Source organism: Fringilla coelebs, assembly GCF_963513975.1.
Source record: "Fringilla coelebs genome assembly, chromosome: 3".
NCBI classification, from domain to species: domain Eukaryota; kingdom Metazoa; phylum Chordata; class Aves; order Passeriformes; family Fringillidae; genus Fringilla; species Fringilla coelebs.
In genome coordinates, this window is record NC_140030.1 from 31,503,936 (window position 1) to 31,576,024 (window position 72,089).

The window sequence follows — 72,089 nt, forward strand, 5'->3', positions numbered from 1 at the left end:
CATTCTGCTTCTTGCTTTTCTTATTTCCAGTAAAGTCTGTTTTGTTAACTCTTTCATTCCCCTGCCTTTCCAGTAGATCATGCAGTCTCATGACTCCACAATAGCCCTCTGCCCACCTTGTTGCTGTAGTCTATATTTTCATTTGTTGCAGCATTCTTGAAGGCACTAGATGTAAATTTTGCTGCTGCTGTTAACCTACTTCTCATACAAATGTGACTGTGGTATGTTTAGTTGTGGAGATTAAAAAATGTTAGGACATATAGCCTTGAAACTATGAGGCTTTTAAAATTAAAGCCATTTTGGGTTATATTCAAAAAAACAAAAAAGCTTTGGCTACTGAGCCTTTCAGACAGCACATGAACATAATTTTCAAGTGCTCTTTGAAATCATAGGCTTAGAAGAGCAATGACCTCACCATGACATAAAGACTCATTTGCAACTGCTGCACTCAAGAGTCTTTAGGGATCTTAAAGGCCATAAAAGTCAGGATTAAATTTCCAGTGCTTATGATGCTGTAGCTGCTAGTAATAAACAATATCTAAGCACAGTAATATACATTTTAGTGTACATAAAACTCTTGGCATTTTACATGATATGAGCAGTGAAAGAAGGATGGGCTTAAATTCAGCAGGCTCTCAGGGCTCCCAGAGCTTTTGGGAGCCATCCAAATGTGGGCAGTATGTGGAAAAATGACAAATTCAGGAGGAGGCATTGCAACATGCTGCTGTGTCTCACAGTCAGCAGGAATAAATGACTGTAGGAGAGGAGATATTGATGGAGCATCAGAGGGAGAGAGCAAGCAACTTCCTAAAGGTTATGTAATTGAGAAAATACTTGCATAATTTAACAACACAATTTTAGAACCTATTCAAACTAAATTATAGAGTGAAATTTTCTGTAGTCTGCCCATCACAAGCTCGATCCCCTTCCTATGCTATTATAGATGTCTCCATGTCATCAATTGATGGCTTCAGAGGGAAATAAACAGAGTTCATACTTTAGGTCAAAAATCTTTCATGATAACTGATGTTCCTAAACATAGATTTTGAAACACAGCCTCTCAAAGACTTTTTCCCAAAATTAATTTTTCAAATTTTTCAGGAAACATTTTTCAGTAGGTTAAATGGAACCTAGATTTTATGTACAAGGCTTTCTTGTTCTAAAAGGTGGTGACTAAAAATAGATCTCCTGTTGCCTACCTTTTCCTGAGTGCATAATAGACTTTTGTCTGAGTATTTTCCCCTGTACCTCATTCCATGCAAGAAATAGCTGAAACCCTAACACTCAAAACTTTTTTTGCATTCTTTATTATTGGACATTTCTTTTTGCTGTTGAGGACAGCTGGAATAATGCCTGAACCTCTATCCCTGTGGAAACCTGTTAGCTAATATTTTTGCTGACAAAAGTCTCTTTTCTTCCCCACAAATTATCATGGGATATTTTGTTTCATGCTGACTGCTCTCTGTTTCTTTACCCTCCTTCAGTTTCTTTCATGCTCCATTATTTTTTTGTGAGGGCAGAACTTTCTTCTGATGTTCTCTCTCATCACAAATATTCTGCCTTCCAGTGGTTTTCCTAGGCTTGATGGATGCAGCATTAAGACCGATGGATTTGGAAAATGTTGAAGGTCACTGAAGGGAGCTGAGTGCAGCTCTGGAGTGTTCCTTGTTTGGATGGGGGAGTGAGCACTTGGATGGTGAGCACTCCAGCTCCCACTGCACAGAGGTGCCTTCCTCGATGTCCTAAGGATGCCTGGCTCCTAGGATGAGCTGTATAAAGTGAGGGTGCCAACTCATGCCTGGGACAGTGAAGTGACATTTGGAATTACAGCCTCTGAGGAAAGAGCATGAAAGACCAGCCAGATGGTGGAAGCTCTGAAAGTGCAGCAATCTGAAAGATTCCTGCTCCTCTTGCTGTCCCACAAAGTCTCTCTATGATATTTTGAGCACACAACTAAAATGGCATATAGTCACATAATCCATTAAATGGCAGCCCAGTTTCTGCTACTTTACTCTTTCCTACCTTTTCTTTACCTTTTCAGCTGAACATCTCCTTCTACTGTTCTAAGCCACAACCCCATTTTTGGTTTTGGTGTCCCTGCAAACAAATCTATCAGACATGCATAATTTAGCGCTTGATTCCTGAATATAATCTTATATTTGAACCTTGTGTTTTGCATGAAAATGTGTCTGTGCTATGCAAGAATGATTTTTTGTGTATTGCACATTATGTATAGCAACAAGCATTGATATCAGTATGATTTCTTTCATTTTTAATTTTTTTTTCCTGCAAAAGCAGCAAAACATATGCTTTAGGAGAACAGTAAATCTCTCTGGCAGTCCTGAGCCCTGAATGTATTTATTTTCCCTACAGGGTACAGCAATAGCAACATCCAAGCCACTAGAAATTGGAGCTGAATATTAATGCATTAAATGGCCACGACACTTTCATAACGTAATTTAAACTCTCTGAGGAATGCAAATATGTCCTTTTTTTTTTTTTATTTGCAGATTAAAACAAAGGAAGGCTATGTATATGAGAGTTATTTTAATTTGAGGATAAAAGAAACTCTTTTCTGCATAAAAGGAAAGTAAAAGTTATGAGATAGAATAAAAGTAAGAATAAAAATATCATATTTAAATATGTCCCTTAGAATATATTACTTATTTCTCCAAAATATAACAACAATTTCTACAAAAAACCCCAACTATTCTACACTAAACTTCTCTTGAGGCTCAAGACTTCATTTTTGTATTATAGTATTCTACAATAAAAGCATGATTTTGGAGTTACTTGTTTCCACCCACCCCTTATGGGAGGGGCCTACCTGCCTTCTAACTTTGCAGCATATGCAGTTTTGGTGAAAGGGCTTTTGGTCCTGGTAGGAGTGAGTCAATTGACTAAAAAAGACAAACCCAAAGTTTTCCATTAAACATTTTCAAATACTGAAGCCACAAATTGATTCTTCTGTCAGAGATGATTATTGAGGAGTCAACACAAAAAAGGTATCAAAAAATGTAGGTAAGAGACACTCATACTCCTATCTTGAGGTTCTACTCTGTATTTAGCAGGCACTTCCCCTTTTTTTTAATAGGAGCCAGTGGAAATAGGTCATGGAAGTTCATTATAGTGCCACAAGAGTGGTTAGAACAAGTTTACAGGGTTGGGGTATTTCTACCTTCTCACAGTGATGCAAATAGAGAGGATCTCTGTGTAGATATATGATCTTGCTGTTTGCTTATCTGCTAAAAGAATTATTTCCCCCTATCTTCAAATCCAGGCAAGTTTTGTCTTTCTCAAACTGTTAACTACATAATTTACAGTGATACAGACATAGTTTGAAACAGTGAGTATTGCCCTGGAGCTTTCAATTTGTGGCTGATATTTGACCATCAAAGTATAGTTAGCACAGAGGGTGCAAAGATTAAGCCTCAGCTAATCAGGACAAATCACAAAGAAAGATGTTCTCATGAAGTTTCTAAAAACCAGGTTAATGAGGAGAAATGCTGAAACTGGTAAAAAAGTCAAATATTTCTTGAAACTGAAATTCAAGAAACATGGTAGAAATAATCTAGACTGCAATTTTGGAATATTTCACCTCATTTTTTAGTTTAATTTGTTTTATTTTCCCAGATTTTCATTTCCTATTGTTGTTTCTTGCTTTCCCTTCAATGTCAATTCTTTTTCTTCATCTATTTCAAAAGACATTTATTTTTGTTAATACAAATTTTCTTTTAGCAGAAACCATTTTCAGATTAATCTGTTACAGTGTCAAACCATAAATCACTGGATTTCTATCTATAGATTTAAAGATCTCCATGTGCTGTGTTTGGGAACTCATTTGGTTTTTATTTCACTATATGAGGTACTACAGAACAAATATCTGCAAATACAAGGTAGAAGAATAATAGAGGCAGAGGGCATAGAGTTTTTTCCCCTCCTGCATGGTCTGCGCTTTTGCAACTTAAAAATAATAAAAGTTGCCAAACAAATTTCTGAAAGGACAATCTAAAGGATGGGGTTTATGGACTGAGCCTGTAGCCACTGAACTTCCCCAATTATTTTGCCTCACAGGGAGAGAAGGTCTACAGATTGCCTACCCCAGACATGAAGAACTAATTCTGCAATCCATTGTATTCACTATCCTTGGGTCAGTGAACTCTTCTGTGTGACTTATAACAGTAATAGAATTTAGATCAGTTTTTCCTACTCCAACACTGGAGTGTTACAAAATGAGCATTAATTTTTTTGTGCTACGGCTCTGTACTAGACTGGTGATTCATGCTGAGCATCCACAACTCCTTCTGTACCTTTTTTATGGGTTTTATTAGTGCACCAATTAAAGTCTAGATTAATTGTAGCAACAGTAGTGGAGTTGCTAATATTGTATTGTGCAACCATGTGGGCTGGTGGGCTGAAGCTTGAGCAAAAGGGCTGTTGCTCCCCTGAGACCTGAAAATGACCTTCCCACAGATGCTGAAGGAAATGATGAAAAATAGAAAGTGCAGAAGGTGGCTAAAGTGGGGGAATACACAGGCAGAAAAAAGACCAAATTTCACACAGCTTGGCAAAGACATATGGCACCTCCTTCGAAAACACTTCTGTTTGAAGTTGAGGGAGTGATATGATGGCATTAATAATCAGGTTGTGAAAACATGGGCAAATTATTTGCAGAGAGCCTGGGGTGAGGGTTTGCAGTATGATATACAGCTTCAGCCTGGTCTGAAGGAAAACTTCACAAAGAATTCTGAAAATAATTTTTTTGAAAAAGGGGATAAAATACTCCATACTGAACATGTCAACAGCAGAATGGATGCTGAATGGATTGTGCCTATTCATGCCTGCTTTCTTGGGAGCTAAAACACTGCCAGAGGCTTCTGTGTAAGGAATGGCTCAGCATGCCAGGGTAGCAGCAGAGCAGGAGTCCAGCCAACAGAGTGAATGTTAAAGCACTGTGTTGAATCTGGCTAATTTAAATGACTGTAAAAGGCTACGGCCCAGTGAGGATGAGTAGAAGCAAAGATGATTTGCAGGAATACCAGAAAACTCAGGTAGAGATGACTGGTGGGATTAATGAAGGGGACCAACCACCTGCAGCAATTCTGAGCAGGAACAGAAAATAGTTTATCAACCATATAGTGAAGCTCTCCCTTCCTGACACCTTAAATGGGGCAGGCTGCTGATGTCCTCCAAAACTTGGCCTCTTCACTTCCTTGGGACAGCCAGTGAGTGATCGTGAAGGGGGAAAGAGGATCAAACAGCGGCTCGGTCATGGAGTTTTCAGCAAGAGACTTGCCTTTAAAGAACTACCAAATGTCTTTTCTGAGATTAGTGGTAATTTGCCACTTGTGTATTGTTACTTTACATTTTTCATTTCTTTTTCCCCTCTGAGGACCAAATGAAACCAAATGAACTCTTAAGTCCATCTGCTGAACTCCCTGCCTCACTCAGCATCTGGATGATTTAATTTCCTAGGTCTTTGAAAGCTCAAGCTGGTGACATTTTTAGCCAGGACTTCTTTAGATATGAAGACTATCAGACATGAGTTGGGAAAGACAAACAGCAGAGAAAGAGTGATTTTAGATGTGAGATGAAGGCAGCTTTGGAGGCTCTTGCTTGGATCATGGTGATCATGAATTTATAGGCGTGGATTTGGGTAGATATGTGCAGGATTAGGAGCTTTAGGAGGTGGACCAGATGTGACTTAATTTAATTTGCTTCCCAAATGAGCAATGTTTGGTTTCTGGTGACCGATGGCACTTTGTCTTGAATATCTCTGACTGTTCTTGTTGCATTTCAGACAGTAGGGACACTCATTCCCCCACAGGAGTGCAGGAACAACAAGCATGCAAACCAGTTGTATGACATACACTGCCATGAAATCCATGACAACTCAGTACATGTTGATGCTCTCACACATTTTTCTGCTTTATTCCAGAAAGATAGGTTTTCAGCTGAGAGGGTGTGGAAAACCGCGTGTATTGGGTCGCTGTGGTCCTATCTTGATCTAAATTCCAATACAGACTGGATTGGGTTTAAAGAAACCTTAGAGACCATTTAGTTCCAACACCCTGCCACGGGCAGGGACACCTTCCACTAGATGAAGTTGCTCCAAGCCCTGTCCAACCTGACCTTGAACACTTCCAGGAATAAGGCAGCCCAGCTTTTCTGGGCAATCTGTTTCAGTGCCAGACCACTCTTACAGGGAAGAATTTCTTCCTAATGTCCAATCTAACCCTTCCCTCTGTCAGTGTCATTCCCCCTTTTCTGTCACTCCAGGCACTGGAAAGGGCTCTATGGTCTCTATGGAGCCTCCTCTTTTCCAGTATGTACAACCCCAGCTCTCTCAGTCTCTCTCCACAGCAGAACTGCTCCAGCCCTTGGAGCATCTTCATGGCCCCCTCTGGGCTCACTCCATCATGAAAGTTCTTAAGTCATACTCTGGTTACCTCTCCATGTTCTCCAAGGCACGACAGACACCACATTCACTTGATGGATGCTTCCACATGGCACAGGGAGGACAGTGAGAGAAGCTTGTCCGTACCACACTGTATTCCAATCCCTGTTCTGATCATCTGCTGCCTTCTCACTGAGACCACATGAAAGTTGCTTATAGGAAGTGAAACTTCCAGTAATAAAAAATAGGAGGTTAATGTGTTTTTCTGCTTAGGTCACAAGCAGAAATTGACTCAATGATCTCATCACAGTCCCAAGTGGACATTTTTCTCCATTAGAAAGATTCTCAGTTTGACATGTTTTGAAAATATGTGAAGACCACAATTGAGGCTGGAGCAGGAGGTATTTAACAAGTCAGATGTTGTTCGGATTAAAATTTATGATGGAAGAATATTGTGTAAAATACAGATCTCCCAAAGAAAGCCAGAAAGAGCTTTTAAAATAGGTTAAACTCATTGCTTCTACTTGTCACATATAAATATGTTTAATTTAAATATAGGTGATTCATACCTCCTGCTGGATTAAATTAATGAAGAACTTTTGCTTTAGATCCATTTAGCTTCATAGACTTCAGTTAAGCTGGGCTAATAGTTCACTAGCTGGCTGAATGGGTATTTATATGAATGCCTCATTCAAAAATTAAAACCTTTGTAGTAAAATAGGCAAAATACATCAACTTTAGTACCATTCTTCACTAGAGACCCAGTCAATCTGAGTCTGTGGGACTGTAGCCAGCATTTCCAGTGGATTGAACACTCTCTTAAGTCCTCTGAGGGAAGTGGTCAGTCAATTCTCTGGCTGAAATCCCTGTGCAGGAAAGTGAGGTGTGAGATTGGGTGCTGCAGGGGAAAAAGCCTGCCTAGGACACGGCTCCACAGATCGAGCTTTTGCATCTACTCCTTCTCTACTGTCTCACAGAACACAGCAGAGATGCTGGCCCTGGAAGACAGTCCTGAGATTTTAGTTTTGAATGGTAAAGTAAAACCAAGACGGTTTAGGATGAAACTTTAGTCTTAGGTGTCCCTTCCATATTGTGTGTAAGCCAAATTCAAACCTTGACTGTAGGCACACAGTATTTAAAATGCCATAGAATTTGTGGAAACGTGTATATATACACACTCCCTTTCTTACTGTGGGCATAACTTAAACTTTTGCATGTATTTTCCTGTCCAGCCCAAGAGAGAAAGTCATGACAGGAATTAATTGGCTGTCAATGCACATGCTATTTTGAAACATCTGACTTATGAAGGAGCTATCAGCTGTAAGCGCTTCCACTGATCACATTAGAATCAGCAGTGCATTGGAAGAGGGGTTTCCAAATTATTAATGTTTGAGGTAAACCTTTTTCATGGAGCAGTTGCCTTCTTAACATACCATAACACCACCATACGAATATTCTAAACCAGGAAACCTTTTTACATTGCAGACTAAGGAAAGAGCAGGCTGATGACATAGTAGCACAGACATAAGAATTGAGAGTTTTTCTTTTTAATATTACCAAGTAATCTCAGTTTTTATTACCTGAGGGGAGGCAGGGAAATAGGGCTGGAGAGAGTTAGCTTTCACGTTTTGAATTAAAACTCTAGAAGCTAAGGTATACCATGAAAGACAACCTGGAGATAAATATTTCTGAGACTCTAATTAGAGAACAAATTGTTTTCAAAAGAAGACATCTCAAATATTTAGCATTCATCTTCACTAAACTATTGGGGTGATGATTATGCTAACAAATCATCAGTATTTATTTGCTAGAATATTTACACGGTATTTTTAAGAATATGAAGCTTATTTCTTCTTGGTTTTGAGGTTCAAGAATATGATATTTCATAAAGTAACATTTATCACACATGTATGACCATATAGAAGGATGATCCTAAGAGGTTCTTAACTGGTTATTTTTATCTTACCCACTGTAAGGAAACCTATATTAAATTGTTAATAACTGAGTCTTTATAACACATTATTTCCAATAACAAAATGTAATTTTTTTTAAAATTTAGATTCAATAAGCACTTTTTCTGCAGCTAAACCCTGAATTGTCATTATGTTTGCTGATACATTTGTTTGTACACAAGGATGCTTTTCTTATGGCTGCATAGGAAGTTCCTTTTCTGTTTCAATTAGCAAACTTGCTGCACTCTCTTTCATATGGAGCTGAATTCCAGAGCCAGTGAAATAATCAAAATTATTAATTATAATCAAACTATCTAGGTATTCAGCATGCACAACACCCCTTCTCTACCCTGATTAAGTCTATTTCCACAACATTCACTGCTTCAAAAGTGCTCTGGGGCCAGAGAAATAGCAACATGGGAGTATATGTCATCATCATCTTGAGGACATATTTCTAAACTAGTGTGAGAGAATATAGATTCAAATAACTTTTTTTTTTCATACTGAGTAGAGAAAGAATTTAAGCATGATTAAAAAAAGGCAGAGATTAATTTATGGTTTCAAAAATCAAAAGATCTGCTAGCTTAAATGACACAGTATGAAACCAATTATTAAAAATAGATGAATTGAGAAGGCTGATTGATCTTGTGTGCTTTTTGTAGCAGCTCACAGACACATGAAACATTTCTTTGCACTTATGTTACAAGCATACAATTTGGTAATCATTATACCCAAGCTTCGGGGGCTTATTATCACATTTCCGTAGAAGTTAATGTCTTCTGCAGAAGGCAAACTGTTAAAGTCAATTACTCAATGTCTTTAGAAACTGTATTTTCTTTTGAAGATTTTGGGGCAAAGTTTGGCACTCCTTACGACTAAACTAATCTGAGCTGCAAAGAAATCTTTCCCCTGCTGAGCAAATGATGACAGCATAGTGTTACTCTTTAGTCTATGCACTATAGTATTACCCTGTAGTCACAAGTCATACAGACAGACTTGAAAGAGCATTTTATGCCATTTCTGGAGCTGAACAGAAATTCTCAAATGAAACTTTACATCTCAGAAAACACAAATTAAGAGAAACCAGAACTTTTGCTATGCTGCATCTTTTTAGATGGCAAAACCAGCCGCAGCTGCAATACTTGCCTCCAGACAGAACAGCTGGTCAAAAGATCCATCCGAAAAAAGACACGGCATGGCAGAAGGAAGGGCTAGGTACAGGTTCTTTGGTCATTTAATACAGTAGAATTATATAATTGTGAAAAGAAGAACCCAAATAACCCCCTTGCCCCAAAGCAGACAAAGCAGACCCTTGTCTTGAGGTGTGTATAGCTTTAGGAAGGGCCCCACCCCTGGTGTAATCAGGTCATGAATGATGTGACTCCTTCTGTCTTGTAAACACAGTTTCCTTCAGACAGGAAAAGAAAAAAATAACAGACATGGATTTTTTTTTACCAAATGTAATTCTTATTTTCGGAATAATTCTGGTGCTTCAATGTATAATCTAATCACACATTGGGAGATCATGGAGATCAGAAAATCACATAACTGTTGGCTGGCAATTCACCTCATCTACTTACTGCCTCTGACAGAGTTAGTTTTGTCTTTGCTAGTCTTGTCAGGTTGGAAATGTTCCTAAACATTCCTGATGCTGAAGAGCCCACATCATGCCCAGGTTTTTCTACACTTTTACCTCTCTTTTTTTCTGCTTCTGCTGAAGACCATTACTTATACTGTAAGTAACCAACAAGCATGTTTAGAAAAATTAGATTTGTTTCACATTAGTACTTCTGACATAAAAAGGCAAACCATTCAACTTTCTATATCAATTAAATCCTTGTCTGGGTTATACATTAGGACTTTCTATTTCTGAAATTAAGCCTCTGCGTCTCTTGCATTGGAATAAAGGCATTTCTGATTTGCAGCTAATACACCATCAGCTTTTCTTTTGATCATTTTGTACAAAACTTTATCCCACTACCTTCTAAGCTTCCCTCCTGTTTTTCCTTACCTGGAGGAATTTTTTCCCTATCCCCATAATCCTAATTTAAAGCATTACTCATTGCATTCACAACTGTGCAACGATACTGTTGTCTTTTTTCCAGGGGAGCCCATCCTCCCTCAGTAGCTACAGAATACCATCATGTGATGAAGGAAAGGAAAAGCCTGCTGCTGACATTGCTGGCTTGGCCATATTTACCCTCAGGCTTTACTTGTCCCTGTGTGAACCCTGGTTTTTTCCCTGGGAGGGTTGATGAGAGCAGCCACTGCTGGAGCGCTGCAGTCACTTGTGGTCTGCTGAGGTTCAGTCTGGGCTGTGCTTTTATCTGTGCATGGAGTACCAGGAGCCCAGATGTATCCCCTCTGGCTGTCAATAACATTTTGGACAGCTCTTGTCAGGGCTGGGAGGCAGATGGGTCTCTCCACTGCCAGCAGGGGGAGGTCACCAACTACTTTTATGGTTTGGCATTCTGGAGAATGAGGGCAGCGAGTCTCACAGTAATCAAGGTTTCTGACTTTTCTTTCTCTGCCATTGGCATTCCAGCTTCCTGTGCTACCCTGGCTGCATATTTATTTCTGGAAGAATTAAAAAGGAATAGAAACCCTCCTCTGAAGAGAAAAATTAGTAATTTTCTAGGTGGTGTCACAGCAATTTTGCCAAAATTTTGCTTATGGAGCTGACTTTTTGGGCAGTGTTTTAGCTCAAAATGGAGCCAAAATGGAGACCTAAAAGGTCTGCAGTATCTCCTTGCAAGTAAGCCTGACTCCTGTTTTTGGTTTCTGCTTTGGGCAAAGCATGAATGAAGCACTTGGTTTTTACTCTGTATTCACAGACCATGTACTACTTGCATGTTACAGACTGCTCTGCTGGGAAAACACAAATACCCCTTGAAGATTATACATTATCTAAAATGCTATTAACTAAACATTGTCACTGCAAATTTAAGTGGCAGCAAAATAAAGAAGCATGAATGCTAGCTTGTGTAGATTTTAAATTTTTTTTTCTTATGGATTTTTTTCATGTTGAATATAACTTGATGGCATTTTTAGACATTCAAGAAATATTGATTTACTGCAATAGAGCTACCCAGGGGATCAAACTATTTAAATAGCACTGATGATGAAAGGGGGCTATTTATGTGACTATACATGAAAGTATTGCTTCATATTTGCAATAGTCCATAATTTGATAATGAGTGTTCACATAATTATGAATTATTCATAAGAATATGTTTTTCCACTCATAATTATAAGTTGCCTGATGCTTTTCCTCAGAAATAATTTTTACAATTTACTTTTTTTAAAGTATTCTTACCTATTATCTCAAAAAGCAGAAGTAGTATATGAATTAATTAGTCATATTTCACTAGGAATCAATCACATGCAACTGAATTAATTTTGAGTCAAGAAACCCAAAAGCTGAAATGAGCATACAACAAGCATTATTTTAAATTAAGCACTCAAAATATATGACATATGATCACCAGCAAGAAAGGATTTGCTGAAACAAAAAAACACACATGATTTTTTTTGCCTGATGTAGTCATAATTAATAATGTATTTTTTTCTCTTGCTATATTGCATTTTTGCTGCTCAGAGGGGATTTGAGATTAGTACTTCTACTCTCTTTACATTTTTCTTCTTAAAAATGTTTTTCAGCATTGATACAATGTTTGCAAGATAAACACACAGTAAAAAAATCCCCAAGCAATTTCGTGACTATATATTTCAAATCTTAAATGAGTAAAACCAGACTGTTGAAGGGAGAAATCAATATTTTCTTATGGTCCTGAGAATGCTACTTGAGAATACCTGACACTGGTAAATCTACTTAATTGCTGTGGCAGTATTTTCACACTGGAAGATTATAGTTTATTTATTGAAAGAATATACTTTTCAGAACAGTACAGAAAGGGTAAAAGGAAATGCAGAAAGCTTTTTTTTTTTCAATTTATTGAGAGTTCTCTGTTGTCTTGGAGATCCAGGCTCATACCAAAATTCATGCAAAATTAAGTGGGGGGTCATCCTTTTCAGCTGATTGCCTTGTGTGGAAAAAAAAGAGTTGCAATGCCATGCAGTAATGCCTCTGTGGGTCATTTATATAAACCATGTGCTGGGATTACTCAAACCTTAAAGGCTGGCACGCAAAATATTAAAGCTCTGGAGGCAATCAGATAGGATTCAGGGACTCTTGTTATTACAAAGCCTATACAGCTAATGTTTCTAAATCCATATCTTTGGAACAAGCTTTTAGGGGAATACTTAAATGCACCTACACAACTAAGTGAGTTCAAGGCTATGAGACCCATATGTTGTCAAATATAAATACTTTTTAAAACTGTTCTGCTGTTACTGAATATTGAGTTATTCAGTTCAAGAATTAAAACTCAGGGTGTTTGGACTGAGGGGCTCCCCATGTTAAGCCACATTCCTGAGACATGTTCCTGCCACCAGGCTCAACAGGGACAAAAGTCATGCCACAGCCTGGCAGCCCAGCCCTGCACAAAATAAAAAATAAAGGTGAGTCTTGTTCTCCCTGCACTAATCAGAAAGGTCTACTCAGAAAACAGTGACAAACACACATATATGGGGGCTGGCTTGGAACTTTCACTCACTTGGCATTATTATTTGGATTGTCTGGGAATGTTTTGCAATAAACCATAGATGTGAGTTCCTTCTCAATGTTAAAAATTGTCACAGTCCTTAACTACAATATTTTGTTTCAGACTTACTTCAGTTTCTTATTCAGAGGAAACAAAAAAAAAAAGAAAAAAAAAGAACAAGCAGTTATTTAATGTCCTGTATGACTGTGACATTCCAGGACAAATGGTGGTGTAAGGCAGAGTGATCAATATTTGTCTTCAATCAATTTCATTTCAGTTTCATCTCTTGTGGAGTACTGACAAAAAACCCCAGCCAGTACAGCCAATCTCAAATGTTAGTTTAAATGAGTCACTCATGTTGTTTGCATAGCAGGTCAGCTAATTGTTCAGTTTATCAGCATTCTATTTCTTTGAAGAAGCAATGAATATAAATAATTTTGAAGCAATGCAAGGGCATAGTCTCCAGTGTCAATGTCATGTGCTTCAAACAGTTTGCAGGGCTCTTGCTTTGCTTTCTGCCAGTGACTAATTCCATGTGTTTCAGATGGACTGCTATTTGTAATGATTTTGACAATTGGGAATAAATACCAGGAGCAAATATTTTTTTGGCAACATACAGTTGTGATTTAAGCAAAGATTGTCATGATTTTTTTTTTGCATTTTTGCGGTTTTCATCCTTTGAGATCAACATGATCTGAACTTCCCTGCCAAAAAAAACCAAAAAAAAACCAAAAAAAAAAAAAGGAAAAAGAGAGGATGAACGAAAAAACAAAACAGGTAGGGCAGGGAAGGGCAGGGAAGTGAGCTTAGTTTTGTAAGCATAAAATGTAGTAAGTAAATAAGCATATTTATCGTTCTTTAAAAAGGAGCTGCTGAAATCTGGAGGAGAGGTCACTATAACTCCTTGTGCTAGTGGGAGTGCAGGAATGATGCTGTGGCCAGCCCTGTGAGCAGAAATCTACTGATGTAGCTGCTGACTACCGGCCTCTGTCACACAAGACACAGCCTGTGTGGACATCTGAGCTCCTGCAGGTTCAGCATTTTGAGCTAAAGTGGCACCATGGGAGATCCTGGATCGACCACACTGGGACCCTGGTAGCCTGGGTACCAGTGAGGAAGATGGGGATGGAATGCTGGGTCTGCTGGAGACTTGCAGGAAGACTCAAGGCAATCCTCAGCTGAACAGAACACTTTGGGGCAGAAGACAGGAAACACCTGATGCGGTTCATGGGAAAACAAGGAGGAGCTGCGCTGTCACCTGGTGCAGCAGATGAACAGCAGTGCATTCCTAAGGCTGTCATCCCCCAAAAGAGCAGGTCAGGAAGTTTGGTGATCATAAGATTTATCTCCTCTGCTGTTCCTTCCCTAGCTTTTCTTAAAAGCCTTGTAAGAGTCATGCTTGAAATGTAATACTTCACCAACTCAGTCATTACTTGGCTGAGTGGCATCATAGAAAAGAAACAGCCCCTTTCCCATATTTGAAGCTCATGGCCTTAAAATTCTGCTTTATTATCTATGAGTTCAAAAAAACTTATTGTTCCATACTCCATTTTTTATTGTGTAGAAAGAGCTAGACCCCTTCTAAATTCTGGTTATTAAATCTGACAGTATTATTGCCCTCCAAAATATCCAGTGCATGACTTCTCCTGTAGAGCAAAAGGTTTGTGTATTTTTAAAGTACTGAATGAAAAACAGAGTGAAATTTGTGCTGTGCCCACAACATAGGCCCCATTGTCCTGGACCTGAAAGAAGAAAATAAGATGGAGGGATGTGGTTAATTTAGGTCACACATTTATTAACTGAACTTGGCTGGGAATTTACAGCAGTAACCTTCCCATTTGGGATCATATTTCTTTACAAAGCTGCTTCTGCTTGATGAATAGCTGCCTTTCCCACATTCCAACAGGGCCTCAAACATCTTTCCTCTCACAGGCACAATGGGACATCCTTGCTGATTCTAGGGATGTATCCCTCTTAATTTCCCTTCGTCGTAATTTGACAAGGAGGTTGAGCCCTTTCTGAAAGCTGGACGTGTATAATACCCCTGAAACCCACTGCATGTCAGCATCTGGACAGGTGCCTCTTTGTCTCTCCTGTTTTGTCCTTGCTGTTATGAGGAGCCAAAAAAACCCTCATAATGTAGAGTTATCTCAGTGGCACTGGAAAATAACATTTTCTGATTTCCCTAGAAAGATGGCTAAAGCAATCTCTGCCATAGGCCTCAAAATCATGTTTCCACATTAAACCAAGGGCTGAGTAGCAACCCAGGATTTCACAGAGTTTCAGGATGGTGAAACCCACTTCAAAATCTTCCCAAAATCCAGTAGAAACCATATAGGAGGAAATATAGGAGGAAAAAGGTGTCTCTGCAATCCCTGTAAAGCTGATCTTCCAAGATGCAATTAAAGCAATGACATTTACATTGGAAAGGGAATGCTCATCTTTTAAAATTCTGCACTGTAGTTTCCATAAGCTGGTCAGTGGTGAGGGCTCTCATCTGGAATGCTCATGGGGCCGACACTGTCAGATGTCTTTCCTAATAAGGTAAATCACACACTGCTTGGTCAATCAGCTAAACCCAGGGAATGAACTCCAGCTCAAGCTGCTTTGGCCAAAGGACACTAGCAACCACAGGTTAAAGTTCATGTCTGCCAATAACATGTTGCAAATCCAAGCAGAAATGCAATCAGGATGTATTTGTTACCTCTGACAAAAACTATATTATTATATTTAAATGATGGCTTTTCTTTAAAGCAGTCATTTTTCTGTCATCTGAGAAGGCTGATGTGGAACAGTTCAGAAAGTGAAAATAGACTCACTGTTCTTTTCAGAGCTTTTTTAAAAAAAATTATTTTATTTCTTAGGTGTAGGATTAAGTAGCCTTATTTTAGCTTGTTATAAACAAGAAGGAAATGGCATGACTTCTGCATGATGGTCTGTCCTTGTAAGTATGTCCCCTTGATTCTCTGGTATTTCTTGACATTAATACAAAGCACTGTGCCAAATAGTTTTATTGTATGAGCTTTTCAAAATTTTATTGGTAATTTATACTAAAGGAAGAATATGAGTGGGTGACAAATTTTATTCTTGATAAGAAAATACCCATATGCAAGGTGTGGCATTATGTAGAAATTAATATTCCAAACCTGGGTTGTGTATAGTATGTACATTGGTCAATAGAGATAGAGACATGATAGGAAATGGATATAGGGCTCCTGGACCAAAAGTATTCTGGATCCTTTAGAAAGGTGGCAGAGACACAAGACAGAGAATAGAGTGTGGCCTTAATGCACTCAGATATTGATACTTGAATTAAAACTCTTAAGACTAGTACTAATATGCTAGTAATTAACACCATACTTACATTATTGATATAAAATTAATGCAAGTACATTGATTTTCACACCAGAGTCACTAAGCTTATGATGAATAAACTAAAATAATTCCTTTGGATGCTAGATGGAAAATAAATCTTCTACTAATTAGTGCTACTTTTTGCTCAATCCTAATGAAAGGTGAAGTTGTACTTTGAGGCTCCAAATAATTTGATAAAAAGAAGCTTTAATGAAATCCTTGAAAGCTAAACCACATGAGAAATGGAGTATTCTGAAGAGACAGAAATTCAAAGGATGAATTCTGAAGCAGTACAAAGTAATACCTATACACATGCAGTGCTGACATTGGGGGTCCTTAATGTGTCATACTGTGGCTATCTTTGGAAGCCTCAAGAATTATGAGTGATTTTATTAATTTGAGCCAGAAATAGCTGCCTGAGTTCTCAACTGAATAAATCATACATGATAAAATTAAAAATATTTCTGGTGCTTCCATTACAATTTTCACTGTATAAGATACTGTCTTCTTGAAATTGGTGTATTCAACAAAAACTTTGTGCAGGGGTACGAAAACTTTACAAGAAGTCAGAAGACATGTGAGCATGGAAATGAAACATTTGCAGTTACTCTTTCTGGGACACACTAATAAGATGCCTATGGAATCTAAAACAGAACTAAGATCGAAATAAGTTGATCCTTTTGATCATCAGCCTGTAGGACCAATCCTCTAGTGCGGCTGCAGTTGAAAAGCTGTGCAGCAGCAGGGATGACACAGCGGGGAAAGGAGCCAACACTCAGTGCTTCATCAGCTGTCTGTCCAAAACACCATTTTCCTCTCTGCCTCTGTGGGATGCACCCCTGAGAAAGGCCCTGGTGAGTGGATCTGTGCATGTGGTTCATGTTGTGAACTTATGTCCAAGTAGTTAAACAGAAACAAATCTTCAACTTTCCTTTGAAACAGGATTTCAGTTTTATGTGTCATCTGCACTACTTGCTTTGCTTAACTGTGAAAAAAAGATCTTGCAGCTTCCTCTCCTAGAACAGATGTCAAGGGAGGATGACTTGGTCAAAGCTAAAGACATTCAGCTGCTTTTCCCACTGAGGCTGAAATGAAAGGGTGGATGCTGCTCCTTGGTAACAGGAATCTGAGCTTCAGGCCTTTTGAAATGCATATAAATGTCTCTCAGCTTTCTGAACTATGATCTACACAGAGAAATAAGGAAAACCATGATTAAGTAGCAGAAGAACTGATCATGCTATAACTTATGATTTCTTTTGAAATTGTGTGAGACATTTGCCAGCTATGTAAATACAGATTCAGTTCATATTGTTAATTTGTTAATCCTGCATCAAAGATCATGCCAAAACCGTAATAAATTTAACATTTGTAACAAAAGACTGTGATCTTACAGCTGTGCAGAGGCAAAATGTTCAATACAAGGACGAAGTAAGTGTGAATCTTTAAAAAAATCCATAGAAATTTGGCAAATATATGACAATATCTTTTGATTACTATCAGACACTCAAAATGTGTCTTTACCTGCTTTCCCATAAAGCCTTCTTCTGTATTACTTTTATCTATTATTGGCCTGAGTACATTTCTTGTTTTGATAATTTCTGAACGCAGAATTGGATATTTTCTTTACCACAATGCCCTTTGTCTACGTAGCTTGTGGTTGCCTATCACAGCTGGGAACTCAGTTCAGCCTGGGAGGAGCTTTCAAGTCCATAAAAATTGGGCTGCTGTTGGGCTCCACTAGCCACTGGTGATGGAGAACCAGGAAGACTTTTTCTAGTATAAAGTATTAATTAGCCATTCATGATGAAAATAGACAGTCATCTGCAGATCAGGGTTCAATTTGGGTTTGACTATGATTAGGTAATCACAAGAAAACGTGTTGTATCATTTTCATGCGGCCTTTTCACATTTAAATGGGGGGTCAAGTTCAAATTCAGTGTAGAATACTCAAAATTTTGTAAACTCAAGTCCTATGTGGCTCCTTTATCACAGGCCTGTTTAACAGTGATACACTTTGTTTTCTTCTTTTTGACAAAGAAGGCAGTTTAACTGAGTTGTACAGCATTTTGGGTTCTTTTGGGACTTCTACTGACACAACTGTACCTCCTGCTGAAGGCACCACCCACAACTACTGCTCAGCTTATGCAGCAGGGCTTAGGAAGATCATAACACCCACCCTGTTTGACATAAGGGAGCTAATTCTCTCTTTGCCAGGGTGGGGGACCAGAGGGGCTGCATATTGCACTCCTCAGGCACAGCTCCCGGTTGTAGGGGGAAAGTTGGGCAAGAAAAAAGGCTGTGGGAGGGCTGGATGGTGCCTGCCACTGCTGCTGACACTGCTGCATGAGGGCACCAGGGAGAAATTAGGGCCAAGCACAAAGGGGAAAACATTTCCAGGAAAATCCCAAGATTTCCTTCCCAGCCTCTAAGGAGCAATGAGCCCAAATCACCTTACTCCAGTCAGACAGTTTCTTTGCTTTATCCCATGTGATGAATATTTGCCCGACCATCTTGAACTGACAAAATTAGATTTTGTTTATGCTGTTAAGAAGGCTTTAATTGAATGTGAAAAGTCCAATTATTTTTTAACAACAATAGTACAGTGTAAATGAAGTGGAATTACCTGACTTTTCATCTAAAATTCCAGATCACATAATCACAGAATCAACTAGGTTGGAAAAGAACTTTGAGATCATCAAATCTGACCTATGACTGAACTACTAGACTGACTACTGCCAACTGGACCATGGCACTGAGTGCCACATCCTGTCTTTCCTTAAACCCTTCCAGGATGTTGCCTCCACCATCTCCCTGGGCAGCCCATTCCAAGGCCCAATCACCCTTTCTGTGAAGAATTTCTTCCTAATGTCCAACCTAAAAGTCCCCTGGCACAGTTTAAGACTGTATTCTGTTGTCCTGTCACTGGTGGCCTGGCAAGAGAGGCCGATCCCCACCTGGTTACAGCCTCTTTCAGGGAGTTTTAGAGAGGGATAAGGTTTCCCCTGAGCCTCCTTTTCTCCAGACTGAAGACCCTGATCTCCCTCAGCAGCTCCTCAAAGCATTTGTGCTCCAGACCCTTCCCCAGCTCTGTTACCCTCTGTCTCTGGACACATTCCAGCCTCTCAACATCCTTCCTAAATTGAGGGGCACAGAACTGGACACAGCAACCGATGCAGCCTCAGCAGTGCTGAGTACAGGGGGCAATCCCAGCCCTGATCCTGCTGGCCAGGATGCCATTGGCCTTCTTGGGCACCTGGGCTCACACTGCCTCATGTCCAGCTGTCTGTCAGTCCCACTCTCGTGTCCCTTCCTGCCTGGCTGCTTTCCAGCCAGCCTGTCCCCAACCTGTAGCGCTACATAGGGTTGTTGTGGCAAGATGTCATAAAATTTGAGTGTCTTTGGAAAAAATTTCCAAAACCCTTTTAAAAAAAATGCTTCACTTGTTATTATGCCTTTATTTTTTTCTTAAGAAAAGAAATAAGAACTCTTCTTTGGCATGCCTCAAACTGTTCAATCGTCTTTACAGACCAGAGTCCATCTGACTCTGTGTTACATAAGCTGCAGACCATGGAGGGAAGAGGCACAAAAAGGGTATAACTATTTCTCTGCAATATTTTTCAGTACTTGGCTGCAGTTGTCAGAGCTTTACCTTCTTTTTATTCTTGCTTCCCTGGAAAAACCCTTATAAGAGGTTAGGCATTTGTCAAAAAACAGGAAAGGCAATGTATTACCCAGACACCCAGTCAGTTCAGATTGTATGTAAATGAAGTAGTTGCAGAGTGAAGTAATAACCTTTTCAAATGACTGATCATAACATAAATTCTTGGAAAAATCCTGTTTTATGAAAAGAGGTAAATAAAACTGCAAAACAAGACAACAAGCATGACAAATTGTCCAATTGATCAGAGTTCTTTCCTCATAAAAATATTTCCATTAATACAAATGGAAGTATAATTTATTATTGAAAACTTCCAGAAGGGTAAAAAGTAAATATAGGACAAACTGTACCAGGAAAATATGACTGGCTGATTTGACAGCATTACAGAAATACTCAGTTTAAGAGAACATTCCATTCAAAGGACCATTACTAAGACGTGATCTGATTCATACTCTGTTTTTGTTTTGTTTTTGTTTCATAACAATTAGGTGAAAAGTGATCACTGGAAAATCCAGCTCATCCTCTTGTTTGCAAGGAGATTTTACATTTCACTCAAAAACCTACATGTAAAATCCTTTGCTTTTTCTTCTTTTTTTGTTGCTGCATGTCTTGTGTTTGACGGACGTGTATTCAGAATTACATTTAGTCTTGAGCTCAAGAACCCCAGGAGGGTTATTCCATGATCCCCCTTGAGAGTTCATCTCAGTGGTCTGTCATTTTCTCTCAAAAATATCTACATAAATTTTTTTACTTTGACTTTCACTGATATCATAATTAGATTTTTCTAAAGCATTTAATACTGGAATAATTTTTTAGAGAATCTGGATTAGAGCTCTTGATAAACTCTGATGTTTTGATATTTGTTAGGAATGACTTCTTTCTGCCTTCTGAGCAATTTTTTCTTTCCAAACAAATGGTCTCCAATCTTGAGCAACATCTCTTATTTTCACATGATGTTCTGAACCTTGAACTCAGATTATGTTTCATCGGGTCTCACAAGCCATTTGCAAATTGCAAGTTCATGGCAATACCTGTGCTCTGTGCTCTCATTTGCTAAGAATTTATGAAAAGAGTGAGATGCTGTATGCAAACTGGTAATCAGTCTCGTGGCATCTGAGAGATGAAATCCATGTTGTACTTCATTTCACTGAGAAAAGGAGAGTCAGACATCTTGCAGTTCAAACTTGCCTGCTCTAATGATTGGCTTTTTATAAACCAGCTGCCTTGTTTCTGTCTTTTGGAAAAGTTTCAGTTTTCCAAACATGATTTTAAGTAAGCCCTGATGTCAAGACTGGATCTTAGCTCTCCCACATGGCAGAGAAGTGCACCAGCTGAAGTGCACCGGCTGTCAGCACCTTGTTACTCCTTTTTTGTAGCAAAAAATAGTCTTGGAGTACAGATGTTTCATCACATGCAATTAAATTATTTCACCTTAGTGAGTTATCCTCTTGCCAGAATGCGATGTTGGAGTGTACCAGCTGCAAGTGAAAATGCAGTAGTTTAAATGACAGTGAAGATGAGATAGCCTCATAAATTTCACCTCACACCTGAGATATGCAATCAGGGCAATCCTGAAATGTCCTTGCAGTCAACTAGCACCAGGCAATCTCTCAAACCATTGTAACCGGAGCAGATCTGATCACATATCTATGGACCAGGTTTCAGTCCTACTAGAGAAAATAAAATTTTATGGAATTTGAAAGGATTTTAAGGACAGTGAATTTGCTTTCACATAGTCTTACCATATAATTTTTTCTCTACTAAATTACATTTTTCTCAAAGTTCTATTTATGCAAAATTACTAGCAAATATCAGATTTAAAACCAATTAAAAGCCTTGTTTTAAAACTTTTGTACTTGATTTCTTACTTTCTAATGAAGGCATAGGCTTGGAAATAGCTTGGCCCGTGTTGTGGAACTGTCAACTACAGGCACCTGGTTCAAATTTAGATTGAATAAGAGTTAATCAGTAATTGAATAATTCTTTGTAGCAGCAAATATTTTTTGTATTCATTACTTATTGACAGATCTGCCAGGTGCTATGGTGAACAAAGAGCGACTTGTTCTCTCTAACCATCCCACCCCCAGGTACAGTCTGAACCCAAATATTGGCTCCAGATACTGCTACACTTTTTCAGAAGGGGGGAAAAAAGTAGTTTTGGATTGAATCATTGTTGTCAAAGCCAATCCCATGAGCAGTCCAGCATCCTTAGTAAAAGAGATGCTCTAGCTCATGTCAGAGTTTCCATGTGCTCACACATTGTGACGGACAGTGTAAAGGTTTCACTGGTGCTCCGTGTGCTGCATGCACACCACATGTTCTGGTGTACTAAAGACATGTTGTTCAGCAGGGTAGAAGCTGGCCTTATCCCATCTGCCTTGTTCTGGGTCAGGTAGAAACGTGTACAGGAGGGGAGAAACATCTACACCTTGCTGGGGATCAGCCCAGCGTTTGCATGCAGGGAGTGGTGATGGGCTCAGCAGAGAGGGAGGTGGCAATGTGCATCAGGGCAGGATGCAGCCCAACAACAGGCTTTGGAGGTGCTTGGAAAAAATCACCCCGTGGCTCAGGAGAACATTGACATTCAACATGAATACTGACACTGCTCAGGAAGGTGCTGGAAGTCTGGGGTGAAGGGCTGGTCCTGAATGGTGGAGTACATCCCACAGAGGGGAGACTGGTTTTCTAACGTTATTGCTTGCCCAGAGGAGATGAGGTTTCTCTGTTTCGAATTGATTTGGAGGATTTGTTAGGCTTTAATGTCACCTGGTTGCCTTGGTCATTATGAAAATAAAAAGTTTGGAGGGTCTGCCTTAAAGCTCTGTCAGACATGCACATAGTCTGTACTTCATGTAGCCTACAGAGTGTTAAAATAATTTTTTAAAAATAATTTTTTCAGATAATCGTCACTGACTGTAGCCTTAAGTAGGAGGGCGCAGCATCAAATAAATCTCTGAGATTAAGAGATTAAGTTCCCATCATATTTCAACATGCCTAACTAGTTCAATTAAGTAATACTGCACCTTTTTTCTCCCCCTCCCACAGATGAGCACCAAGTAGTAGGTCTGAATAAATAAATCAGGAAATACCCACTGCTTGTGTTACTCATGTGGTCAGACTAAGTGAGGGCAATGGTCCTCTTCCAGCTACTGAGTCTGCTGTCAAGGAGTTTTGAAGTTATCCAAGGTGGGAACTTGTCTGAAATCTCCATTGAAAACAAGGAGAACATAAAAAAGGAAATGGCCTGGAGATATTTTGTTGTTCTTTGGTTTTTTTGTGTTATTCTGTGGCAAATATTATTTCCAGCATTTTTGAATTAAGATGCATAATATGTGTTGTAGCTCTTACATACCAAAGAAGTTTCTTCTGCTGATTCATTTTTGCTACATAGGTTGCCAAATCCCTTATTTGATTGACAAACCCCTAGATTTTAATATGTGCCAATATAAAATATTCTGTATACTGAAGATATATTCTGTGCCAATATAATATGTACCAGAATATACATAATATACATACAGAGTATAAAATATTCTGTATACTGAAGAGTGCTGGAGAGAAATCTTTTGTTTTCAGTAAGTTCTGGTTTTTCACTTTATGTCAAAAAATTATATTATAACTTGTGAAATATAATGATCCAATTAGTACTTGTAATTGCAGTATTTGCTTCACCTGTGACTCATGCCAGACTGTTTTTTCACTTCCTTTTATTGCATAAACTCCATTTTTGCCATTAAAAAAATTGTAAAAGTTCTTGTTGATTTCTTTAGGTTTTTTTTGTTTGTTTATTTTATTTTACCCCCTTTACCTAGGTTGTTACATATTTTTTTTCTGGAGGTTAAATGCTCTTTAAATATTTTCTCTGCATCTGTATTCATTCCCCTCATTTTGTAATATAGCAAAATGCGGACTGGAGTTACAATCAGCAGCAACAGTAGCACCATCCCTTTTGAGGATGATATCCCTAGGGTTTCCATTCCAAACTAGATTTTGGGCTTTCTCTACCATTTAGAAAAGGCTCTTTGGGCATGAAATACACCCTCCTGGAACATGACCAAGAGAAAACAGTCATTGTTTTCTTTGAAAAACAGATCCAAGTTACTTTTAAAATGCTGATTTTAAAAGGAAACATTACAGCTGCTCTGATCCATTTTTTTCCACATCCTACCTACAAAGCCATTTCCTAGCTGCACTTCAAATGAAGCCTGTCTGAAAGATTATGGCAAGGTAAAGTGTTTGAGATTAAATAGATAACATTTAAGTGAATGTTAAATACCAAGCTAGGAATGGTTGAAAGGTACCACTTTCATAAAGGTCGTGGTTCCAGTAATGAGATTTACAAAACTGCTGAGATTAATAAAATTTGCCAGACCTCCAGCTAGACTCCGGCTTTCCAAGCTACCTAAAAAACACCCACACTTTACTGGAGAGCAGCACCTTGGAATAATTCCACTTGTGTCTCTGGGTAGCAGCTTAGACTTCATAAATTGCCCTTGTTTCAGCTGTTTTAGTGCTCCTGCTGAAGACCTTAGCTGATCCAGAGGAACATGCGAATTTGCTAACCTAAACACATGACATAATAGCGCAGAAATGATCCCAAATTTGTCCTCGTTCAAGAAACTATCTCTTGAGTTCATGACAGGGCTGACTTGGACACCTGTTTTGGGGCCTTATATCTGAAAGAGTAGCAGAAGCAAAACAGGACTCTGGCTCCTTAAGTACTGCAGCCTACACTCTGCCCTGGCTCAGGATGCAGGGCTCCCCACCCCATCTGCTGGCCACACACTGTGGACTCCCATGTTGGTCCATCTCAGAGAATAATTTCTATTTTTAGTATATAAATAACCACAGAATCATAGAGAGGCCTGGTTTGGAAGGGACATTTAAAGGCCTTCTAGTCTAACCCCCCTGCAATGCGCAAGGAAATTTTCACCTAGATCACGATGCTCAGAGCCCTGTCTAAACTGGCCATGAATTTATCCAGGGATTGGATAGCCAGCACCTCTCTGGGCAACCTGTGGTGTGTTGTACTCTGCAGCTGAAACTGTAAATTTACCCTATCATGTGATAAGTACTTTGTCAGAATAATTTCTTTTGATATCCATTGTGAATTAACTTTTTTTTCATGAACTATGTGATGCTCCTCAAGCCATTTTATTAGTATGAAAGTTCTCTAGAAAATTTTAATTCTTCCATTTGCTTTTTGGCATTAGTAATATGTGAAACTGTAGCCTTATATGCCTTTTCTTCTTAATTTTGAGCACACGGCCAAGTAATAAATATTCCCATCCAAATATCTAGATGTAATTGCATGCATCGCTCCTTGTGCTGCTTTGATTAAACAACTGATCAGTGTGCTAACATTTGAAGAATTTGATTACAGTTTCTAGAAGTAAGTAAATTCAATGGAAACAACTAAAAATACCCCAAACCTCAGCCAAAGACAAAAATCAACATTAACTTCATTGCTTGAACATTTTATATGTCTGAATATATATATGTGTCTGAATAAATAGCAGTATTATTTTCATCATCATGGTGAAAATTCTCTTTTTGGGGGCAATTATTCAGGTAGATATAAACCCTACTGACTCATAAATGAACTTTGGAATTTAAATAATGAATCTAAGATTACAATAATAAAGAATATCCTGTACATTTTCATTCTGCCTTTTTTGACATAGAGGGCTCCTGTACCAATTAACATATAAGCCCATCTTGTAGTGACTTAAGGCAGAAAGAAGAGGCAGAGCAGAAAGATAACATTGATTTTGCTAAACATGAAAGACTCTGAAGGAATTATTTAAATGGTATGAGGAGTTTTTCTTGATTTCCAAATCTAAAAACGCAGTTGTAAATCATTAAAGGTTTTCCCTGATAAAAGTCAATTATTAAGTATGTTAGGTTAAGTAAAATACGTCATTTTTTATTCCTCAAGACAAATCATTCTGAAAAAAAAGGATTATCTCATTCTGCATGATATAAGTTAATTAATGTTAAGTAAGTAAAAAACCAACCAATTAAATGCAAGTTGTTTTAAATAAAAATGTTCCTTTAAAATCTCAATTTACTCAACATTTGCACAAATTAATATGTGTATGATAATGGGGTACAATGCTTTAGGAAAATCAGTGATAATGGATGCACGTAGAGAGGAAAAATCGGCAAATATATCCTAAATACCTCAACTAGCTACCTACATACACACACACATGGATAATTCATAACGTGCTCTGAATTTGATACTGCTATTCAGGAAAAATCTCACAGATTTGTAATTCATATTTCATGAATAATTCAGTAGCAGCCATGGAAACTTAGTAGTAGGAGTTAAAGGGGAAGGCAGAGAGTGAAAAAACAAATGGTTTACTGTGTGAACAATCCCAGAGTGCAGCCCCATCTTGACTGCAGAGTACTATTGTCTTCTTGTCTCAGCAATGGTAAAACAGAATTGAAAAGGATTCAGAGGAAGGATTCAAGGGTGACAAAGATCTGGAAAGCTGCCATGGAATGACTGATCAATAAACCTTATTGGTCACAAGGTCTCTTCAGCCATGAAAAGAAACAACAGTGGCAAGAATATGAGAAATCCTTCAACTCTCAGAAAGCGCAGAAAGCATGACCAGAAAACAGTTCGGTTTTTGTAATATGGGAACTAAAAGCCATCAAATCAGGTTATCATCTAAAAAAGGCGCAAAATGGTCAACAGCAAGTACCAAAATTATGGAATTTATTTCCTCAAAACAATTTGCATGTCAAAAAATTATATTGCTTCAAAAATGCAAATGTACTGATTAATACACAGTATAAACCTCTAAAAGGCAAGCTGGATGTCACCTAAACCCAAAAGGGGCAATTTAATTATTTAATCAGTTATTAATTCTAGATAGCCATAAATGGCTACAAGTTAATATATATTTGGTAAAATTATCTTCTACCCTTTGCTATGTATCTATTGCTGTTGTTGATGGTGTCAGTCATGATGGACAGCCATTCTTGGGGAAAGCATGGTTATGTGGCAGCAGATCTATTTGAACAGGAACTTGGAATGAATTGGACACTTACAGATTGATTGGACAGTATGCAGAGATGTATAAAGAAAATCCATTGAAATAATTATCTGATTGAATTATGAATGAACATTTTCAGAAATACTGAGGTAAATATTTTCGAGCAATGCTCACACTCCTCAACTCTATATTTTCTGAAAACTGTCTAAATTTTTATTCTCTTCAAATTTTAAAATTTAATGAAAAATAAATTTTCTACTGCTTCTGCTGGAACCAGGACTTAAAATGAACATTTTGTTAACAAATTGACTCATGTTCACCTAGTGGGAAACAGCACTTTGTACCCACTAGGTGAAACTTGAGAACTCAAACCAACATCTGAATCAAGAGTTGTCTGTTTAATCTACTGTCAAAACATCTCTCAATGATTTTAAGCAGTCTTGGGAATCTGGAGGAGTCCTAGCTGACTGAAAGCTTTCAAACATTGCACGAATTTCAAGGAGGGTAAGAAGGAGGAGACTAAAGGCCTGTCAGTCTTTAGTGCCCAGTAAAGTTATAGAGAAGCTTATTCTGGGAGATATTGAAAAACACCTGAAAGACAACGCAGTCACTGGTGACAGGGAGCATGGCTTTATGAAAGTCCTGCTTCTCAAAACTGATTTATGACAAGATAACCCACCTAGCTGATCGAGGGAAGCCAGTTGATGTAATTTATTAGATTTCAGTAAAGATTTCAACTGTGTCTCACAGGATTCTTCTGGACAATATGTTCAGCGCACAGCTGGATAAACACATTATGTGATGGGTAATCAACTAGCTCACAGGTCACAGGGTTACAGTGAATGTGGTGACATCAGACCAGTGACCTGTCACTAGTAGGGTCATTCCACAGGGCTCCTCAGCCTTGTGCTCTTCAACATCTTCATAAATGACTTGGGGGCAGGACTGGAAGCCCCTGCAGAGAGACCTCAACAAATGAGAGGGCTGGGCAAGTACCCTCTAATGAAGTTCAACAATGCAGGTGCCCTGGATGTACAGACAGACTGAGAAATGAGATGCTGGAAAGCAGTGCCATGGAAATGGACCTGGTCAATGGCAAATTGAACATGAGCCAGCAGTGCCCTGGCAGCCAGGAGAGCCAACCCTGTCCTGGGGGCATCAGGCACAGCATCACCAGCTGGGAAGGGAGGGGATTGTCCTGCTCTGCTCTGCTCTGCTCTGGGGCAGCCTCACCTCGAGTGCTGGGGGCAGCTCTGGGCACACAATGTAAGAAAGACATTAAACTATTAGAGAGTGTCCAAGGAGGGCAGCAAAGATGGTGAGGGGCCTTGAGGGGAAGCGTGTGAGGAGCGGCTGAGGGCACTGGGTCTGTTCAGCCTGGAGGAGACTGAGGGGAGACCTCACTGCAGCTACAGCTTCCTTGAGAGGGGACAAGAAAGGGCAGGCACTGATCTCTTCTCTCTGGTGACAGTGACAGGACCCAGGGGAATGGCCTGAAGCTGTGTCAGGGGAGGTTTAGGTTGGATATTAGAAAAACATTCTTCTCCCAGAGGGTGGTTAGCACTGGAACAGGCTCCATGGGGAAGTGGTCACAGCACCAGCCTGACAGAGTTCAAGAAGCATTTGGGCAATGCTCTCAGCATGTGGTGTGACTCTTGGGGATGGGTCTGTGCAGGGCCAGGAGATGGACTGGATGGATGCTCCTTGTGGGTCCCTTCCAACTCAGGATATTCTGTGCTTCTATGGCTCTGTGAAGTATTTCACATGACAATAGAAGATGAAATACTCCTGCGTGGGAATTAAATTTCCAAAGGTATGTAGGTGGATCAGTTGATCAATCTGAATGGTATAGACTGTGAGGAATCAAAAAATCCCTAAATCTATATTAAAAAGCTGTAGCATTGTAGGTCAGTAAATATTGGTTGCCATTGCTTGCAACATGGCACAGAATTTTGTAAATCTCTTAATGACATGGGTATATATTATTCTAATTTAATATTCAGCTACACAGAAACTAATTTTAAGCACATTTTTCATTAGTCATGGTCAGACTGTGTCTATTTTTCCTATCCTGTCGAAGATGCCCCACCATTTGCAAATAGATAATATTGCAACAAAATAGCCGACCAAATTACTTTAGGTACTCATATTTTCAATCTTTCTTATTTCTATTATGTTTACCATCATCTATAATCACCTCTTCTTTACAAAGGTCTTGAAATAGGAAGTAACTTTTGGCACTTTGACAGATTTTGTAGAAGAAAGTCAGCGTTGTCATCCTTTTTCAAACATATGTACATATGTTAGGTAGAGTAAAAATGATCCATTTTGTATTGTTTGTTTCATTTACTTCTTGTTATTATTAAGAGAGTAAAATTTGGCAGCAGAATGAGGAGCTCTTGCTTCTTTTTGCATGGTGTAATGAGAGAAATAAAACCCTGGTGAAAGGGTAAGATGTTTTAATATTTTGAAACTAAGAACCCTGCACTCATGCCAACATTTCCTGAGCCCAGAAGATGCATACAAGTTTGGATAATGAAACCACTACAAAATAGCTCAAAATGGATTGAATCAGTCTCAAACTCAGCCAAAACAAACTGCCTGGGATTAATGATTTTTACCAAATAATGGTCAAAAGTATTCTTGGGAGACTCCTTCAGACAGAGAGGACAAGTGTTAGCATTAGTGTCCCATGTTAGCTTAAAAAAACCTTCCTATGCCATATGTCTGTGTGTGTGGAAGAAGGGGCTACAATGGGGGGAATCTCTTTGTTTTTCCACTTAAGTAGAACACTTTCTCAGAACTGCAAATTTGGAGAGCAGCAATACAACTTGGCTTGGAAACTTCACGCTTGCTTGAATTTCTCTGGAAACACTTATGCTATGCTTCTGAAAGAAAACCACGTACTTGGCCTACTGATTGACTTGGGCCAAGACTGGAAGCACCAGTGAGGTTGATTTTTGGGCTGCACAGTGGAGCCACTGCTCTCTCTTGCATTTCCTTGTGATGTTCTAATAAATCAAACTCTCCCAATATCTGATGCTGCTTAGAAGCCACAGAATGATGGTTTTATGGAAGGTGCTCTAGTATGCTCAATTTTTTAAAACATTTTCACTATTTAGGACATTAAAAGAAATTGAGAGCTCTTCAGAGACATTCCCTATCTCCTGAAGAATTATTTTGGGGGAAAAAAATCCCAAAAACATCAGTCTCTTTCCTACCAATTGACACTAAATATCAAGTTATTAAGACATACAGGAGTAATATCAATCTGTAGAATCAATGTTAGAAGCTAAAAAATTATTTTATTCTTTTTGTAAATTGTGTATTAGAATTCTGAAAGGGTCCCGCATGAATCTGCCACCTAGTTTAGTTTAAGGAACAATATTTCACACTTGCTTTTTATTCTGGCAGTTCTAAGGTATTTCAGAGCATGATTGAATATTTCCGTCACAGTAGCCAGAACGTCTGATTCACAAGATTAAACTGTTAGTTGGTTATCTCAGAAGATTATGATGATACTTATAAAAATGATCTCACACAGAATGATTAGTGTGGCTGTCCATTATGTGCCACTTGTTCCATTAGAGTGGCCTTAAAAATGTGTTTTAAAGTTTCTTCATAGGATAATGTTGCCATTTTAGAGAAATTTTTTATGTTGCTTAAGTTTCAGTCTTCATTAGTTGTACCAATTTTAGGAAAAAAAGATTATGAGGATGTATTATAAGATTAAATAATGACTCAAATTCAAATGCTCCGAAGAAAAATGTTGACTAGAGGGAATGTCAACTAGAGGAAAGCAATGTAATTGAAATATGTATCTAACTATTAGTCCTCATTCTAGCAGGTCTTACTTTTACATGAATCACAAATGGCAATATGACTCAAAGATACTTCTCAGAAAGAAAAGTGACAAAGGAAAAGAAGGAAAAAAGTAAATGTCACTAATGGACTATAACTGCTGGACACAGAATGCTTGCACTTCCTGAAAGAACCAGACACACACTGTCTCACGTGTTGCTTTTATAGAAAGATGAGACTGCCTTCCATTTCCACAACAAAATTTTTTTGAAGCTTTGCCTATGCTTTATATTAGTTATGGAATGCTGTTACTGATAGCGGTATTGTCTATTCAGAATTAAGAGGACAATATCTGGATGAGTGTGTCAAATGTCATTAACTCTAAAGGCACACTCTTTATATAGGAGTTTATTTTTATCTCATAAAATTTCTAGCTACATTGAACTTTCAGCAATGAAAGCTGCACACATCTGCTAGGCAAGAGAAAAGAGATAATTCTCTAGTATAAAATGACATTTTAGAGCCCCATTTAAATAAAGCTACATATGTTGCATACTTACACCAGTAGCATTAAGGGGAAAATTTTCAAAGTTTGTTACATGAACTGTAAGCAAATAACTCTTAAGGAGAAGTGATGCATACATGCACTTAGTCCAACAGAAATTAAACACTGCAGTTACTTAACTTTCCCAGGAGTAATCTGTATGGTAATTTGCCTGACTGTACGTCAGAATTTATAACTGTATTGCAGGTGACTGACCATGCCACACAGAACAATCCAATGGAACTATGCAAGCAGTTTGCCATGTGTATAATATGTGTAATAGTATAAGGATTTTGTCATTAAACATTCTGCATCATTTAGAAACCATACAGGAATGGTTACTTACAAAACAAATGGAAAGAGAAGAAAAACCTACATTTTTGCTGTGTTGTGTTCGGTAAAAAGGACAAAGCACTTCTCTTCTATAGAGAGATAATAAAAGGCAGACTTTTAGAAAATGAAAATAAAAATCTGTGCAATGATGGAAACAATGTTATGCATAAGCTGTAAACTATTTCTTCAATGGATAGAACTTCCAAATAACAATTGGCCAGCTGCTTTTTTTCTACCCATGCACTGATGTCCATCTGTGTACATTGGTTACCTATTTGTGCACTAAGAACAGCTCACTTGTACCAACAACCTTTCAAGCAATGCATTTGAAGAGGCATATAACCCCCCCCAGGTTAACATCAAATGCTATGTCTCATGCTTAGAACAAATACTTGTTTTCAAACAAACTTACTACCTCTGTTACTACCAGAGGCATGGCTAGAAATCCCACCTCCATACATTCACAGGATGTGAATTCACATACTTTTTTCTGCTGCTGGAAAATACTAACATAGATTCAAGTGTAGTCAGAATAGAGGATTTTCTCTAGGTTCACTGCCAGTTTAAGTAGATTTTTATTTTAAGCTAACAAAACAATATGAATCTTTTTAGATTTAGAGCCCTCAAGACTTGCAACCCGTTATTTAGCCTCCATGGCATGTCTACTTTGATAAATGTGGACTTAACAGCTCCAGACAATGACATCAGCACTGTGCCTACCTCTGTTATTCCTGGCTGGGCTTCAGTGGGAAGAACAGTAGTAAGCTTTTATTCTATACACAACTTAGTGAAGATCACTGAACTTTTAGGCTGTCCAGCCAAAGCAAAGACCTTTGCTCTGGCCAGTAACACAAATTTAGTCCAGATTTAGCTACTTAGAAAAAAACCACAGCTATTTGAAGCACTATATTTGCATAATAATAAAAAAAACTTAGCTTTGGGAAAATTCAGTTGCAGCCTGATGTGCTACTCAGTAGAGACTCTACACTGAGGACTAGGCACCCATTAAAATATTTTTCTCATCACCCAACCACTGGATTTGCACTTTCTTTATTTATAAGTGTTTGAAAACAATTGTCAACAGCTTCAGAAGTCCCTTCGTGATTCTAATGGAATTAACTTGTTTTATTTTCTCCAGGCCAAATGCATGCTGGCTGAACACAGTCTCATATAATCTTTCAGTATTATTCTGAGTTGCCAGCTGCCTTCTTTTGCCTCCTGTATCCAATTCACCCGGGCTGAGGAATAGCGATTTTTGATCTGGATATTGGATTTGATCATTCTGATGCCATCCCAGTGAGACTGAAAAAACTTCCACAGCTTTCAACACCCAAGTTAGACTTAATGTATGCTTCAATGAGTAATTTTAGAGTAATTGAGTGTGAGTTTATATTTTACAAACAGAGTCCTCTGGAAAGGCCCCACTTCTCTCTAGCTTAGTCTACCCTAATGACGTTCCCTCCTATTGTCTCCTCTTAGTCACTCTCAGGAAGGAAAAGGGTCTTTTCTGTGTAAGTTTACAAGGAAGCCTATCACCCGACATGGCAGCTTCAGAAACTGCATAACTCAAGCTCTGATACCTCCCAAGGCTACTGAAGGATGGTGAAAATATCCAATACCCACAGACTCTCCACAAACATATTCATGAATCAGAAATATATCCATGAAATCATGAAACTAAAACCTACCTGCCTCCTGACCCCAGTTATTTTACCTTTCCAGCTGCTTTCAGGGACATTGTGGCTCCCTATCTCCTAGTACTTTTAACATTCTGGAAAAACAACTAGACTAAGGCTGTGGGAGCCCCTTGAAGGCTGAAAATACCATCTTACAAAACAGTTAGGAGGGAGCAAGAACACAGGAAGTTAAGACCACAGCCTGGCTTGCACATTCATGTTACAAAAAGAAGAGCACTAATGGAAAGGGATGAATTCATCAAAGTTGCTGCAGTGCCTTTGCAAGATGATAGATCAAATCCACTTAGATTTGTGAAAGTTTGGTGCTCATAGCAGGCCCTCCAAGCTGTGTGAATAACGAGATCTTCAGAGGCAACAGAGGTTCTCACCCTGAGATACAATGCAAAGCCCAGAGCTCACACTCATATCACTCAAATACTGCTGTTTTAGTTATTTTCAACCTCAAAAAGGCAAATCTTCTGCCAAAAGTGATGGCAAGAACAAAAAGTACTGTTATTATAAGCATTCATGAAAGGGCACAGCGTGTGGTTGCCCACAACATCCCTTGCAGATCTCTGTTTGGACCAATGCTTTGAAAAGCAGAACTTTTCCATAGTCTGAAGTAAAACTGTTCACTTCAGCTTATGGAATAGTAGGGGAGGGCAGACTTTTGCAGCCAGCGTTGTAAATAGGCCATAACAAACATTAGTTAAACTCTGCCTTCAGTTCATGTGGCATATTATTTTATTCACCACCAATTCTTGTGGACTGAATTGGGGGTCTGAAATAGAAAAGGGAGACAGTGTGGGAAATGCTCCTTTAATTCTTAAAAAAAAACAAACATAGATGAGCTAGTATTTCAGTATACTGTTTGTCCTCAGCAATCAATGCCTAGAATTTTTTAGAAGTCATCAGGGCAAGGACATACAGGCCAAATCCTGATCTCAGCTGCATGAAAAAATAACTATAGAGGCATCTGCCCGATATGACTGATATATGACTGATATTTTGCTACCAAATAGCTAGCTGCTGAAAACATTAAAGATTGCTGTTTTACTGTTAAATGAACAGAATTCACATTTGCAGGATATTTCTTCATGGTAATGATGAAATCTGCTGTCTATTTCCTTACTGTGATTCATCTCCATAATATCTGTATGTTGTAACAACAGAGAACTGGGGTTTGCAGCATCTTGATAATGTTGTCCTTTATTTGAGGAATAAGGAGGGAAATAAACTGAATAACATGAAATTTGTATCAGAAGGTGCCTGTGACAGAATTGGGAAATGTGTTTACTGTATACCAATCCACTGCATTAATGAAGAAAACTACCCCTTTTACTCAAAATGTAGTCTAGTGCACAGGCCAATTAATGATACACAGAAGCTAAAGGAACTTGTTAGCAGATCAGCTGAATGGCACAGCAATCAGTGTGCTTTGGTAGGGACTAAGCTCCAATATCTCTCTCTTTTAGGATTCAGAGATGATTGTTTACAGCCCTTGTTTTTTAATTCAATTTTTCCATTTAAGTTCAGTTTCTTCGCAGGGCCTGAGCCAGTCCCTGCCCAACAAAACTTGGTGGTTTTGCTGACCACCACTTTCTGCTGGCTGCAGGGAGCAGCCAGTGAGAGCCAGGAACTAAAGATGTACACCCAATCCTAAGATTTGGGGAAAGCCCCATCAGCACCATGATGAATGAGAACAACTGAACCTCTCCTGGAGTGTCCAGGATTCAGAAAACCATTACGTTACCTCAGGGCTGGAGGGCAATAGGGAGGAACATTTCATGTTGAATTTTCTGGTTTAGATTATTTAGGCATGGAAAGCACACATAATCTTCTTGATCCGCACATTCCTAAATAATTCACACATTTCTGAATGTACACTATCAGAAGAATGCAGAGATGTTTGCCTCTTCAGAACTGATTTGGAAATCCTATAGAAAAGGACATTTAGTTAAGCATAAATCAAATCTCAGGCTGGCTTAGAGGAAAGTGTCCTAAAATGTACTAGTATGTGTTTTTATTAGGAATGAAGGAACATTCTATTACTATGCATATACAGGCAATTCAAAACATATGCTCTGTACACAGTGTTTTGGGACAAAGTTTCATCAGTAAAGAAAACTTATTCAACACTTAGTGACTTACTAAGGTGACTGACAAAAGGAAACCCATATAGTTTTTGTGTAGTGTATAAGAAATAACTGAATATGGAAATCTTTTTTTTTGCTGGCAAATATGAATCATTGGTTGGTAAAGTTACAGGATTAAGTTGCTTATGTAAAAATTTTCACCCGTGGATAAAACAAGATTTAGAAGCATTCAGTTATTCTCTGAACATCCATGGATCCACTGAGGAATGTAAGATGGAAGGGACCGTGCTTCATAATACAATTGCTCATTCATATGATATAAACCCAAAATATTTCTGTCCACAGAAATCAACCTAGAATATCAGACCTACTTTGGTTTCGAATAAGCACATACCTGAATAGGTCACCTGAGAAATACAGATTTTGAGAACTCTCACTAGAAAATGAGACTCATTTTTAAGCTGCAGTCTAGTTAATTTACTTGCAATACAGAACAAAGGAAAGAAAAATGCTCTTTCTAAGTAAGTGGGGATTGTTAAAAAGTACTTAAAAGTTCTTTTAAATGTTTTTTAAATGCTTAAAGCAAATTTTATAGAACCATTTATAGCTTAAACCAATTTGTATTTGTGACAACTTGGCAAAGCAGAGAAGTCAAAATGTCTGTTAGTCACAGTTAAATTTTTAATAACTGGGCATAGTGTACAAGTGAGTGACATCCTGGAGACACAACTTAATAATTCAGTTCTTTAGCTTCAGTGGAGGCTGTATTAGTCCAAACTGCTTGAGTTAAGAGAAATGAGAGATTTGTATGGCATTAATATTGTAACCATTTCCATTGCAATCATGGGGTGAGAAGTCTGGGTGAAGACTCTGATTGCTAGGTCTGTGTCTGTCTGAAAGTTTCATGTAGGAATTTGGGTTTGCTTCTTTACTCTGTTGCTATTTGTCTTAGTCCAGAAGGGATGTTAAGGTAAAAAGGCCAAGATACGTGCCTGACCTTATTTCAGACTGAGAGTATAAACCAAAATGATGCTACTTTTCACCTAGCTATCAGTTATGAACAACTCTGTTAAGAATTACTACTGTGACTCAATCATTATCTCATTCACCTTCACAGTAAATAAAGACCTTGAGTAAAACCCTTTCCTTTCCACTGCCTTCAGTTAAGCAATGTTTTAAACCATTTTCTCATCTTCTGAAGCAAGTAAGAGGTGTGGTTCTGACGTCAGTCTGACATGAGGGCCAAATCACACCTGAATGTTTTACAGTAGAAAGTTAGACACAATATTGGTAAACATTAATAAGCCTGAAGCAGCAGCAGTACCTGAGATTGCCAGCTTGGAAACAACAGCAGAGAGCTGATATGTGTGAGAAGAATCTTTGCTATGTTCAGCTACTTCCTGCAAAGAAGAATCTCCTAGAAGGTATTGTCCCTGATGCTTAATTATGTTATCATATTGTACGAGTCTAGTTTTATTTGTGTGCCTGTTTTTGCTGAGCTTTTCACTGATAAGGTCTGCCTTCAGACCTTACAAGTTCCTGAGCCTAACAGCAGAGCTTGTGGGAGTGAAGCATTACTCACAGCAGAGAAAATCAAGTCTTAGAATGGTAAGCTTACTGTAATAACAGAAGCACATGCGACAAGATGCATCCAGTGGTGCTAAGGAAGCAGGACCAGGAAATAGACTGGATTCTATGGCAATACTGAATTGTACTCTAAGATTAATGCGATGTGAAACAGGCTCTTACCACTTACATTGGAAGAATGTAAAATAGATTAGGTTTAGAATGTCTGTTTAAGGTCTGGGGAACATCTAAGCTGGTTTTGTTTCTCTATAGTGAAAAGGAACTCAACTTCCCTGTTTGGTGCCTTGACTCACAGGTCAAGAAAGCTAGAAATTACTTTGGCCATGTTTTTTAAGAATGACCTCCTTTGATTTAGATACTTTACCTCAGGAGAGAACGCTGGGCTCTGTCTCAAGTGAATTACATGAGATCATGAGTAACCAAGTAAGACTCAAAGGAGGAGAGGCTTCAAATATAAAAACATAATTAACTTTTCCAAACGTCTGACTCTGGACGTCTCCTCAATGAACATATGAGAAAACAGAATTGCCCAGTGACATTTTCTAATCCAACCTTCTGTTTTAGAATTTAGATCCTTCTCCATGGGTTGTTGCAATATGATGTTGATGACCATGCATTGCAGGTGGTCAGTGCAGAAGATCTGGCAGTCCTTCAACAATTCATAGTACATGATCTATGTTTTATATCCCATTACAAGCTTTTTCTCTCTGCGAGCTATCCATAAATCAATCAAGATGCTTATTAATTTTCTTGCTATGCGTGACTGCTCAAGAGATTGTATTCATAACCATTCTTTGGACTTCAGGGGTTTGGCAGCTACTACTTTAGGAACTCCTTTGATTATCATCTGTAAGGATTTGATTGGTAGAACGATTGCTTAAATCTCAAAGAGAAGCTTTTATTGCAACTGAATGAGAGAAATGGTTTATTGCTTTTCTTGAATGAAAGATTGATAGGTATTCCTCACTTGGAGAGAAGGGTGGGCCTGGAATATGCAGGCCAAGGATTTTGGGGATCAATCACAATAAATTATCCCAAATAGTTGACTACATTTACAGCTGTTCTTAATCAAAAAACAGAAAAAAGCTAAGTCTATTACTCCAATATCCAGTGTTGTTGCCAGCATATCTGTTTATGTAGAGGCTGGTATACATATAAGTTTGAGCAGATGGATGTAATTCCCTTTGAAATGTATCTACTGAGGGTGGAATCATCTGTCTTAGCTTAGACATATGAATTTCCCTTTATGGACAGTGGAGAAAAATAGGCAGCTCTGTAAAGTGACACTAAGAGATACTTCTTCCTAAGAGGAACTTCTTAAAACAGGTCATATAACTATGTTCTTGTATCTTCATTTTATCTTAGGTGGCTTAAAGGGTTAGATGGTGCTAATGCTTCCTCATGCAAGCACACAATGGCAAATCAAACAATTGAACATATTAAGTGACCACCTTTCCAACACACTACAAATTCATACTTCTCCATTCAAGCTGAACATTCCAATCTGTCTCTTGGCATTTCACAGATCAAGAGAGGAGGAAATTTAGTCCAGGGAGCAGGGGTAGCCAGGAAATGTGGCAATTTCTGATATGTTATGAGGTCATGGGATCCATGCCAGAACCCCAAGTGTACCTCAAGTATTTGTTACAGTGAGGCAAAAAGATATTTCTATAGCATGCTTTCTACAAAGACATGAGATATGCAAGTATTTGGGGCCTGGCTTAAGACAAGGATTGTAGATGCATCAGAAGGACATTGAAGTAAGCTCCTGCAGTAGTACAAACCAAAGCAGTAACAGAGGGAGATAAGCAAATATTTCAGATGACCTTTCCAGCACTGTTTTTCTCAGTCTTAGCCTGCAAAACTTACCCTGTAAGACCACGCTTTCATGGCTCTAAATGTAAATAATATAAAAAAGGACCACCTTGTAAAAACTTCCTTGAAAGGATGCATTTCAGCGCTAATCTTTTACTTGATCAGCTAACAATGACAAGATACTGTCTGCAGGTGTGAAATAGAAACAGGAGCCTTAGCAACCAAATAGAACTGAAAGCAATACTAATTTGTTGTTTATCAGGTTATGTCTGTAAGAAAACATTACTAAAACCTTTCCAATAAAAGAGATGTATGTGGAGGGGCGGAGAAGAGAGATATGTTTTTTTCTGGGGAGAAGAAAATTCATCTTGTTTGCAACTTACAGAACACAGGTGGATCAAAGTTTTTGCATTTCACAACGCAGTAGCTTTGAGGACTTTTTTCCCCCACATTTTATTCCCACACATTTGTGTGCTCAGAACCCAAAATGATCACCATATCCATGGATACATACAATGCAGTGTGGCCAGCAGGTCAAGGGAGGTATTTTGCCTCTCTTGCTCTGATCGAGTAGGACACCACTGGGGGTGCTGCACCCAGCTGTGATACCTCCAAGACAAAAAGCACATGAACCTGCTGGAGCAGGTCCACAGGAGGGTCATAAAGATGACCTGAGTGATGGAGTACCATTCCTGTGAAGACCAGCGGGACAATTGGGACTGTTCAGCCTGGAGAAGAGAAGGCTCTAGGAATATTTTATTGTGGCATTTCATTACTTCAAGGGGGCTTAAAAGAAAGATGGAGACTGACATTTTAATAGGACCTATAGCAACAGGACAAAGGGCATGGTTTTAAACCTAAAAGAGGGCAAATTTAGACTAGACAGAAGGAAGAAATTTTTAATTATTATGATATTGAAACACTGGAACAGTGTGCCTAGGGAGTTGGTAGATGCCCCATCCCTAGAAACATTCAAGGCAAGGTTGGACATGAATTTGGGCAACCTGATATCGTTGGTGTTGGCCCTGGTTATCACAGGAAGGTTGGACTAGATGACCTTTAACAGTCCCTTCCAACACAATCTAGTCTATGAATGTAGGGGTTTGGGGTGCTTTTATATATAAGGTGCTTTCTACTCTCCTTTAAGGGCCAAATGTGAGACATCTATGATGGAGCTGTGGAAATCATTCCCTTGCTGGTAGCAGAGTTGCTTTGTCTTTTGGCAGTCCTGTCTGAAAAATCATTCTGCTGTATTGTGGTTATTTGCTTTCACTTTCATCACTACTGTGAGGGGGTTTAGTGTACAATAAGAAGACAGTGCAGTTGTGGGATCCAGAGATAGTTTTGTTGGATTTCTTAAGTGCTTAAGCATCAGGTGAACTGTATGTTTTAGTTATCCACCTTTTCCATTATATTATTTTGAGTTTCGTAATCAGCTCAGCATGTCAATAAGTCAAAAGAATCAGAATGTGAGATTCAGTAGTAGATCTAAAAAAAAAAATGCAAGTAATAACTGAAAGGCTGCAACGGAAATCTTTCTGGGCTGGTATTTTAATATCTTGCCAACTTGGAAAATCTTGCTGTAAAAAAAAAATCAAGTAACAGTACATTGTTATGCTAGATTGAAATATACTTTTCAAAATATTTTCTTTATCTTTTTCAAATATTTTCTTTAGGCCCTACATAGATAGGCCCTACATAAATTTCTTGACATTTAAAGCATGTAATCTTTTAATATTTTGTATGTTTCAAAGTGTCTTTAATTTTTTAATTATTCATTCCACTAACAGCAAAAGTACAGTGTTTTCAATGGCTTTTCTGAATTGCATTATTGGATATACAATCAGAGAAGGATTTTAGGTAAAACTGATCAATTTCACACTTTTTAACTTAATAGCAAATCTGTTACTAAAACATCCCAATGAGCAATGTAAACCTGTCTGCATGCCTTTTTCACACAGACAATAGTGCAAACACATCCAGATTATGAAGGATTAATGCCAAGGACTGACAAAAATTAAAAAAAATTATAAACTAGGCAGCTCTCAAGACAGTGCACAATTTTAACCTAAATCAGAACTGATTAAGGTCACTATATTGCTTACACATTCTAAATGGAAAACACAAATCAGACGGAAAATATTTTTCTTACGGAGGGTTCATTCCAGTTTTAAGGAACACTTGAATGATCTAAAATTTCCAGTGGCTGAGTTCCTGACATTGATAGAACAGCTGATGTAAATGTTAATTTTATGCCAGAGTTCTGAGAATGTTTGAGACCTATTATTATAGAGAGTTGCCTATTATTATAGAGAGTTCTGTACATTTATGATGATGTCAGATGGCGCTCAGAACATAGGCCTACTCTTTTCCTGGCTACTTTTTAAAAAGCATATATTTAAATTAACTTTAGAATTTCCACTGATTCCAGTGGTACAGGATGAGACAGCTAGGCTGAAAATAATCAATTGCAATTAAAAAAATGTTGGTAAAGCAAGAAAAGGATCATAGGCAAATGGTCTATCATAGCAAGATTCCTTTATAGAGATCTACCTACAATAGTACAGTGTATACATATGAAAAATAATTGAGAGGTAATCTACTTGTAAATAACAGGGACTGAGATAGAAGACTGGAAGCGTCCAGAACTGAGTGGTGTGTGAATATCCTACCCCTTCTTTAATACTGAGAAATGCTGCAGCACAGGGATGGGAAGATCAAGAAAATGACAGTCTAATCCATGTTTTCCCAGTTATTAGGTGCTTTATCCCCACAAAGAGTCTGATGTGGACGAGAAAGGTAAGGTAAATCTTTCACTTCTCAGTGTCCAGGAGCCTCAGGCCCTGGCAGTGCAGCAATGTCTGAGGGTAACTCCTTCCCACTGCCTCTGTCTGCCAGCTGTTTGCTATCCTTGCTGGAAGCTATCATTCCCACAGCAGGGTCAGTGGAAGGAATTGCCTCATTTGCTTCAGCCAGATATGGAGTCAACTACTTTATTTTACAGAGCCTTCAGAAGCAAATTCAACTTTGGAAATGAGTTTTTCACTGGCGTGGATGGGAACCGCTAAAAATGTCATCTCTGGGTTCATCTGCTAAGGGGTTTGTTTCCAGCAGAAATGTGATTTAAAAAAACTGCTCAAGGTTCAGAGCATGGGTGAAACATAATGGGGCTTTTTCTGCAGTGACATTTGAGGGTGATCTTACTGGCAGCATCAGTCTCAGCTGGCATGTACAGTGAAAAGCAGTGTAAAATGGCAACAACAAAAATCCTAAAAATCAGAGCCTTTGTGGTTTTCCCAAATATTTTCAAATCTTATTTCTTTTGGCTTTTTTTCCGCATTAGGAAAGGATAAATAATCTTTCAGAATAGGTGAATCAAGAAAGGCACATGTAAAAAAATCACTTCTTCAACTGAATAATACACAATCAGGTATCAAATATTGCAGTGCTTGCACTAAGTTTATTAATTCCATAATTAATTGTTTCTAGGAACATACTAGAACAATTATGAATTGTGACCTGTTATTTAGATTTATTAATCATTGCAATATTCATGTTATTATGCTACCAATATTCCTGATAATACATATGTCTGGCATAATAAATTCCTGATCTTTGAAATGATCACTCAAAAGAAGGCTCATGTCTAGAACATTCATATTTGCATAAGGAATAATACAATTTTATACCTACAAAGACCAGACAGGAGGAAAAAAAAGCAAATGAGCTGCTAGCAAAAACCCTTGTGTGTATAAACCATGAGAGTGATGGGGCTCACAGTTCCTCACTCCAATATTTCCGTGCTTTGACAGGCTATTTGTTTATACCTTTTTGAGTAGATTTGGCCAATATTGTTGCAAATGTTTGGTAGTAAAAACATTCCCAGTCTTGGGGGTTTTTAATTTTTGTTTCTCATTTCTGTTTTTAGAAGTCAAGTAGTTTTTCCTTTCACTTATCTGTAAAAGAAGAATTATAATTTATAAATTTGGGACACTTTTTAATGCTATTTAAAGTGTACAGCATGTTGAAAGCGTGGATATTTTCTTGTCAGTTTTCACTTTATTTCCAGAAAATCCCAGAATCCAGGCCCCTCAGCAATCAGGATCCTGATGCTAAAAAAAACATAAAAGAGGGTGCTTGAAACACGGTATATTTAAAAGGGTAAGAGAGGAGTTCAGGTGTGCAATAGAGAGTTATATTTTTCCAGGTGTTCCTTGAGGACTGATGCAAAACAGCGGTCTTAATCCATGCAGTAATCTGCATGGGATCTAGAGATCTGCACTATCAAGTGCTATTATTGTATTTGCAAAGTTCATGAGAATGTCTTTATAAAACAGGAAGATTTCCTCCTTAAGTGGAAAACTGGAAGCTAAGTAAAACTACTGAATTTGCCATGTAATGAAATTGTTTCTCCAAACTTTATAAATGTAGTAACAAAACTATACTGTGTTATAGGAAGTACCAAACCCTAATTTTTAGTGCCCTCTTAAGTCTTGCTATCTTTAAAAGTTCACATCAGTGGAAAATGTGAGCGACTAAGTGGAATTAGCATCAGAGTATGCCTAATTCATAATTACCTACTTTGTGCACAGCAACAATTTACAAGCCCTCTATTCACTGGCAGTTTGAAAAGAACTTTCAGATGGGATATTCAGATTGGTAAATTTCAATTACACTAGAAATGCCTTGGAGGGCCAGTTACATATTGTGGTATTTACACAGACATCAAAGATTTAGTTGTTTAGACAAGGAAAACTAAGGCCATCTGACTATTCAGAGTATTTAGGAAGAGTTCTGTTTATTTCAACCTAGAATTTTGCCAAGAATAGATGTCCCAGTTACAAAAAGCGTAACCCCTTCTGATAATCCAAACTTCTACATTTATTATGTCCAAAAATTTGAAGTCTTAAAATATTTTTTCTTTTTGTAACACACACTACATTATAGATAGAACAATATTGAAGAAAATCCTCCACTGTCACTTTTGCTGTAGCTTACATGAACAGAAATTCATATGTATCAATAGACTTCAGAACAAATTCAGGTAGTGTAAACCTTGGAAAATAAATAGGCTTTGATTTTTTTTCTGGACTGTTTTCATAATGATCTGAGTAATCAATTTTCTAAACTATGTGAATGAGTTGCATTTGAATTTTGGAAGAGTCAGCAGACAGGCTTGGGTTTGCCAGTAAATAAACTGCTAAGTTAATAAGCTGTTAAATCAATGAATTTTTGCCAAAAAAAACCCCAAAAAACCAAAAAGGAAAGAAAAAAGTGAAAGAAACCATTAAACCAGTAAAAATTTAGTCAGCCAGGTGTTTATTATTAATACACAAATATTGCATTAACAATAGAGATTTCCATTGAAAAGTTTTTGGGCAGAAAACCATATCTTGCCTTTATTAGAGGTCACATGCTTTCATCACTAGTGTAGCTCAGTAAAGTGAAAGATGGGTCATTTCCTCTTTTATAGCGGCAGTCTGATCCTAAATCCTTCAAAATTGAGGGAAATACAACCTGAACAGTGAAATAATCAAACCTTAGTCCTTCACAGCCATCTGTCTTTGCAATTGCATGCTAGATACCTCTGTGTGCCTGCTTTTCTAAGGAACGCCTCCTTTCACAACTAGTTTGAGCATGGGTGACTTCAGTTGCATTGTGATTCAAATACTAAATAGAGATAAATAGGCCATGTCCCACTGTAGGTTAAGGGAAGGGTGCTCTGAATTGCACAATCTGTGATATGCAGGCATTTTGGACTGCACAGATGCTGAGTGAACGTATTTCTTGATTCTCAGTAACCCAGATACTCACGTGTGCTTTTCTGTGTAATGCAGTAGGCAAGAACCACAATTATCCACATGTCACACAGTACAGATTTTCTTCTTCAGCTGGGAGAATGTCACTTAAGTTGATAAGTATATTTATTTTCTCAAAAGTCACATCAAGAAGATACTTAAGAATTTGAAATGTGCTGTTTCCATTAACATTGCTGTCAGAATAAATGCTTGCTAATATCAGGGATTAAACATTGAAAAGAATATAGAAGAATTTGGTTCCCTGTGTTCCAGCAGCCTCTACTCCTCCATGAGGTTTTCTTATCTTTGGCCGGTACAGTGGGAGCTCCCCCTTCATAAATATAAAATTTCCCAGAAAAAGAGTAAGAAAGAGGGAGAAATACAGCCAGAATGAACTACTTTTATTTTAGCTAAGTATATTTGGAAAATATTTTGTGGTGTTTTCTTGGCCCTTTTAAATCATCCAGTACATTTTATTGACACTGAATGTTATCCATAAGATCAGTATAGCTTCACTTTCAACAGAAATACTCTCAATTATTGCAGCTGAGGCTCAATGGTCATAATCAATTAGCAGGGAATTAGCATACTAATTAGTATATTAACAGATGCTCTCAGTTGTACTGAACTAGGGGTTCATAACAAAATAAAAGGATATGTAGATTGATAGATGGCCTACATTGCCCCTTTGTATTTTTTACTCTCACTGGTGTTCGCCCATAGCCACCTGTAGAGTCTGCTGTCTTTGGCTTTTTTTCATGTAGCTGCCATGTCCTTATTCACCCAGTGTGACTATTCTGTTGTTTTGCTTTTCCCTTTTAAATTCACTTTATCTTCATGCACTTTCCTCTGAACTGTTTTCCTGTATATTCTTCTTGATCAGCAATGAAAGCACCATACATGAAAACACAAGGACAGTCATATCAAGTTTTTGATGTACACTCCACTTAGCAACACTCCACCTCTTAAGTTTGCAAAACTGGAAAAGATTTGATTTTTTTTGCAGACCAATGAACAGAGAAAGGTGTCACTGCGAACTGCATAACCAAATAGATTCTTGGATGGATGAAGACCATGACAATTTCCCAGAAATAAGTATGTTATCACTCCCTCTTCCATCAGCAAAATTTCTGGCAAGTCATTTCACTGTTCTGCAATGTGGTTTCTTTACAAACTCAGTGAAATAAAGACTTAGTCCTTGAAGAACTCCGTGGTCAATGGAGTTGGCAAATTAAATCTTCAGAAAGATTTAATTTCAATTTAATTAAAAAAAGAAGTGAAATAACATTAGCACTACCTTTTCATGTTACTACTCAGAAATGTTGGTACTTGAAATCACAAGGCAAATTCTCCAGCACAAACTCCAAATGAGGAAACAGCTGGTCATGAGGAGTTCCAGACTGCCTCAGTATTCTTTCTGTTCATCAATTTCCCATCTATTTTATAGAGGAAAGAAGAAAGCACATTTCAGAATCATGGAATAATTAAGGTTAGAAAAGACCTCCAAAATCATGGAGACCAAACAGTGCCATGTCAACTAAACGACAGCACTGAGAGCCACACCCAGTACTTTCTTGAATATGTCTGGGGTGGTGACTCCACCACTTCCATGGTCAGTTTATTGCAATGCTTGACCAATCTTTCAGTGAAGAAATTCCTCCTGATGTCCAACCTAAACCTCCCCTGGTACAGCTTAAGGCCATTTCCTCTCATTCTTTTACTTCTTGCCTGAGAGGGGAGGCTGACCCCCACCTGGCTACAGCCTCCTTTCAGAGAGCTGTAGAGAGTGAAAAGGTGTCCCCATTTATTCAGCATAAACACCCCCAGCTCCATCAGCTGCTCCTCACAGGACTGGTGCTCCAGACCCTTCCCCAGCTCTGTTGCCCTTCTCTGGGTACGCTCCAGCCCCTCAATGTCCTTCTTGTAGTGACAGCCCAGAGCAGAGCACAGCAGTCCAGGTATGGCCTCACCAGTGCTGAGTACACAGGGACAATTGCTGCCTGATCCTGCTGGCCACACTGTTGCTGACACAAGCCAGGATGCCATTGGCCTTCTTGGCCACCTGGGCACACACTGGCTCGTGTTCAACCATCTGTCAAACAACACCCCCATGTCCTGTTCTGCCTGGCTAGTGTCCAGCCACTCTGTCCCCAACCTGTAGCACTCCATGGGCATGTTGTGACCCAAGTGCAGGACCTGGCACCTGGCCTTGCTGAACCTCACACAAATGCCTTGGCCCAAGGATCCAGCCCTTCCAAATCCCTCTGCAGAGTCTTCCTGCCTTCCAACAGATAAACACTCCCTCCTAACTAGGTGTTGTCTGTGAGCTTACAGAGGGCGCACTTGGTCCCCTCATCCAGATCATCAATAAAGAAATTAAGCAGGACTGGTCCCAGTGCTGAGCCCTGGAAAATGCCACTAGTTACCAGCTGCCAGCTGGATGTAGCACCCTTCACCACCATGAATTTTGTACCCATCTGTTCCTAAACTAATCCTAGGAGTTGTAGAATTTCACCCTAAGATAAATATGGCCTCTTCTAGATTCATAGATTTTAAAGGCAATAAAACCAGTGAAAGAATTCTTCCTAGTGTTTTTGTATTAAGACCATAAATTCTGTTTGAACTAAAAGTGCAGCTTACTCTTGTAACTCTGTCGATATTTAAACAGCTCATATAATAGAGAAATCCCTATATCCTGAAATAAATCTCACAATTCAGAGTCTCAGAGGGGCAAGGACTCAGTAAGGAGCAAGAAAGTTAAGAAACTTAAGAAACAAATATATGGGTAAGATCTAATTGCAAAAGTATTGCAGTAATGAAGCTTTCAAATTCTGTCTTCTGAGACAGGAGCAGAGTTTAATTCATCTGCTAACTGACTTAAAAAACCTGGGAAATTCTTAATGTCATAAATTTATAAGGGTCTACATAATTTCATTATCTCACCCACTCCTTGTCAATCTATGTGCAGTCTTTGTGATTTTCCTATTACACATCTTGGAAACTTTTTAGAACTTAAGATAAACAGTTATGAACCTTGAGGAATTAATATCGGGTCACCGATAAAAAATAGGATGAGATTCCAGCTTTCAGCATAATTGAAAACCACTGAAACTGCTCTGAGATTTTAAAGTGTGTCATTATTCTGCTGTGTCATTTTTGTTTGTTTTTCCTCTGCTGAGCTTTGGCCAGGTCCTGAAGCAGAACAAGCTTTTGTGGAACATAGCTTATGTTTATGACATATTTTATAAGGTGTAGTGAAGTGCATTATAATTATATGATTTGTCAAGTGAAAACTTTCAAAGCATGTTATTCTTGCTTGTTATTTCAAGTTCTGCAATTTAGACCATATGTGACCTAATAGCAGCGATTTGAGCATAAATATCCACTTACTGTAGCCTATTTCTAATTAGTTTTGAGATGTGTTGAAATGTTAAAGAACATCACAATGCCCTTCAGAAATATAAAACAGGAAGCATTGCTTGCAAAGGCTTGCTAAAAAACCTCAATAAAGAGCCCCAAACAAACAAAAACCTACCCCAAACAAACAAACAAACAAACAAAACAACAAAAAAATCCCCAACTAAAAAACAACCAAAAAACCCCTTTAGAAAACCATGAAGATTCCACCTTTACCAGTGACAGTTCTCCTTTCAATATATAGACATGGTGAAGAATTTTCTAAAAGATGAGTCTTCCTTGTCTATAAGAATGGCATTTAGAAGTTAGAGGAAAAGGATCCTCTAAAATCAGTGTTGATCAGTAGCACATGGACAGTGCCAGAAAATTATTTTTAGGCCCATGAGTTTGCATAACTGGAGACCTATTAAAAATACCAATATCCTGAGCTCAGATGAATACATGTTCTGAAAGAGAAACCTTGCTCTCCAGTAAGATTTTTCTATTCCACTTTGGGATTGGAATGCTCTGTATTAAGCACACCTCTAGGGCATACATAAAGTGTGTGGGTTTCTTCAGCTGAATTTGGGATAAGAAACTATTTCTTAGATTGGCTTGAGTATCTTAGACTGTAGCAATATTATGTTCCCTGACAATCTTTTTGCATGACTCTGCACATCTATGAACATTTCAATCTTTATTTTGTTTCCTTTCATCCCTTGGAATGAATATGCTTCTTATTGAAAACCTGAAGAATTAAAGATAAAGAAAAATGGAAATGTCACAGTTTTACAATAACCATGGGTAGGTTTTGCTGTTGGAGGGAGATGGCAATTAGATATGAGGTACGATGGTATATGATGGTAATTAGATGTTAGTTGTGGCTTTCAGAGATCTCTCCTGCCCAAATTCTATAGGGGTGCACTATGTTTGGAATTAGTTTTCTCAGAGAAATCTTGGGGGTTTCCAGGCAAGTAAAATTTTCTGTAGTATTCCCCTACCAAAGATAAGACTAAAATGCCTTCCTCAAGACTGCTACAAGGCATGAAGAAAAACCAAACCATAAATATCATATTTGTGGATATGCAGCCTAATTCCTAGGATATTATGGAAGAAAGATAATCTGACTCATAACATGACAATATTAGTTACAAAAATGAGACTCACAAATTAGGTAAAATCACAGATGATAATTAGGGGCTCTAAGTGCAGGATTTTCCAGTGTAACACTGAATCAGATGGATAGGCTGTGCCAAGGAGTGGAATTCCAGAGATTCCTCTGTGCTCAATATTTCTTATCAGCCACCTCTAGGCACCTTGCAGTTTACAGTGAATTTGTCTTTTTGAGGCAAATGTCCCATTTTAGAATGCAGATGTCCCATTTTGGATCATCACCTGGTGTTCTTTGGTCTGACTGTCTGGACATGGACGTGTGAAAAAAAGTTTTGAAGTGATCACAAGTATTAGTGATATAGATTATGCCACTAGTGTTTCTTCTTCTCTCTTTTGAGATACTATCCAGAATTTTTAAAACTAATAAGTAGCATAAGTAGGTCAAAAGACAAAGCGAGAATATTTCCATTAAGGTTTTCTGAAACAATGGATTCAACCAGGTTTTCTCAGAAGGAGACATTTGTATTTCTATTATGTAATACTATATCTTACAAATATTTTATAAAGTACAGGTTCTATAAATGCAGTAGGAACTAGAAAACAAGAAGGAGCATTGTTTCTCAAAATTCCAAGCTTTTTTAAATACAATTCAACATTTGATCCAGAATACTTCTCATTGAGCTTTTTTAATGACTAAGTTTCCAGTATTCATTACAGTGATCCTTTGCATTTTCTGCACCCCTCTCTTTTTTTTTCTTAATTCCTACTTTTCTCAAAACCACATGGAACAGGAGATGAGCAATTATATGCTTAAACCAAACTACAGCAATCATAGTGGATATTTTCTGCTACTGTTATTCAAATAAATTTTATATTGTTAACTCAACAATCAAAGCCACTTTCGTGTTTTAAGGTTAACAAGACCATGCAAGAATGAAGATCATGGGAGTCTGTGTAATGTCTTATGATGGTATGTATTTTCTTCTGATTTATCATTTGGTTTCTTGTCATTTTGTCCTGCAAGGCTAGCAGCAAATGTGGTGAATTACACTGCAACACAAAACTAGAGGTGAAATGTGAAGCAACAGTTTTTCAGTTGAAAAAAATCTAGTTAAATTGGTAGATTTCTCACTGAAAAATTTACGTTTTTTATCTTGCTTTTTCAGTCAACTTTTTTGAGGTAAAAGTAATTACACTGCATGACCTGATATACAGAAGAGTTAATGCAGTAAACAACACAGCAAAATGAGCCTTTCTAAAAGCTCTTAACAAGGTCTTTTACTGGGCTATGGGTAGTAATAACTTTACTGTGGAAACAGCTGACTTAGCAGTTGCAAAATACATTCACACATTCTTTTGCTTGAAATGAGCTAGGTGGCCAGAATGCTTTTTGTATGTTTCTCTTAAGCTTGCCCAATGTCTGGCCTCAGCCTCATAAAACAGGCAAAAACAATAGTGAAAACAGGAATGAAACATGGGGTGATTGAATTAGCAGATGGAGAGTCTCAGAACTTCCTCCATGTAGCATGAAGTAGGGAAATGAAAAGTTAAATGCAAAATGGAAACAAAAGAGGACTGGAAAAAATTCTGCCCATTTAATGAAGGAATGAAGACTTTCCTTAAAATATTGCACAAGACTTTTGAGCAGATGAATTGCTTTTGCTCTCTGGAGAAGTGGAATCTCATGAAATTTTAAATGGATGCATCAATTTCTCAAAATGCAAAGAGTTTCTTGTTTTTAATTTCTAAATTTTAAACAAAACTATCATCACAGTTCATAGGGCAATGGTCCTCTACTTTAAAAATGTTATGTTAAAATATTGAAGTGCTACTCTGGCTATTTTTTGTAATTGTGTAGGCCACTGAAATCTTTTGTAATAAAATTATGACGGTTTTATCTGTTCAGTTGAATAAACAGTGCCAGGAAACACTCACAGTTACTGATTGTCTATATAACTAAATCATGAGGAAGGTTCATGGCGCATTTTTGATCCACAATAGCTAGTTCACTTTCTGACAGCTCCTGGTGAGGCTCAGGGACTAGACAGACCAAGGATCATTCCAAACAGGTTGTTTGTGTCCAGCTGCATAACTTCTCACAGGCTGTTTTGGACACAATGAGGCTAGCTGGCCTCATTGCCAAAAGAACAATCCCAAGCATCTTTAATTTACTGCTATTGACATAGCAATTCTGTCCATCCAATACTCTTTGCCTATGAGATGAGTCCAAGACCAGCTGTTACCACAGGGATGATAAAAAGTGGCAGTTTTACAGATTTGCCTTCTTGCCTCCATCCAGGTCTCTCTAAGAAGTGGAGTTTTCTGCCCCTACTCACACCAGTCTTGAGATTTCACAGCTTTCCCACTTCAAGATTGAAGTTTGATTAAAAACAGTTTAAAATTGCTTATCTGTCTCTAGCAGTCAGTACAAAGCAACGCTACAACAATTTCCTTCTTGGAGAATACTGCAAGTGCTATTGCACCAGTTATGTCTTTTAAATAAAAAGAATTTCTGTTAAAAAATGTGCAAAATGTTCAAACGTAATATACCCTCACAAAACAACAGCACACATGTTTGTTGGCAATAAGTCAGTTTTGCGTGTTCAGACACAAATTGAATGAAAAAACCCACGTCATCTCCTCAGAGCTGCAGTAACAGTGGAGGTGCTGGATGTCTTCTTTTAGCAAGGAGCATTGGGACCCATTGTTGTTTCAGGTTTGCCCTCCTCCTTCCTCAAGTCTGCAGTTTCTTGCTCAAGGAAAACTGCCTTTTTCATAAACCTCAGGCTTCTGAATTCCTTTACCATGAACCTTCTACAAGTGGGGGTAGGTTCTCAGCCTTCTTTTATCAGTTACCTAGCCAGGACCAAATTAATTAATTATTTGAGCAGTCTTGGTGGGTTGTAATCATGAGCTTTGTGTCTATAGAAGAATGCTCTGAGATCTTCTCTCCTGGAGGGAACCATGGAGAAAGCACATTTGGGCATATGGATGGATATTTATCAGCCATTATTCCTCTATTTCATGGCCATAAGGAGGTTTCCTGAGTTCAGTCCAAATGTCTCTGCAAGCAAAACTTCTCAAAACAAAGAAAAACCCAAACATACTCAAGTAATGCTTCCCTGAAGTATTTTATAAATGCTTCACAAAGCCAAAGATTGGAGAACTTTATATTGTTTTCACACTCAGTTGCCCAGAGGAAGAGGTGAAAACTCTATTCATAATTTTTAAACTGGAATTAATAAAGTGCCAAGAGATTACATTTAGAGTACAGTTCAACTCTAAGAGTACAATGAAGTACATTAGATTCTCCATTTCAAATATCTACATTTTTTGGCATAATTTTTACCAAAAGTGAGTTTTTAGTATATTAAAGTATTATTTTAAGTATTAAGTACTAAGTATTATTTAGAGACTCCTGGAGTCCTGAAGATAGAAGTCTTGAAAATCATATGAAAAACAAAATTTCATTTGGAGCAAAAAAGAAAATCAATATATCTTACAGAAAGTTTAAAGTTGCTTTTTGCACCCTCAGAGGTATTCATGTTTGCTGAGAGCTGTATTTCTTTCAAATAAATTTTGAGGGTATAGGATGAGAAGGATGATGGATGATTTCTCAGATATTTTGTTGCTTGTAATTCATTCTAGGCTAAAATAAGATGTTTTTTGTGGTTTATGTGGAGGTTTTGTTATGAAAAAAAACCAAAACATGTACTTACTTTTGTGTGTTAAAGGAATTTGGGTTGTGGCAGAAATCTTATGATGTAGTAGAAAGAGCTTAATTTACACTTCAAGATAGCAGCTATGCCTAGGAAAAAATATAGACTGAAAACTAAACAGAAATGCGGAAAGTTCTGTAGCTATCAACAAGGAATACATTAAAAAAAACACCCAAACACCTCACAGAAAATTAGTTCAAGAAGATCTATAATGCAGTAATGTAGGATAAACTACGAAGTCAGGGAAAGGGAAGTTGTATTATTATGTTAAAAAAAAATTGGAATAAAGACTATATGGTTACTCTAAAGGTTTTCAAACAGCACCTTGAGTATATCATAGGTTCCAATTTCAGACACTGAGGCTGCTTTCATCTGTAAATAGGATAATGAAAGGAAACTCCAGTAGGAAAATATTATAATACCATCTGTCACCATGCCCCCGAAATGTCTTGGCTTGTGTAGTGATGGTGTTACTCTGAATGTCAAAGATTATTTTAGCTAGGGTTCTTGCTGCTATTTCATTATCATGTATGTGTGTGTGAGTATGCCCAGCTGTTTCCTTGACAGAACACTTGCACAGCTGAAGTAAATGTGTGAGCCAGCTCAAGGGAACATCTCCTTAGCAGCTGTCATTAATATATTTCTGTTTGTACACATGAGTGTAGTTCCTCACTCTGCCCGTCACAAGTCAACATAAACAATCAAAGACAGAAGTGTCTTTTTTATAAGGTACACTAAATCTAGTGTGAAAGCCTCTCTTGCTCCCAGTCTTCTCATTTCATTTGCAAACTGAAGCTGAATACAATTTGAAATATCTGTTTCTCTTCCTGCAAGCTGTGATGCATTATTTTTGCAAGGCAAATTAATGGTGATAGTATAACTACCTCTTCTATACCTTCTTAATGCAATATAGAGGAATGAACTATGTCACCTGAAGGACAGCAGATGTGACATAGAGACCACACATTGTTACTGATAATTTTGTAAATTATGAAAGGACACAACATGAAATGAATGAGAATGTCACAAATAAGTGATATAAGGTGATACTGGTTGGATAACAAACTTTGAATATGTCTGCATACAGTTCCTTATGAGAAGTAGGTTCATTTCATACCTTTTGTGGATATAGTCTATTTGGACCTCAGCAGAACCTATGACACTGTCTCCCACAGCATACTCCTGGAAAAGCTGGCAGTCCATGGCTCAGACAGGTCCACTCGTTGCTGGGTTAAGAAATGGCTGAATGGCTGGGCCCAGAGAGTGGTGGTGTATCCAGGTGGCCAGACACTAGTGGTGTCCCCCAGGGATCTGTGCTGAGCCCAGTCCTGTTTAATATCTTTATTGGTGATCTGGATGAGGGGATAGAGTTTACCATTAGCAAATTTGCAGATGACAACAAGGTGGGGGGGAAGTGTTGATCTGCTGGAGGGTAGGAGGGCTCTGCAGAGGGACCTGGACAGGCTGCATGGACAGGCCCAGTCCAGTGATATGAGCTTTAACAAAAACAATTGCCAGGTTCTACATGTTGGCCACAACAATGCCCTGAAGCACTGCAGGCTGGGGATTGAGTGGCTAAACAACAGACAGGCAGAAAGGGACCTGGAGGTGCTGGTTGACAGCAGCTGAACATGAGCCAGGTGTGCCCAGGTGACCAAGAAGGCCAATGACATCCTGGCCTGTGTCAGCAACAGCGTGGTCAGCAATAGTGTGACTGCAGCAGTGATTGTTCCTCTGTACTCAGCATTGGTGAGGCTGCACCTCAAATCCTGTGTCCATTTCTGGGCCCTGCAATTCAAGAAGGATATGGAGATGCTGGAGATGCTCTGAGTGTGTCCAGAGAAATGCAGCAAGGTTGCTGAAGGGTCTGGAGCACAAGTCCTATGAGGAGCAGCTGAGGGAGCTGGGGGTGTTTATGCTGAAGAAAAGGAAGCTCTGGGGAGACCTTATCCCTCTCTACATCTGCCTGACAGGAGGCTGTAGCCAGGTGGGAGTCACTGTCTTCTCCCAGACAACCAGAAATAGGACAAGAGGACACAGTCCTAAGCTGCGCCAGAGGTGGTTTAGGTTTGACATAAGCAGAAAGGGCATTGGGAATGGGCTGCCCAGGGAGGCAGTGGAGCCACTGTCCCTGAAGGTGTTTAAGAAAAATTGAATGTGGCACTCAGTGCCATGGTTTAGTTGACAAGGCGCTGTTAGGTCATAGGTTGGACTTGATGCTCTCAAAGGTCTTTTCTGACATAGTTGATTCTGTGGTACATCAATATGTACACTTATCACTTCAAAATGGGATTGAAAGTCTAAAACCTTGTCTGGGAAAGACAATAAAGTCAGACACAGATTTCTGCCTAGCACTGCAAGATTAGGGGAGGGGGCCAATCCTTACAATAACTGCTGAAGTTTTGATCAAATTAATGAAGAAGAAATATGTCTGACACAGTAGTGAGTGATGCCAGAGCAACTAGGATGTTGCTATCGAAAAAAAGCAGAGGTAAGTAAAGCCAAATAAATAAGCACATCAACAAATGTACCTGGAGTGCTGAACAGCTGACCTAGTTTCCAAACAATGACCATACCACTGTTCGTGTTTCTGATGGAACTGGTGACTGCAGACAAGGAAGTTCTGAGAGGCAGGATTTAGTTTAAATTCCAGGCTTATGTTTTATTCATGCTGTCATGCCCTTAATTCTTTTTTAGATCAGGTCCTTGTCATGGTCATGTCCTGATCCACTCTGAGACACTCATTTTCACTTCCTTAGCACAGAAACTGAGATACAGGGGAAAGAGGGAGAAGAGCTTCCCATAAAGCAGTACCTTAGATGATCAAAAAAATAGGAGGTAATTAGGGCACACACACCTAAACCCAGGTTTCCCAGATGGGAAGCATTATTGGGAGATAGATGCAGTTGTCTTACATTGCAAACAAAAGGCCAAAGAGTCTGATTATAGTCTGGATTACCCTGAGTCATCTGGCCTGTTTGAGTCCAGAAAAAAGTCCACTGCAACTACCCATAATGTTGGAAGGACTAAAACCTAGCAACAACTATTTTTGCACTAGAATTGGCTTTTTTTCTTAGAATCCATAGTTACATTTAAAGGGAAATTAATATTGAAACTGAGTGTACTTAACACAGGACATGCCTACAGCTTCAGACTAAAAATTGATTATTTTAAGTCCCCAGAAAAAGTTTCTAAAATTATTAATGCATGTGACTGCAAGGAGGAGAGAGTAAAATTCTGTTAGAGAGAACCTCCATTCATACACAATTTAGAAGATTGCCTGGCTTAGTATATTTGGCTTTACCGCTTGTTTCAACAAATTAATGAAAGGGCTGACTTCATTACTGTGGTTCTTTTAATTTGGCCACCTTTGTTGTGCTGAAATTCTGATGCAAACTGCTTAGGAAAGATTACCAGCTTGTTAAAGCTGGCCTTGCAGTCACATGTATCAGACTGAAAACAAAGTAATCCCTGAGGCTGTGCTTTGGTAAGCTTGTCTACTGCTGTTGAGTCAGGAAGCAAGTCTAGCAGTAAAGTCACAGATTCCCTTCTTGCTTCTTGGGCCTTCCATGACGGAAGAACATTTTACTAGACAGTTTTTAAATAAGTCAGAAAGCGATCTAACAAAATGTTTAAGTATAGTTTTTGTTTCTGACACCTGATTGTTGGTCCTTAGAAGTGATACTCACCCATAAGAAGGCAAGTATGTGCTGAAGGGTTTTATTCAGGACTTTCTACCCATGATGAGTTTTAGCTTGACACTTCTCTCTAGAGAAGAGGTCCAGGAGCCAGGACCCTGGAGAGGAGACACCCTGAATCCTCCTTTTCACTGCTTCTGTTGGACTCATTAGTAATTGCTTTGAGACTCTGTAATAAATGGTGTTTTAGTGGAATTGCTAATGTATTACAGAAGTGTCTTGATCAACTCAGAAGGAGAGTTGATGCGTTATAATCTGCCAGTGTGGAAGGAAAAGCTTTAAATATATTTGCAAATAGGTTTTAATTATGAGCCATATCTTCCATCTTTTTCTTTTCTGGTTAGCTTACGCCTGTTTGTGTTGGCAATCCAATTGTGTAAATCTCATTACATGGACTAAATTACTCTGACACTCTGAAGCTCAAGCTGTTGATAGGTCTAAAGAGAAAAATTCTGGCAGTGAAGAGCAAAATGTCTCCTTCTTTTCCATAGCCGAAACACAAAGCACCTGCATTACCCAAGATCTTTTTCCTTCATGCTGGTAATTCTTCCCTGTAAGAGTTGCAAGTGTTTTCTCAGTACATATCAGAGCAGACTTTTGCAGGTGCCTTCCATTCCATTTCTCCATTGCAGCATGTTCCAGCCTCTCCACGGAAGCAGCACCTTCAGTGACAAATGGGCTGGGAGCTGATGCTGAGTTCTTACATTAACCTGGCTCCTGCACAACTGAAAATAAAATGGTCCAAGTTTACAGTTTGCCAGGCCCTTTTACACATTAAAATGTACTGCTTATCTATCAGTTTCATCTTACAACTGTGGACACCTTGAGGTATACCAAAACAAAATTCCTGCTGCAGTGACACTGGGATATTTTCAGCTCCCACGGCAATATACTCAGATCAGAAGCCATATAAGAAGAGTTTGTTGTCTTTTCTTTTTGTTCTTTTAGCTTTTACTTAAACATATGTTTGTTTCCCCTGCTTCTTTTATTTTATTTGCCTGCTGTTTCTCACAGAGTTATGGCACAGAGCAGGAGAAGGCGTTTCTCCCAGGAGCAGAGGACAACCAGCAGTCTGAGGAAATGGAAAAGGAGCCCTTGAGATGACAGCAAGGGCCTCTTATGGCAGTAAGATATTTTGGGCATTAAGTACCCTGTTAGGGTGTTTAAACAGTACACAGCATTTATATCCAGTCTTGGCCTTCACTTTTGCATGTATAGATTGGATCACGAAACTTCTTAAAGTGAAAGGACTCAGGTTTGGGTTTTGGAAAAGACTAAATGGAAGATTAAAATCCATCTTGGATTTCCTGAATGCCTTGAATACTCAGGGAAGTACTTGGATGCAGCAGTATTTTTTCAGTGCAAATAAAATATATTATAATTTTGGAAGCTCCAGTCTCAGGTACATTTGGGTAGACACTTCTCAGTATAAATAAAGAGCCCTGTTCCGTTTCAATATTGAAGCTGGAACAAGAGTATTTATTATATTATGGTTTCTACTACACATCGTATTAATAAATTTTTGAAAGTGATGGGAACATGAGAACGTCCTCCAGGAAGGAATTTTTTGCATCATGGCTAAATGATGTGAGAAGATTTTAGAGATGCCAAGAGGCCCTTCTTTTTTGTACTTATGAATGCTCAGTGGTAGACATATACTCTGCCAAACTAAATGACCTTCAAGTAAACTAAGAAAACAACATTAGCAAGGGAACTAAAGTCTTGCAGACACCTGAAATCTATGAAGATACACACAGAAAAGTCTTTATTTTATTTTTAAAACCACATTTTTTGGCTGGGAAATGTCTACAAGGATCTCTGTGTGTAAAACATCTGGATAAACTGAGCAGAAATGACTATGAATTCTTTATTTATGAAAATGTTTCTTTTTTTGATGAACACTTAAACGTGAGAGGGTTTTGGAGAAGTCCCTTTCTGCTTGAAAAAGACACCACAAGGTGGAACTTTCTGAAGAAAGTACCTAGCATCTATATTAAAAAAATAAATTGCCATTTAATAAAGGTGCCTGCTATGGAGCATGTAGTGGATATGAATAAAAAGTGCAACAGGATCTAAGCAATAAAATGGGGGGGGGGACATAATGTAATTTTTGGAATTTATAAATATGCAATCCATGAGTGAAAACATCTATATATTTTCATTTGTGACAAGCACTCAAGGAAAAAGCATATATATATAAATGATTAATGGAAGCAGGGACAAACAAAAAATAGAGGAAAGCAAGAGCCACAGCCTTGACGAAAAATGTGGAAGAAAATATCCAGTATAATCTCAGGTTCCTATCAGTCACACTGACCCTTCACATACTTCTAAATTATGTCAACCTTTAAAAATTGATTGCTTCACTTTCTAGGTAAGTCACTGATATGTGAGTTCACTGAACACAATAACTTTATAATAGGCATTAATTTTCATGGAAAAGAATACTCTATGTGCTCTGGAATGCACTGCATTCATTTTCCTCTAAAAACTCATCTTTTTTCCTAGTGGTTGCCATCTGTTTCTAATTTCTGACATTCTGTATTGGTGGCAAAGACTATTTGAGCTTCTGTACACAATATGAGCTAAGATAGTTAATATATATTTTTATATAGTTAAACCATTTTTCTAAAAGCAATAAATAAAATTTAACTTTTAAAGTAGATTATACTGTATTTCTGCTGATGCCAGGTGAAACAAAAGTAGGAACTGGAGATCATTTACAGGTCTTGCTGGGAGCAGCCTGTACATTCTGCTTGCATGTATGCCAAGATTACAAAAAGTCCTCACAATGTCAACCTTTGTTGTAAGAATAAAAGAAGAAAAAATGGCTATGTCAATACACTTTTCAAACACGGACAATTTTTAAAAAGTGAATAGCATGCATGATTAAAGGGCCAAGTTATATTTTGCTCCTGCAAGAAAAGATTGGACATTTATTGAGAAAATTCCAAGATTTTGCACTTTGGTCATTGAATCCACTTACACGCTTTTGGAATCTCTACTTTAACATAAATCAGATTTTTAAAGAATCACACTTTAGCAGTAATGGGGTAGAGGCTTCTTTCTTCCTCGGCTTTGATTTAAACTGTTACAAAAATCACAAATTTCTGGGTTATTTAGAAGGATGAAATAGCTTGACCAGCAGGTGGGTTCTATACCAGGGTTCCTTGTCCCACTTAAAGGTTTTGTTTTAATACTAAATGGCAAAAAAATAATGTGCCCTTATAACCCACATGCCATCAACTTAAAGTAATGACATCTCTACTGACTGACATTGAGTCAAGCTTTGAGGAAAACAACCCCCCTCCCAAAGAGCTGTTTGCATGTCTGCAGATTCTATAAGAGATTCTAACAGCTAAAGAAAACATTTCAAGCATATGAACGCTGTTGTTCTGGAGGTGTAGGGGAAAGGATTTCTCTCTTGAAGAAAAGTGGACAATACTTCCAAAAAATCCTGCTTGTTCCTCTGTTGAATGAACCAAGACCTTGTGTCACTTTGGAATGTCAGGTGTTCAAAATGCACTGAAATAAATAAATGCACTGCAATCCAGTGATGAATTTCCAGGTTGGCTCAGTAGAGCCTTTTTAATACAGCCATCTCACAACATCTACAATCTCTTCTTCACACACATGCATGAAAAGAAAAAAAAAGGAAAAAAGAAAGGACAGAACAATGTCATACCTTTAACTGAAAACATTTGACTTGTTCTTAGAGGTATATTCATTTCACACAGGCCTATATTGCCACAGCTGCCCTATTTTAATGTGCTGATGGACCTGAATGCACCTCTGCCTCCCATAAAGAAAAGAATTCCGAGAGCCTTCTGCAGGATCCTCTCTGGCAGCTCTTCCCAGTGCTCAGGCGCACTAAAATATTGCTCTTTGGATAGGGCAACAATGAGCAGAATGCATGGGTTAGGAGATAATAGGTGCTTGCCAGCAGACATATTTCACATATTTGCCACAGCTTGACAATGAGAGTATTTTCTTAACCTGATGCCAAGATATCAGCTTATCTTGGGTTTCCTTTGGATTAGGATCTGTATAATACATCTTTGGAGAAATACAATTGTAGATAAAAGAGTTGTTTGTTTTTTCCTTTTAATTACTGACTATGAATACATCAAGAGATTAAATAATGTGGAAAGAGAACGGATATCTGAGTTTAAGAACAATGTTGGCACAAGAACTATTATGCATAATCCAGCCAGGAATTTGGTCTGGAAACCATAATAATTCAAATAATCAAAGCAATCCTGTTCTGTAATTACTTTCCTGGGGCTGTAGCACGGACTAGAAATCTTACCAATTTTAAGATACATTTATGAGCAGCATTAGATGAAGTAGTTTAGGTAGCAGGGGACTTGAACCAATGACGCAAGAAGTACTTTCCAGTGCTGGATCATATGATCATAAATTAAACTACTGTTGCTCTACCTCTCTCCTTCAAGTAGCAGCATGGAGCAAGGAATTTTTATGTCTCTATGGTCACTTCTCTGTTATTCAATATGTTGTGAGATTGAGTTATCCTGGATAATGGTGGTAAAACAGGCTGGCCAGACCAGATTAAAGCTGAATCTGACAGAAACTTCTGTGTTGAATCTCCTCTATCCATATTCCAAGCAAATAAATTCTGACAGACCAGAACTGAGCCCTGGAGCTTCTGGCTGCTGGTGTTGGGCTCCTGAATATTCCAGGTTGCACAGAAACTTGAAGTGGGCAAAACATTTAATGGTGTGAAACCACTACCCCATTTGATGCACTATCATGTTTGAAAGCACTCCAGAGCTTGGTGCAGAGACCTAGGCAGCTCTGCAAGGCTGACCTTAGCTTAATGCCCGCCATGCCAGATCCTAGTAACTCAATAAACAGCAGTCCAGTTGTGCCTGTCTTTCCCTCTTCCAGCTCTAAGTTTCAGGAGCTGTTTTTGGCCTGAAGCAGAGCTGGAACTAACCTGCTGTGTTCAACTATTTGGCTGTAAGGAACCTTCTCAAAACAGTCTGTTGCAAAAATGGAACGCAGACCCCAATGCTGTCCTTCAGGTGCTAGAAGACCCCTGGGTCCTTTGCAGATTGTCCTGGTGTCCAGTGAATCATGCAGGGAATAGATAGTTTCATGGTAATTATGTGATTCCTGCAATGTGATATATTGATGATGCAGGATACATATATTATGCACCATACTGCACACAGTATTTTAAAGCTGATTTTAAAGACATTCAGGGAACATCTTAAATTTGGTTCTGAGCAGTGACAGAGTCTTTCTTTCTCTGCTCCAAGTTATTTTAGTTTGATCTTTTGCATTTAATAACACAGGATGGATGGGTACAAATATAGGAGAAGTATAATCATCATGCATAAACATCCAATATATTTATTCATTCTCTCTCCTGAGGAAATGAAAATGAGAGCTTTTAAAGCTTTTTTTTCACCCTGATTTTTTGTTACTGATCAATAAATCAGTATTTCCTCTATCTAATTTTTGGGCAAGGACAGAAATACTTTGTCTGATATATTATAAACCTATTCAGCCAAAGGAAGACACCGGGCACAGAAAATTTCACATATGTGGTTTGCATTTGTAAAATTGCAAATCTTTGCCTATTAGAATGTGGAATGGACCAGAAAATCTGTCAGTCCTCCCATAGCCATTTTTCTCCAGCTGCTTCCTCAGTTTATTCCCAGTTATTATTGCTCAAAACTTCAAGAGAATGTCCTTCTCTCAAGAAACCATTTTAGTGTTTTTAAAGGTCTTCTCTATAAAACAGTAAGAAAACTTAATTTTTAAAGTATTTCCCTGGAAAGAACATTTCCTTTCTACAGTCAGTTCTTCCTCATGGACGAAGGTGCCCGGAATCCTTGAGAGCCCTGGCCCTAGGACCAGGAGAGAGATACTCAGGAATTCCCAGCCCTTCCATATGGCAGAATTGCTCATGAAACCTGAATCTTGGAAATTCAGAGTTCCTGAACATGATTTGACAAAAGAAATACTTTTACTGGCAGAAATCCTAGCTGGCTCTACTTTTACTGGCAATTCAAGGCACTGGTCTGAACTGTCCAGGACAGCAGGTGACTGGAGATTATCCCTCCTGTCAAGTCACACAAAAATGGTTATTCATGAGATTCAAACTGAAGAGTAAGGCTGTATTTCTCTGCCTGGGAAAGCAGGAGCTTAAATGTATTTGACTAGAAATATTAGGCAAAGGTGGTAGATGGACACACTCCTTCCTGGGGCGGGTCATCCTTTTCTGAAGAAGTAAGTGCTAATTTCAGCCAATAGCCTCTTTGTCCTAGGTCACAGACCTAATTTCTCTCTGAGTCTCAAGGAATTCAGCCTCAGACCTCCTAGGTCTCAGAGGAGTACCTCTAGGCTATACTCAGGAATGCAGAGCAAGGGTAACCTCCAGGGACTGATATGAAAGGAAAAACAGTCAGGTGAGAAATGATTGGGGTTGTCTTGCTCAATGAATAACTGTAACTCCCTGGTGCTGCTGTCCAGCATGAGTCTCCTGCCACTCCAAAATTTGATGCCGTTGCTTTCAGCTGGGGCAGGTCAGAAAGCTTTGAGTGTCTCCAAGGCTGACTAATGCCTGATACAAACCAATGGTTGGTGCATAATCACAGAGGTAAATTTTAGAAAATCACAAAATCAATTAGGTTGGAGAAGACTTCTGAGATCATCAAGTCCAACCTGTAACATCACCATTTCCATGGCACTAAGTGTCACATTCAGTCTTTCCTTAAAAACCTGCAGGGGCAGTGACTCACCATCCCCCTGGGCAGCCCATTCCAATGTCTAATATCCCTATCATCTAATCTGATCACTCTGATCACCCAATGTCAAATCTTCCTAATGTCCAACCTAAACCTCCTCCTTTGTCACAACTTCAGGCCATGTTAACACTTGCCTGGGAGAAGGTATTCCTTCCAGGTAGTTGTAGAGTGATAAGGTCACCCCTGAACCTTCTTTTCTCCAGCGTAAACACCCCCAGCTCCTTCATAAGACTTGTGTTCCAGACCTTCCCCCAGCTCCACTGCCCTTCTCTGGACTCACTCCAGCCCCTCAATGACCTTCCTGAACTGAGGGGTCCAGAACTCAAGGCAGGATTTGAGGTGCAGCCTCATCACTGCTGAGTAGGAAGGGGCAATCACTGCCCTGGCTCTGCTGGCCACACTATTGCTGACACAGGCCAGGATGCCATTGGCCTTCTTGGCCACCTGGGCACACCCTGGCTCATGTTCAGCTGCTGTCAGCCAGCACCCCCGGGTCCCTTTCTGCCAGGCAGTTTTCTAGCCACTCTGCCTCCAGCTTCTAATGCTGCGGGAAGATGCTGTGACAAAAATGCAGTTCTTGTGACAAAAAACCTTTAGCCAAATCAAGTCCCTAAATCAGACTTCAGTGATGCAATAGGAAAAGAGTTCCAAATGATACCTCCAGTTTTTCATCTGGCTAGGGTTCTCTCTTCAGTAAACAATAGGTTAGTAAAGCTAAAATTCTCTAAGCAAACCTGACAGGTTTTTATACATTTCCAAAAGGAGGAACTTTAACATGTGTGTCTAAGTGGCTTCATCTTTGGTAACTCATGAAAAATGATAGGTAGATGGTTAGCAGCTGGTGCCAGAATCAACATTCTTTCTTTTCCTAGAAGCCGAAGATTTAAAGACTTTCCCATCAGAAGGATTTATGCAAGGATTTATGGATCCTGAAAAAGTTGGCTTAACCTGTATTATTCCTCTGTCTTTTGGACATTTTGATTTTAAATAACTGAGTTTTTTTTATATATAAAAATAGTGAGCACTTCTTCATGAAATCCATGAGACTGCAATGTATACATTCTAGTTATCTTTTCCTTTATTTAGCATTTTTGCATGCTTGGTATAATACTTATCACTGGAAAAGTTGCTAAATGACACAAATTGCATACAGTAGTAATAATACTTTGATCAGTAATGAAACCCAGTTGTACTAAATCCTGTTTGTTATATAGAAATGCTTAGTAACAAGAAATTGTTTTTCAAACTAGTTTGCTTTCTCTGGCAGCTGTTTCTGTTTTCCCGCACCTGAACAACAACGACCAGCCCTTGGTCCATTTTGGTATGAATTACATCTGAATTACTTCTTAATCTATTTATTTGTAAAATGGTTGCTTTCTTATCTTTTCCTAAACATTTGAAAAAGAAATAAAAATCTTACAAATGACGGCAACAAGAAATTTAGTCCATGAGGGGAGTGGTTTCTATGCAAATATTAACTGTGGTTAGAAGTTTATCACAATTAATACCAGTAATAGAAAGAGAAGAATTGCAGATAGGCTAGGAAAACCCACTCATTTTCATGAATAACAATCCAACTGGGATGTTGTCAAATCAGATGACCCGGTTGTAACTCACCTGATTAAAAAAACTGACTGAAATAATTTCCAAGCTACTAATTGTTTTTGAGAGTACACTAGGGAATAGTGAAGCTGAAGAGGCTTAATTTAGCAAATATATAGCCTATGTTCAGAAATGAGAAAAAGAAAGGGGGTCAGGGGTTTGAAGAGGAATAATCTTAACTTCAGTTCCTGGAAAAGTGCTGGAACAATAATCAGCTAAACTATTTGTAAGAACTTGGAAGATAACAGGGAGGTAAGTAACAGCCAACATGGATTTGTTGAGAGTAAACCTCTCCCAGCTTTGTTTCTTCTTACGATGCAGTAGTAGGGTTTGTGGATAAAAGAGAGTCAATGGATGCCAGATACCTCTTGACTTTAGTCACAATTTTAACAGTTTCTCACATAACATTCTCATAAGCAATGTTAAGAAATATGGTCTTAGCAAACTATAGTAACATCAGTGCAAGACCAAAGAATAATGTGTGATAGAGAGTAAAATTATTATTTTGTGGATAACACCAAGTTTGGATGACCCTCAATCACCCTAAAAGGAGTAGCACACAATCCTTACAAAATGGAAACATAGTCAAAAAGCTAGGATGTAAGTGAATAAACATACTCAGAATAGTCTGTGTAAATAATCTGATCAACAGATTGGGTGACAATTTTTCATGAAAGGCTCAGAAGGTTATAATAGATCACAAAATCGGCATGAAACCATTTCATATAGCTGGGGAAAGAGGAAAATATCATTCTGAGATGTATAAACACAAGTTTCATCTGGAAGGTATGTCTACTCAATATGATAAGACCACAGCAGGAGCCAATGCTATAATTTCAGGGTCTTTATTAAAGGGATGTATAGTGTCTTTGGAAAAAGTACAAAGTGGAAGAATGATCAGAGGTCTAGAAAGTATGATCTATGGAAAAAAATATGCCGAAGGAATTTGGAATGTTTAGACTGCAGAAGGAGTGGCTGGAGGGGGTGATAACATTCTTTAAATATGTAAAAAGTAATAAATAGAACAAACTGTTCTGTCTTTAGCAGCCTGACATTGTAGGCACTGCAGCTCAGTCCCAAGTGGCAAAACACTATCCATGAGCAGAGTGAGGACTGGAACAGGCTGTCTGAGGACATTGTGGGCTCTCTGACATTGGAAACTTAGGAGACCAGCATCAGACAATCACCTGCCAAGAAGACTTTGGATATAGTCAATATTCTTGTGGAGAAAATGTGGTGACTGTGAGGTTTCTTTCACTCTCTTTTCCATGGGCTATGATAAATATAAGCTAACAATAAAACACTGTATCTTTGCCCTTTAAATTCAGTATGTGGAAAATTTTTCTGAAACAAGAATTTCAAAGTATCTTATTGCTAAAGAGACCACATTTCAGGCAAGGAAAATGGAGCAGTTGAAAACATCCAAAATGTCTTCAGTGCCTGCTGTGTTACACTGAGAAATAAAACAAAATGTTCTCAACCTATAGAGTATAGCACATATTTTGGTTATTTGGATGTGGCTTTCAACAACCATATACTTAGTGGAAGTTTCTTATATGCTCCAGGAGATTTACTAGCCATCAGTGATAACTGGACTTTCTTATTGAAAGATATAGGATCTAACTCACTCAGCAAAGCCACAAACTGTCACTTTGGTGAGGAGACCTCTAAATTAGGAGTGATGGGGGAAGGAGAGGATGATCAACAATGAAGTGAGGAAGTGGTGGACTGTTAGACAAGCAAAAGGTATGGTGCAATATGAAGCAATCCAGCAGGTTCCTGAAGTGCATTGATAGTGGGGATAATCAGTATGAGATGTGGAGACACTTGAAGTGTGCAAGGAAAGAGCCAGACAAACCAAAATCCACCTGAAATCATAAATTTAGAGCTTTTTTAAAAGTACATTGTCCATTAGACACAATCATTCATCTCTGAAGAGGCATATCTAATCTCAAGGATTATGTCAACTAATTTGTGAGAAATGGGAAAAAAAATCTCAAAATCTATGAAGTATCACTTCAGAACAGGATGATACTGAGTTTGAACTTCATGAGTATGGGTATAATACTTTGGATGTCTCCACAGAAATTAGTCTGAAAACATCTTTCCTTTAATATATGGGTACAATTCTCACTCCACAACTCAGCTAGTCCATGACACCCATATTCAGTAGGAAATGTAGTTTATTTTCTTATGACCCATGAAATTTTTCCTCTTTCTCTGTATCCCAATCCAGAACACACTAATAATTTTAGAGATTTCCTGGTATGAAATCACCTTTCAGCAACAAGCAGTAAGTTGGGGTTTTTTAAAGAATATTCTTAAAAAAGGTTCACGAAAACACAAACCTATATTCTGTTTATAAAAAGTATGGCAGAAGCCCAGCTTACAACTACAACAAAGCAGTACAACAGAAGATGAAATGTAGAACCTAAAGGCAGCATAAGTGAGGCAGGAGTACTATACTATTTAACAGGGGAGTATTACTGACAACTGAAACAAGATTTAGTGGTGGGAAGACTTTGCTACGATAAATACCTCTAAGACTAAATGACTTTTTAGGACAGGTTGCATTACAATGAAGAAATTTTAGGTGCATAAATTAGGAAATTAATATGCTGAAGAGTTTGTATTTTATGTACATTTTCTTTTGGACTCAATCTCAAAAATTAAACAGCTTTCCTTCTGGTAAAAGGCATGCAACAGTGTTCCAACAAGACCACCCCAAATGCAGTGTGAATATAAGGTCCTCCAGCACATGTGTGGTACAGACCTAAGACCACTATCTTTTCACTACCAGAAAAATTGTTGGAATAAGGAACCATAATGGAGCACAGTAAACCAAACACTTTTTATTTTTCTTTTGTGCATTAGAAGCACATAGTAACTAAAATCTTGTGTTTGGTCCTAGAGCAAAGACCAGCTGGATTCACTATGAGCTGAGCTGTCTGGTAGCCTTCAGGAACAGATTTCCTAAAGGAGGAGTATAACATTTTTTGTGTCTTCCTTTGACAATTAGTATGTTTGTGAACTAGAATGCCATGCAAGATCTGTAATTTATTTCTCATGGTGACCTGTAGTGATTTCTGTACATCAGCAGCATTAGATTTTATTATGTCATCAGTAAGTCATTGTTCTACTACATATTGTGTTCAGTTTGCTAAATATGATTCACTGAATCATCAGTGACAACTCAGGATTTGCAAACAGTGTTTCTTATGAGATCAGAAAGCGTTTTCTGTGCCATCACAAGAGCATTATTTTAAACTCATGGGTGGTTACAAATAGTTTTAGTGTAAGCCTTCCCAGTCATTTGCAAAGTAGATTTTCTGAAGATTTCAAAGTTTGAAATCTTTTGAGAGCATACGAATGTTAATTTAAAAGTTTTTGTTTCTTTTCTTGATTTTGAAGTCATTCCTACACAAGCGAAGCTCAACAGAGCCCTTTTCAGTGATCTTTCTCATGTGACATCAACCAATGATTTTAAAGCCTGTTTGGAGCTGAATTATGCAGAATAGATATTTTTTGCACACTTCTCCATGGTGTTACAACATGCCATTTGTCTTAGTCACCTTCAATATTCTGAAATGACTCTTTAGATGACAGTTACTGAAGACATGTGTGAGTGGAATATGGAAAAGCACGTAAATTTTCCAGGAATCTCTCTATCTTTGGTAGTATTGTTTTTGAAGTACTGTTATTTGTGTTAATCCCTACATTTTCATTTACTCAGATGAAGACTTTCTTCAGTTAATTTGTACTGTGTTAGTCACAGAGTATGTAACTTGCAGTCTTGCCAGAATAATATTTTCCTTTTTTATTTTCTTGCCATAGTTTGAGAACTGTTCGATATGTTCCTCCTGTTATTCAGAGCAATAAACCAAGTCTGCATTTCTCTGTGGAACACTTCTGCTTCATCTGAGATACTACAAGAAATGAAGGTTTTATTCATAATATCCAACCTTCCTTAGCTCAATTGGTTAAAGCATGGTGCTTATAACACTGAGGGCCAGGGTTAGATCCCTTTACAGGCCATTCACTAAAGAGATGGACTTAATGATGCTTGTGGACTTAATTCCCTTCCAACTCAGAAAATTCTGAGATTCTATTAATAGATCAGACTTACTCATTAAGGATGTGTAAATATCTAAATGTTAAAAACTTGAAGTATATTGCTTCAAAAAGAATAAGGGTCAGATTCTTCTGTAAAGAAGAGAACGAACTGAGGCACATGAGCCGAACATTCTCCCTAGTGGGCAGGAAACATTTTTTAACTGTATGAGTCCCTCATTGATAAAAACGAGGACTGGCTTCCTCTGTTCCTTAGAAGCGCTATGAAGGGATATAAGGCAAAGATAGATCACAAATTCTGTACAAAGGTATATTTTGGCAAAGGCTAAAAATGTCTCACAAGAATATTTGTGGTGCAAATTTAAATAGGAGAACAGTCAGAAGTGCAGAGGATCCTGCAGATATGGTCACTGAAGAAAATATGAAAGCAAATGATAAGGAAACTGCCTGAGATACAATGCACAAGCACCATATGTGGCAGATACCAGGAAGACTTGTTGTGTAGCCAGGATGGTTAAGAATTAGGCCACTTAACCTTGGTATGAAAATTAGAACTTAAATCTTGACCTGTATTATTAAAAATCTTGTCCTTATGCACGAAGATCTACATCAATATTGTTTGTCTTCTTGTAGTCTCTTCTGTGTTCAGTATTAAAACCAGATCCTCATCTGCTGAAACTGCTCTAAAATGAATCACCACACCTCATTAAATTACAAATGAGAATCTAGCCAATAACATTAAAGAAAATAAATTTTTCACACACACATGCTGAAGAGTACATAATGTCCCTTTCTTTCCTTTTATTTTTTTAAAAAACATAAATATTATTAAAACATTTTTACAGCTTTCTCTCTTTGTTAACTAGCAATATTTGTCATTATGTGCCATTAAAATTATGGTTTGACTGGTGACCTTGCCAGAGACTGGCATCATCTTTAATTTTATTGCACAACCATACTTGTCCTCACCAGTACTATTATGCAGATGCACTGGGCACATTTGCTGCATTGATGTGCTGAACCAATCTGCTTCTTTCCCAGGTAAGAGTAGGGAGTTGCTCTGCTCTGGAAGTTCTGGGGAAATGCTGGAGATGTAGAGTTTTCCCTTTTTAATGAATCCACATTAAAATGGGGAAATATTACCAGTCTTACCAGAACAACAGCACTTGCCTTGGACATTTAGCCTGATCTGAAGGATCATTTGATTGACAGATTATTTTTGTGCAGCAGAAGAAAATCTGAGGAGTAGAAATAGAGAAAGAATACAGGCTATGTCTGCCACAGAGGCAGAAGGGAATAGAAACCTGCAAAATGATTTCAGGAAGTTTTATTTTTATACCCAAACTCTAGAAAAACTTTATTTCAGCCTATAAAACACAACATGCCATTGTTTAAGCTGTGTTGGATTCCTTTGGGCTATCATAGCCACATATATTTACAAGTAGTAGAGCCAGGAGGTTTCTTTCTACCTTTACCTCCTATTGTGACATCACTTTGAAAACAAGTTGCCAGTGAGGCTGAAACAAAGTCTGTGATGATGGTTTTCTTTCTGCTGTCTTTGAACATGAACTACAACTGGCTAGATGCACACATATGGTACAAGTGGGAAAAAAAAAACCAAACCAGTTTCACCCGCCTGAAGTAACTATATAGTTATCTAGGGAATAAGAAGGTAAACTGCAACCATTAAGAACTGTGATTGACCATAATTCGTTAACCACTGCATAGACTAATGCACACACAATCACTGTCATTGCTTTTCTTTGTCTCCTAGAAATAGAAATCCAGACAGCCACAGAATCAGTGAAATGCTGAGGAATGTGTCCATTTGCAATCACTCCTGACTGCCTAAGACTAGAAGGATAATCTTGTACGTAGCCTATGAGGATCAGAGCAAAAAGGTAAGCAAAGGAAATGCTTGGCAATCATTTAAAACTGACAATATTTTGGGAAATAGCATGTCTGGATAAGTAAGTTATTTTCATGGAAGAATCCACACATAACAATTTTGCTGCTGACCTGCTGGTTAGTTTTCAGGAGGTCCTTTCAGTTCTCTGTGAAATATTTGTACGATCTGTACAATGGGGATTAAAATGTCTCTCCAGAGTGTTTTAAGATTGATGAGAGCTGTAAAGATGACTTTCACAGTGCTGACCCACAAAAGATACACTTCAGGCAAAGAAAGATGCCTCAAGCCTCCAGTGATTCCATGCTAATCAAGGGTTTATTCCAGGCAAGACTTGTTCCATGGGTTCATAAAAAAAAAAATCAGTCTACCAGACAGCTGAAAGTATAGACCATGTGCAAATAGGCACCCTTTTTGACCTTACAGTGTCATTGCTTGAGATTCTTGAATAAAAAAGTTATACTATTATAAAATCATATCCTAGCAATTTTTCTCAACAAGACCACAAGCTAGGGCTAAGATGACTAGGATGACTAAGATTGCAGCACCATCTTAATTTTAAATTATGACATGAACATCATCATCAAGAGACAGAGGCACATATCTTAGCAGGTGAATAGGTTTTAATATCTGCTACATACCATGAGTTTTCAAAAAATACTAGGCAGAAACTTAGTGGGTATCAACTTGAAAACACAATATTTCACAAAGAAGAAATACCTTGATACTGTTTAAAAACATTCCTTGAGCAGAAAAAAACTTTATTTAGGAGTCACAGAAAAACTATTTGTTAATACCACAGAGACAGCCCAAAAAATATAGTACTTAAATGTGGTAGTGAGGGCCAGGCACAGATTTATTCTAAGCACTAAAAGAAATACTCATCCATTAATGTCAGCCAGTGCACTCACAGACTGGATGACTGGACAGGAGAGCAGCTGCAGAGTTTTCCTGTTTATGCACAGCTGCATCCAACCTTTCTGGATAACTGCTCTTATTTATAAAGTGTAGCTCTTTTCTGTTAATTTAATGCTAACTTGTGCTATTTCAGTCAGTTTGCTTTTTCAGTTCTACCAATGTACTAGTGCAGAAGTGACACAATGCACTTAAAATGTCAGTAGTAACTAGGTAACTCAGCAGGTTTTGCTTTAGACTAATAAAATCATGAAGCATTTAGGATGTT